Here is a 60,948-nt window from a genome sequence, read left to right as displayed (position 1 = left end):
ACCCATTATTCTCTGTTCTTTATTTTTTTGGTCCATTTTTCTCTATTCTTCATATTTTTTGCCCATTATTCTCTATTCTGTAAACCCCCATCCACAACCTCATAACTCCTTTGAGGAAATGCGCCAACAGTTTTGGTCAAGATAGGCATTAGGTAGATATTGATATTCTGAACATGTCTGTTCCGGTCAGACTTTCTATGTAAAGACAGTACTTGAGTTACATTCCAATGTTGGCAAAGTGTCACATCCTGCCTATTTTCTTCAAATTTCATCCTAGCCCCCACCCCCATTTCAGATCAAGCATAGTAGCCAAATACTATACAGAAATTCGGACCACAGATCTTCTGCATAATAGTGCATTCTAAATGAGAAGTATCTTGTGTATGCCATCAATGCCACCAGATTAGCATCCCTATGTCTTGCTACGCTCACATTGCTGTACCAGGGTCCTTCATTTCTGTATTCTTTTATTCTTTAGTCCATTCTTCTCTATTCTTTATACTTTTTGCCTATTATTCTCTATTCTTTATTTTTTAGTCCATTTGTCTCTTCTTTATATTTTTTGTCCATTATTCTCTATTCTGTAATCCCCATTCACACCCTCTTGTTCAGTGACCTATAATTGCTTACATCCACATCACTTTAAAAATAGCAGATAGTCGTCTCATTAGCAATTATACCAAATCTAATTATTATTTTGAACTAGCTTTCAGTAAAGATGAGTACATGGTAATCTTTAAGAATGGTACTCTTCTTTTTGAGCTTAGCATCGATCCAATGAGTTAAAAAAGCATCGATCCAATGAGTTAAAAAAGCATCGATCCAATGAGTTAAAAAAGCATCGATCCAATGAGTTAAAAAAGCATCGATCCAATGAGTTAAAAATTCGTTAGGGGTTCCGTGGAACCGTGTGTCTCCTACGATTGCTTCTGTCAGTGTAAAAGTGTAATGTTGATTTTAAAAGTCAGTCCATTAATCAGTAAAATACAGAATTTAAAAAAAAAATCAAACTTTTTCTTTAGATACTATTTTTTGGTCTTGAAGGTTAGCTTCTGTCCAACGTTCATAAAATCCATGAAGGTTTACAAACTTTTGTCAAAAAAATTTAATCCCAGACTGTCTGTAATATTAACTGTTAAAACCTAAGTCCATCTATCAGAAAAATACTGAAAATGAAAATATATTTTCAAAACTTTGCATCAGACATTATCTCTTAATCATAAAAAAGCTTCTGCCAAAGTTTCATGAAATTCTATGAAGGTTTGATAAAGTATTTGATGTGTAACAAACTTTAACCCTAGACTGTATCTACTTGTTAACTGTAAAAAAAACTAAGTCCATTTATCATTTAAATATGGAAAAATGAAAATAAATATTTTCAAAATTTTGCTCAAGATACTGTATTTTAGTTATTAACAAGTTTAAATTTGTCCAAATTTCATAAAATTCCATGAAGGTTTGACAAAGTTATTGATGACAGAAAAACTTTGACCTCAGAGTTAAACTGAATGATAACTGTAAAAAAAACTAAGTCCATTTATCAGTAAAATACGGAAAAAGGAAAATAAATATTTTCCAAATCTTGCTCTGGATACTGTATTTTGGTCATAAACAAGCTTCTGTCCAAACATAAAATTCCATGAATGTTTGACAAAATTATTGATGTCTAAAAATAAATGTGGATTGTGTCCACATGTGGACACAGATGATGCCCCAGCTTGCATATCATATAGTTATAAAGGGACATAACTGAAGAACGGTAAAAGTGACGGTACCCAAATTTGAACTTGATCTGCGTTTTGTGGTAATAAGCATTGTGTGTAAGTCTCATAACATTTGGTTGAGGCTAACTTAAGAAGAGAACAGAAACTAAAAATTCAGCAATGTTTCTATTTGTAAACATGCATACAATGTAACTCTAGAACGGTTGTGTATAAGTTTTATAACATTTGGTTGAGACAAACTAAAGTTAGAGAACGAAAACGAAAAATCCAGCAATTTTTATGTTTATAAAGGAACATAACTCAAGAATGGTTAAAGTGACGCCACCAAATTTCGTACTTAATCTGTATTATGTAGTAATAATTTAAGCACTGTGTATAAGTTTCATAACATTTGGTTGAGGCAAACTAAAGTTACAGAACGGAAACAAAAAAATTGTACATTATCTTAGTTTTGAGGTAATGAATATTGTGCATAGGTTTCATAATGTTTGGTTGGGGCAAACTTAAGTTACAGAATGGAAACTTCAAATTTTGCAATCTTTCGATTTATAAAGGGGCATAACTCAATAATGGTTAAAGTGACACTACCCAAATTCAACTTGATCTTTGTTTTATCCGTGGAAGGCAAAATTAAACATTGCATTGTATAAAGCATGGATTGTAGTTGATTCAACAACTATAATCATGGACAAAGGAAGATAACTCCAATTTCAAAAATTACTTGATTAATGACATTGATATTTTTAGAAATTACATTTAGTTAAGACAAACTCAAGTTAGAGAACGGAAACGAAAAATTCAGCAATTTTTTCAATTGTAAAGGGGCATAACCCTAGAATGGTATTAATCAAAGAGCTTGTAAGCACTGGATGGTAAAGATTGCTTTAATTTATCAGTAGGAAGTAAAATTGAATATTGCATTGTATAAAGCATTGGTTGTAGTTGATTCAACTACCATTATGCACAAAGAAAGATAACTTCAATTTTCAAAGAAGACATTAAAATATTTTTAGAAATGAAGGGTAAAAATTGCTTTAATTTATCAGTGGAAGGCAAAATTAAACATTGCATTGTATAAAGCATTGATTGTAGTTGATTCAACTATAATCATGGACAAAGGAAGATAACTCCAATTTTAAAAATGACTTGATATTTAGAAAAAAAAAGCAAAATATTTAACAATTATTCCATTTGTAAAAGGCATAACTCTAGAACAGTAAAAGTGACAGCACCAAAATTCAAAGTTGATCTGTATATTGTGGTAATAAGCATTGTGCATAAGTTTCATAACATTTGTTTGAGGCAAACTTAAGTTAGAGAACGGAATCGAAAAATTTAGCAATTTTTCCATTTGTAAAGGAGCATAACTCTAGAACGGTAAAAGTGACGCCACCAAAATTCAAACTTAATCTGTATTTAGTGGTAATAAGCATTGTGTATAAGTTTCATAACATATGGTTGAGGCAAACTAAAGTTAAAGAACGGAAACCAACTTTGGGATGTACGGACGGACGGACAGACGGAGGTAAAGATGGACAAGGGTAAAACTTAATGCCCCCTCCTCTACGGCGGGGGCATAAAAACTTTAACCACAGACAGAATCTGAATGATAACTTTAAAGAAAACTAATAGATATAAGAAGATGTGGTATGAGTGCCAATGAGACAACTCTTCATCCAAGTCAAAATTTATAAAAGTAAACCAATATAGGTCAAAGTACGGTCTTCAACACGGAGCCTTCGCTCACACCAAACAGCAAGCTATAAAGGGCCCCAAAAATTACTAGTGTAAAACCATTCAAACGGGAAAACCAACGGTCTAATCTATATAAAAAATGAGAAACACTTGTGAACCACTTCAACAAACGACAACTACTGAACATCAGATTCCTGACTTAGGACAGGTGCAAATAATTGCAGCTGGTTCAAACGTTTTAATGGTACCAAACCTTCACCCTTAGCTGAAACAATAGTGTAACATCACAACATAAAAAGACACATTATAAAATATTAATTGAAATGGCTTAACTCATTCAAAAGACATATTAACACCAGTGAACATACACTGAACAAATAAATTTGATCTATGATACAATGTCAATACAAAATAAATAAACTAAGGGAAGAATAATTAAAGTAACATGTTGTACCGCTGTGAAATGTTAAACAATTTAAGAAAAACAATATGCTTGAACAAAAATATCAGCCATTTGCAATTACTTTAAACACAGGTAAATGAAAATAATTTTGTTGTTAGGTATACGTGTACAGTTCAAATGGAGAAAGGAAATATTTTTACAAAATAATTTTGGTTCATAACATTACACAGGCGGAGCAGTTGGATATGACCGCAGAGGTCAAACTCCGAACAGTTGGGGCAAGTATGGACACAATATTCAAGCTTGATACAGCTCTGATTTTGGATAGTGATTAAATATTTGACACATTATAGATTTCTGACACAGAATAAATGTGGTCAGATAACTTAAAAATTTGAAATGGGATATTTAATCTACTTAATGGTCCAATATCCAAAATCTTATTCAATGGTTAGATTCAGCATATAAAAAAAAAACCATGAATTCAAACAAAGTTTAATTTTGGACCCTTTGGACCTTGATATGAATTAATTTAAAAACAAGGCCCAAAATTAAAATCTGAATGGACAGTTAGATTCAGCATATCATATAGAACCACAAGAATTCAGTTTTTGATGAAATCAAACAAAGTCTAATTTTGGACCATTTGGACGTCAATGTAGAGCTATTTAAAAATGTCCAAATATCCAATATAGTAATACATGGTAAAAACCTCAAACAATTCAAGATTTTAAATTAATTTTCATTGAAATTGTTTAAAAGATTTGTATTTATTTTCAATGGAAGATTTCTTGCTGTTGTGCAATACTTTGCTGTTGTGCAATACCTAGTAAATCTGTTTACAAACTAAATATTATAATAATTTACACACTCTGTTTGGTGTGTATCTCCTGCCATATCAGTATTTGTTGTTTCTTTATATAGATCAGAAATAATTTATGTTACAACCAGCTTAGCCAGTATTAGAAAAGTCTTTGTTTTTGGCCCCTATTTGGCCTCTAAGCCACAACCCACAAATTGGACCACAACCTTTCTTTTGTGCTATTGAACCTTTTGTTTAATTTCATAGAGATCCATTCACTTATACTAAAGTTATTGTCCAGAAACCAAATGACTTCAGACGACGACGACATAATAGCAATATACGAATACAAATTTTTTGCGGTCGTATAAAAATATTCATGACAGACAGAAACAACCAACAAGCACTGAACTACAACTTCTACAAGCTCCTCCCTTAGGGCAGGCATATAAAGATTATGGTGGGGTATAACATGTGTGTGAGCACTTAATCTTCCCCTTAATCTGGTACATTGGTGTAACTGAAGAACATTAGAACAAATTTTATAAGTAGTTTGAAAGGGCTTACTCTATCAGATTTTTGAGAACTCACCATAAATATGTTATTAAGGTTTATGACCCCTTTTGTGGCCTGTGAATTATGAACTTTTCAAATTGCAATAGCATCAAAACAGCATATATAATGAATAATAAAGATTGGTCATTTTGTACATATACCGAGGGGAAACTTCGTGCAAAGCATAATTATTTATAGTTTCATTGCTTTTAATAGAAAAGGGGAATTTGGTTAAAATGAAATTAAGAATTTTGTAGAAAATCCACAGACTTTAATACAGAGATTTTTGTTATAAAATTTGAAACATAGTTTACTCACTTGTTTTTCTATGATCAGCTAGGGTTTATTGTTTACAAAAAGTCCTAAACAACCTTTAAATTCCAAAACACCTTGTGCTGAGTCACTAAAGTCGAGCGCACCCTAGAAGGTGTACTTGAATTGGTCCATATTTTTATTTATTTTAACCAATATCTAAATTCATAAACTTGTTTTAAGGAAATCATCGATAGCCCTGCATGCAAAAACATACATATATATATATATCAATTGGTAATAGTTAAAGGTATAACAGACACAATGACCAAAGGCACAAAACTCTGTCATCAAATACTATGAATCAATGGAAAATATCTTTAATATGTAAACATGAGGCTGTCTTAACACTTTAATCCGTGACCTCAGGGCTGCTAACAACACTTCCTGCTGGGCCAAACATTGTTTCAAGAAATCTGCAATGTCATTTTTTAAAAAAATCCACGGAAAATTTCAATGACAGCAAAGCATTAATTTTTTTTTTTAAAGAATCAAAAATACAACAAAATTACAAAAATCACAAATAACTATAGCTTTAGGATGTTCGCTACTCTGTTTCAAAATAACAAGCTTTTTAAAAGACTATTATGAATTGATAGTATATAAACAAAGAAATTAAAAAAGCAAAAAAAAAAAAAAAAAATGAAGGGTCCGTGTGCTTGTTTTCGAGATATAAGCCATTGAAAATATGGCAGGAAATAATTCTCTCTAGATTTTTCATGCATTTAACATTGGCACCTTTTTTCTTTCAAAAACGATGAAAAAATAACAAGGATTTTATAAGATTTTCAAAGATGTCATTTTAAACTAAATGTATTCAAATTATGGAAAGAAAAGTAGGGGTTAATGGGAAAATTTTTTAATGGCACTACATGGATAAAACCAGAGGATTCCGAATATCTGGCAAAAATTCAATCAAAGTGCTGGATAGCACCTCTGGAAAGTTTGCAACTGTAGATGTGTATTATTTCAAATAGGTTATAGAGGTGTATTATTTCAAATATGTTTTTAATCACAGCTTTTGTGTTTTTAACTTAACCTTTGTCTCGTCAGCAATTATCAAAATCACTTTTTTTCATATGTTTGTCATAGAAAATTTTGATATTTTCTATTGCAAACGTTAACTTAAACTGTAGATCTAAATAAATCAAATATACAGAAAGCTCTGTTAATTTCTTTATGTGCCCATGCCATCATCAATCGCCTGTAAATTTAATATTTTTCTATTTGTTTAAGTCCTTCATATTTTTTTTTAGTAAAATGTTTTGTTACTGATTAACCCGTAAGTTTTCTTGTTTGAATTGTTCCACATGTTTCATATCAGGGCCTTTTATAGCTTACTTATATGGTACAAGTTTTTCTCATTGTTGACGACCGTATGGTGGCCTGTAGTTGTTAATATATCTTCCTCCTTTAAACTCTTTTGGATAGCATTGGTTCATTTGCAAAAAATACCACATTTAAAAAAAAAATAAAACAGTTAACTTAAATCAATACAACTGTAATGAAAGTGAATTTATATTGAAGGCTGTGATCAATAAATAGGGCCGAATGTGTCCATGACACAAATGATGCCCCCGCTAGCATTAACGTTATTTAGGGTCACAACTCAAGAACTGTAAATGTGAAGCAACCAAAATTTGTACTTGATCTGAGTTTTGGGGTAATAAGCATTGTGTATACATTCTTCACATTAAGTTGAGGAAAACTTGAGTTCAAGAACGGAATCGAAAAAATCGGTATTTTTTCCATTTGTAACGGGGCACAACTCTAGAGCAGTAACTGGGCGCAGGTCGTTTCGTAACCTGGTCGTTTGGTAACTAGTCGATTCGTAACTTAACTAGGTCGTTTCGTACCTGAGACGTTTTGTAACCTTATATCAATATATAATAACAATAAGAGTAATGGTCGTGTGCCATTAATCTACTTAATCACTTTACATCTACTGTAATTACTTTTTATTACCTGTCATTAGTTGTCATAAAACCATTAAAGCTGTCACCGAGCGTAATTACCAATTAGCAAATTAGCCAATAATAAAAAAGATTTAAGAAAGTAACTAGAGGCTCTAAAGAGCCTGTGTCGCTCTCCTAGGTCTATGTGCATATTAAACAAAGGACACAGATGGATTCATGACAAAATTGTGTTTTGGTGATGGTGATATGTTTGTAGATCTTACTTTACTGAACATTATTGCTGCTTACAATTGTCTCTATCTATAATGAACTTTCAGTTTCAGAGGAAAATATTTTGTAAAAATTTACAAAGATTTACAAAATTTATGAAAATTGTTAAAAATTGACTATAAAGGGCAATAACTTCTAAAGGGGTCAATTGACTTTTTTGGTCATGCAGACCTATTTGTAGATCTTACTTTGCTGTACATTATTGCTGTTTTCAGTTTATCTCTATCTATAATGATAATGATAATAACCAAAAACAGCAAAATTTCCTTAAAATTACCAATTCAGGGGCAGCAACCCAACAACGGGTTGCCTGATTCATCTGAAAATTTCAGTGCAGATAGATCTCAACCTGATTAACCCCATGTCAAATTGCTCTAAATGCTTTGGTTTCAGAGATATAAGCCAAAAACTGCATTTTACCCTTATGTACTATTTTTAGCAATGTCGGCCATCTTGATTTGTTTTTGAAACTATAAACCCTAATGATGATTGTGGCCAAGTTTAGATAAATTTGTCTCAGCAGTTTCAGGGGAGAAGATTTTTGTAAAAGATTACAAAAATTTACGAAAAATTGTTAAAAAATTGACTATAGAGGGCAAGAACTCCTTAAGGGGTCAACTGACAATTTTATTCATGTTGACTTATTAATGAGTGTAGATCTTACTTTTCTGAACATTATTGCTGTTTACAGTTTATCTCTATCTATAATAATATTCAAGATAACCAAAAACTGCAAAATTTCCTTAAAATAACCAATTCAGGGGTAGCAACCCATCAACAGGTTGTCCGGTTCGTCTGAAAATTTCAGGGCAGATAGAAATTGACCTGATACACAATTTAACCTCCTTGTCAGATTTGCTATAAATGCTTTGGTTTCAGAGATATAAGCCAAAAACTGCATTTTACCCCTATGTTCTATTTTTAGCCATGTCGGCCATGTTGGTTGGCGGACCGGGTCATCGGACACATTTTTTAAAATAAATACCCTAGTGATGATTGTGGCCAAATTTGGTTAAATTTGGCTTAGTAGTTTTAGAGGAGAAGATTTTTGTAAAAGTTAAGACGACGGACACCAAGTGATGAGAAAAGCTCACTTGGCCCTTTGGGCCAGGTGATCTAAAAATGACTCCACCTAAATTCAAACTTGATCTTGGTTTTATGGTTAAAAGTATTGTGTATAAGTTTCATAACATTTGGTTGAGTGAACTAAAGTAAGTTACAGAAACGAAAAAATTCAGCAATTTTTACATTTGTAAAGGGGCATAACTCTAGAACGGTATAACTGACGCCACCAAAATTCAAATTTGATCAGTGTTTTGTGGTAATGAGTATTGTGTGTAAGTTTCATAACATTTGGTTTAGACAAACTAAGGTTAGAGAACAGCAACAAAAAATTCCAGCAACTTTTCTATTTGTAAAGGAGCATATAACTCTAGAATGGTAAAAGTGACGCCACCAAAATTCAAACTTGACTTGTGTTTTGTGGTAATAAGCATTGCGTATAAGTTTCGTACAATTTGGTTCAGGCAAACTCAAGTAAGAGAACAGAAACCAATTTTGGGATTTACGGACGTACATACAAGTAAGGGACGTACATACTTACAAAAGAACAAGGATAAAACTCAATACGATGGGGGCATAATAATAGCAGTATGACCACAGGAATAAAAAGTTTATATACACTAGATTCATAGAGGTGCTTATAACCCTGTAACACATTTTAGTTGCTGCTGTGAAATTTAGCATTTAGGCAATAACATTTGAGATTTTTGGCTTTAAGCCATTCATTTGATATACTAGTAATCATTGCCTCTGTGTTTGGATGACACATTGTTAATTATAGGTCAATCTTAAAGAATCATACTGCCCCAGGAATAAAGTGTGAGGATAAAAAGTTCTGGATCCGCCACTGCATTGTTAAGCACTAAGAAAGTCATTTTGCTAGTACATGATTCAGATTCAGATTCTTTATTAAGATAACTAATAATACATTAGTGTTCTCCATTACAAATCATATGATAATATACAAAACAACATTTCAAAGTTTCACATGTAATATATATATATATATATATAAAATAATACAATTGTACCTATATTTTTAAGAATTGTTTCTTATTTCTAATGCATCTCTAATAAATTTTTATAAATAATTACATTCAGTAATATTTTGTGGATTTAAAAGTTTAGAAACTGAAAAAAAATTATTATGTGAATCTTTTAAATCTAAACCATAAGATTGAAAAAAGTTTGCCTTATATCTTTATATTAATCACAAGATATCAAAAATGTTCTTCAGTCTCTACATGGACAAATGTTATTTAATCATGTTAATAATTTCTACAATACTTGTCTTGATACACTGAGCATGAATATTCTGCTGACTCGGTTGCTTTTAATACAAGCCTTATCCTTGTAACAATTTGTGTACGAAGGTAGTTGTTAATCGTAACACTGATGTGGAGGCTATGATAGTTGATACGAATTGTGGTTGAGTCAATGTTTTTCTTGGGTCAGTTTGATCCACTTGAGCATACTGAACGAGTGAAGGTCCTTATATTCACATTGGAATGTGAAACAGCTAGTATTTAAATAACGGAATTAAAAGTTTTCAAATGATTTTTGGCATCAAAACCTTCCTAACGATGTTTTGACAAAAACAATGCCGGTATTTACCTTTACTCATCCTTGGCGTGACACATTAGCCATATAATTATCGAATATTTTTTTGTATTGTTAAATCAAACCATTATCACTTGTCAATTATCCGACGGCTTGGTCAAAATATCAACTTGTTCTCGCATTTCAGTCAATCATACCGGATTCTTTCAATACACTCGGGCATTTACTTATTCAATAATAAACATTTGTAAATATCGTACGTAGTAAAAACAGCGCAGGAAAATTTTCATTCATGAAATATTCATGAATGAAACGCTGTCACGCGTAGATTTCTTCTGATTTTCTCTTCAGCGCATGGCAGATCCGCGAAGTAGTGTATGTGATACTCATTTTCAAAATGAAGTTAAATTCATCTGAATTGTCGGTGAACATTCATTCCTGTTTTATTCAAGCTGTAATCTTTTCAAAAGAGTAGAAACTCAAAATTTCAAAAGCTTCTTCCTAGAATCAGAATTCAAACACTAGTACTACATTATCTTGGAGCAGAACATTTGCGATAGTCTGTCACCGGAAGTTTGAGGCCGACGCCTTAGGAAAGTAGCTATAGCAAGCTATAGCAAAATTTCCAAAAAAAGAGGAGCGAACATCCTTAACACATTTTAAACTATCAAGTGACCATACATAATGTAAACCACATGATTTCACAGGAATCTCATCTAAATAAAAAGTGGCATTTTAAAAATGTTCAAAGTTTTTTTTATATATAGAAATAAGAAGATGTGGTATGAGTGCTAACGCCAATAATCTGCATTAAACATGTTGTTACCTTGTGACATTTGTTTACCTAGTTTGTAAACTAGCAATAGTGAGGAGGAGATAACTCTCCCTGGATTTCAACGGAACATTGTTAACATCTTATTAATTCACTAGTATATTTTCATATATAAACAATAAACTAGTAATATTTTCTGATAGCTCTAACTCAATAATAAATAATTGGAACAAACAACTTTTAGTTGTAGAAAGAGTTTCAAAATCACTGCATAAACTTTGCAAAAATATTTTATGTCTTAAAAATATTTATTGACATAAAATAGAAAGACAGGTAATCACTGGACAAACTAACTTGAAAGAAAAACCTAAAAGTTCTACAACGATTCCACAAATCAGGTAATTCAAATCATCTGTCTTTTGGTCTCCTAACAAAGTCTGGATTATACTGAGAATTGTAGCCTCTCCTTCTTTCATTCAATTCAACATGGTCAGATTTATCAGGAACAGATTCCCCCCTCAATTTGGCCATTAATTCTGAAGTCTTTTTTTTCTCGTCTGACTCCCTTCTCAACCTCTCTGCTCTCAACTGTTCTATTGTTTTACTAGAGGATGTAGTCTGAGGTCGGTCTTTATCTTTACTTTTGTGTTTATGTTTCTTCTTTTCCTTGTGTTTATGCTTATGTTTATGCTAAAAAAAATATTGCACAATTACTCAATACTATAGATGCAACTAGTTTTTAAGGGTTAAAAAATGAAAACAACATGTTAAATAATTTCATGCGTCCAAAACACTTTTCTGGATTTACCTTCATCAGGAACGCTCAAAGCCGAATATCTGAAAGCCGAGGAAGTATAAGAACTGAAACAGTTGAAGAGCTATATGACAAAAAAAATACCTTAAAAATAGCCAAATCATTCTAAGGTCAACTTTGCCTGAGGGAGTTGAAACACCTTAGTTACACCATCAGTTTTTGGAAAGAGAATTTATATATTTGTAACCAGAGAGCATAATTCTTATCAGGAAATCACATTGTCTCCTCTTGGACTTGAACCCGGGACCTCTGTGTAACAAGTCAGCACTCTTACAGAGTGAGCAAAATAAGTACTTTCCTAGCTCAACTGCTAACGGCTGGTTAAGTGTCTACTATTAAAGGGAAGCAATCCTGTCACATATTATTGGTTAATTTTATTACATTTGTGAATTCATCTAAATTTTTAAATCAGTTCAAATATTAAAACCAAAGTTATTCACATCAATATTCAATTTATAATTTACAAAACTAATGCATGTCCCTAATGAATACTAACATTTTAATACTGAGTTAGAAAAGTAAATATTGTAATAAATTCCTTACTTTAATGTGTAACATTTGTCATATTATGATGCTTGAATGAATTGAGGTTAAATGTCCAGTGAGAAGTATTACATTCATTTTGGGAGTAGATGGTAATGTGATATCAATATAAACTCTGCTTTGTTAGAACTTAACTAACATACTGAGCCAAATCTTAAACACATTAGTTCACAAGGTAAAAAAGTCTGCAGGAAGACATATTGAAAGGATATAATTACGATACTGTTGTCAGGTCATTACAGATTGCATATTTTGGTATTAATATTGATTCACTCATAGGGTCTTTGCACCAGAAATAAACACATTTATTCTAAAACCAGTTGTTGTTATGATACGGGTTATGTTCTTCTCATATATTTTATGATGGTATGATACTCAACCCCTAACGGGAGGGATTGTGCTTGATTTTCATATGATGAAGACATAATCTTTCAATCAGTTTAATTGTGGTCTGGAGCTGGCATGTCAGTAACTGCTTGTAGTCTTTTGTTCATTTATGTATCATTGTCATTTTACTTAGTTTATTTTGTTAACTATTCCGACATCGGACTCAGACTTCTTTTAAACTGAGTTTTACTGTGCATATTGCTATGTGTTTCTTTATTCTACATTGGCTAGAGGTATAGGGGGAGGGTTGAGATCTCACAAAACATGTTTTACCCCGCCGCATTTTTGTGCCTGTCCCAAGTCAGGAGCCTCTGGCCTTTGTTAGTCTTGTATGTTTTTTAATTTTAGTTCATTTATATGTTTTGGAGTTTAGTGTGACGTCCATTTTCACTGAACTAGTAGGGGCCAGCTGAGGACCAACTCCTGGTGCTTGATTTTCTCACTGCGTTGAAGACTCATTGGTGGCCTTCGGCTGTTGTCTGCTCTTTGGTTGGGTTGTTGTCTCTTGGACTTTCACCATTAAGGATGTACTTAGGTGAGGTTTAGGAATTCGTGTCAGATGTTCGGACTCCTTGTTTTTTTTTCCTACGGTACAGGGTAAAATATTTTGCCTCATAACACCCATTTTTCTTTTCATATAAGACTTCAATAGCTCATAAAAGGTCATTTACCAAAATTTAAGCAGATTCTAGATTTCTTTTCTTTCAATTTGAGGCCCAAATAATACCAATGCAAATATAAGTTAAAAGTCCAAGTCAGCCTTTTCTCGCCATTTTTAAAAACTCAAATATCTCGAAAAGGAGCACCATAACCTATCAATATTTTTAGTTTATTTTTTTCCTTTAATAATGCTCTTTCAACTTATAGTATCAATTTTAAATTCTTCATTTCTTAAATTTCACATAAGTACATCCTTAAAGCTATAAAATGTAAATAAAAACAAAAAATACCCTCTCTGGACTATGGGCATCTTTCGTTTTTTCCACGTAGTTTTTAAGATCATATATAGGATCCATAAGCTTCTTTCTTTTTTCGTCTCTTTCTCTCCTAAAAAAACAAATACTACTTATCATTACAATCTTTTACTACTTGTGTACAGAAATATTTATCTTGAGAACAATATTGTGCTTTATGTACGTAGAATTCGTATTTTTATTGCACTTATTTTTTGTAGATTGTATGCGATATGATTGAAACTGATGCCATTTGTGGTGACTACAAATGAAGAGATTTGTTTTGCTTTGTTGTATACAAGTGTATAATAAATTTTGAAGATGGACATTGCACCTGACAGTCTCTAAAATATTGTTTGTCTTCATTAAACACAGATAAAATTCCATTGTCATTCACATATTTGACGAATACATATTTGACACTTTTGTCATTCACATATTTTACACATACATATTTGACACTTTTGTCATTCACATATTTGACACTTTTGTCATTCACATATTTTACACATACATATTTGACACTTTTGTCATTCACATATTTTACACATACATATTTGACACATAAATATTTGACACTTAAATATTTGACACATTAATATTTGACACATACATATTTTACTTTTCATGGTTGTTATTAGGTTGGCATGAGAAACTTGTTAGAGTTTGTGAATGATGTATTTTCTGTTGAACAAGGTAAAGTAAGAAAATAATCTAATATTACAATTGTGTAACATTCAGTCGTACAAGAGTTTGGCTATCTAATAAAAAAAAAATAACAAACTAATGAAGTAACACAAAAATAAATCTCCAAACTTGGAACTTCATATGAAATAAAAAGATGATATGATGGCAAATTAGACAACTAACCACCAAAGCCTAAAGGAAGCAACTATAGGTAACTGTAGGTTTATCAAGCATTGTGTCAAAAAATTAATAAGTTTTGGAACTTGAATACCAATTGTATGTGCTGACAAAGTTCCATTACTTCTGACCTACACTAGTGAAAGACACATTAAAAAAGTTCCTTTGCGGTCTCATTAAACCTTGACCTACATGAACTGTTTGCATTGATTTTAAAATATAACATATTATAGATTTGGACAATTTTTCAGCCTTAAAGTAAAGAAATAAATACTAAAACATACACCCTTATCATGTGCTCATAAGAGGAATTGTTTTGACCCTCACCTTGGCGAGATAGCACCATCTTCTTCTTTCTTTCTTTTCTTTGATAAATACCAGGGAGTTGGATCTGAAAACAGATTAAATTAGTTATAAAGTTTTTTCGAGCTAAATGTATGTTTTTTATAGTGTTGTCAACAAATGAACATTCTTTTCAATCCTGTTACTCTAATAAACTTTCAACCAACTAAACAGAAGTTTACTTAATGTTCTTTTTGAATGCAACTGTAATATGATATGATGCATTAAAGAAGATTGTTTCCTTGAATGATTGAATAAAGATCTGATGAACCAGTTAAATTATTTGATATTCAACATTCAGTCTTACCGACGGATAATCTATTAACAGATGCTAACACTAGTTTTTTAAACAGTCAATGAGACAACTATATCTACCATAGACAAAAGGAATACTTTTATTAAAGTATAAAGAAAAACTTTTGAAATGGTAATGCCACCAAGTCACAAGTTTTTGGTGCCTACATGTATTGCAATAGTGCAAGACTGTGAAATATTTAATTTCAATTTACATGGAATAAATGTTGCTAAAATATACATGTCAAGTTTTTTTTTATCCTACATATTCATTGAAATTTCTGAGAGAAAAAATATTCTGATATTTAAGGTATATTTTCGAGTAAAAAAATTAAGGTTTAGGTTGGACCTTCCTAAATAGTGAAAAACAAATTTCTTTTTAGTCACACTCTATATGTAATTGAGTGTTATTGCTTTTGATATATTTTTGAAGTTTGGGTCACTTTTTTTGTTTAAGCCAAATAAACATTATTTTTTTCAATATTAAGACATTTCCTCACAATCTGAAGTACCACCCAATCACAAATACTTTGCCTTACTAGTAAATATATCTATTCACAGTCACTCAGGGGTTATAATTAAACAATTCATTTGTATTTACTTAAAGATGTAAGTAATTTTTAGTAAGATTTTAATTTTCTTTTGAGGTTTGAATTATCTCCCCTGAATATTCTCCAAAAATTTACTTATACAAGAATTTTTTTTCACATCTGAATTTTAATTTATTTTAAAGAACTATTTTGATTATTTAGGCACCTTTTATCTTTTTAATTTTCAAGTATGTTCCAGGATTTCAAGTCCAGGAATAAACACTGAATACTACAGGCGTATTTAAGGGTATACTACCATCAGTTTGACTTTGTCCTAGGTATGTTAAAATTCCCACGTTCTTCTCCCATTTTTCTTTTTCATCTTTCTTTTCTTTTTCATGTTCAACATTTTTCTTCTTCTCTACTATCTGACAGGTAAGTAAATAAAATCACATTATGCTTAATAAATCAGTAAGATTTTATTCAATCAGATATTTTAAAAGTTATAATTGAATCTTAAAATATTAAAAGTATAAATAAGTATACATTTGCATGGAATAATAATTTGTCCAGCAAATCTAATTATGTGTTTGAAAATGATAGGTATGACAACATTAATAAAATTTCTGTCTGAGAAAGAAAAAAGTTAGAGAACGGAAACGAAAAATTCAGCAATTTTTCCATTTGTAAAGGGCATAACTCTAGAACGGCTAAAGTGACACCCCCAAAACTCAAACTTGATCTGTGTTTTGTGGTAATAAGCATTTTGTATAAGTTTCATTAACATTTGGTTGAGGCAAACTAAAGTTAGAGAATGGAAACCAACTTTGGGACATACGTAAGAACAGACAAGGGTAAAACTTAATGCCCCCTCCGCTTCGGCGGGGGCATAAAAAAAATGAATGAAAACAAAATGTATCAATAAAGCTGCATATAACTGTCACAATTAATGATTAAGGATCTGTTCACCCCTAGTTTTGTATTGAAGAGGCTCCTGTTGCTTTTGCTTTAGTCTTTAGCATAGTACACATGCTTTTTAAATTTTCAATGTTTGTGTTGTTTCTGTGATAACGATCTTGTCTATCTTGTAAACATAAATGAGAAGATGTAATATGAGTGTCTATTCAGTGCTTTGAATAAGTGCCCCTCCCCCCTCCCCCACGTTTTTATTTTGGAAACAGCCCTCAGAAAAAACCTATTGTGGCAGTTACAATTTCCTTGTCCTGCTGTTGTAATACTTATACATTTTAAACACCAATTAAAAGATACCTCTCTTACAAGATCCTGATGGTGACCTCTATATACAGTATGATTGTGAATTTAATTTTACCCCATCTTCAGCATCTTTGAAGAAGTTGATGTGTCCGCCTGAACCACTGTATATATTTATGCTTTTTTTGTCATCTGAAGTAGACGTTTCTGTTGCTGCATCATTTCCCTCATTTTCTGAAATGGCCTCACTTTCTACAGTTTCTGCAACTCTTTTCCTGTTTTTACTTCTGAGAAGATCTGTTCTAGCTTCTTGTTCCTAAAATTTATAGGCCAAAAATAAAATTCAAATTGTATGATGTTGACTACTTACCCACTTAAAAAGCAGCTTAACCAAAATATTCTATGACAAATCAGGTTGTTTTTTTCATGCTCTAATGTTGTTTTCTTGTCTAAAACATGTAACTTATGTTGTTTGCCAATGAAAAAAATCCCTACCTACCTACCCAACCCTACAAAGCATGGGTAGGCAACATCAAACACAGATTTTTTTAAGGGTGGCCTTAAAAGTTGACATATAGTATATAAAGAGCTTATCTATTGGTGATAACTGTACGATAACCTATTGGATTTTTAAAAACTAGAGGCTCTCAAGAGCCTGTGTCGCTCACCTGTATTTACTGATGCTTTGGAAATCATGTAAAATAAGGTTAAAATCATAATTAATAGTATTAGATATTAGATATTATAATGATATCTAAGATAATAACAAAAAACTGCAAAATTTTTGTAAAATTACTAACTCAGGGGCAGCAACCCAACAACGGGTCGTCGGATTTGTCTGAAAATTTCAGGGCAGATAAATCTAAATCTGATGAACATTTTTGCCACCTGTCAGATTTGCTCTAAATGCTTTAGTTTCAGAGATATAAACCAAAAACTGCATTTTACCCCTATGTTCTATTTTTAGCCATGGCGGCCATCTTGGTTGGTTGGCGGGGTCATCGGACAAAATTTTTAAACAAGATACCCTAATAATGATTATGGCCAAGTATGGTTAAATTTGTATCAGTAGGTTCAGAGAAGAAGATTTTTGTAAAAGATTACAAAAATTTACGAAAAATTGTTAAAAATTGATTATTAAGGGCAATAACTCCTAAAGGGGTCGACTGACAATTTTGGTCATGACAACTTATTTGTAGATCTTACTTTGCTGAACATTATTGCTGTTTACAGATTATCTCTATCTATAATAATATTCAAGATAATAACCAAAAACTGCAAAATTTCCTTAAAATTACCAATTCAGGGGCAGCAACCCAACAACAGGTTGTCAGATTTGTCTGAAAATTTCAGGGCAGATAGATATTGACCTGATAATCAATTTTACCCTGTCAGATTTCCTCTAAATGCTTTGGTTTCAGAGATATAAGCCAAAATCTACATTTTACCCCTATGTTCTATTTTTAGCCATGGCGGCCATCTTGGTTGGTTGGCGGGGTCATCGGACACATTTTTTAAACTAGATACCCTAATGATGATTGTGGCCAAGTTTGGTTAAATTTGGCCCAGTGGTTTCAGAGGAGAAGATTTTTGTAAAAAGCTAACGACGACGACGCCGGACGCCAAGTGATGAGAAAAGCTCATTTGACCCTTCGGGTCAGGTGAGCTAATAATTTGGCCTCGAGCATCACTGAAGAGACATTTATTGTCCAAATGAGCATCTGATAAAGTAAAATTGGTACCGTTCGTATTGTTATGCGTTTACTTTTCTACATTGGCTAGAGGTATAGGGGGAGGGTTGAGATCTCATAAACATGTTTAACCCCGCCGCATTTTTGCGCCTGTCCCAAGTCAGGAGCCTCTAGCCTTTGTTAGTCTTGTATTATTTTTAATTTTAGTTTCTTGTGTACAATTTGGAGTTTAGTATGGCGTTCATTATCACTGAACTAGTATATATATTTGTTTAGGGGCCAGCTGAAGGACGCCTCCAGGTGCAGGAATTTCTCGCTGCATTGAAGACCTGTTGGTGACCTTCTGCTGTTGTCTGTTCTATGGTCGGGTTGTTGTCTCTTTGACACATTCCCCATTTCCATTCTCAATTTTACCGTTAATGTTATTGTTGACTTGAATTGTTTTAGATCATTTGGTAGCTTTTACATTATAGTATACTAGCATCTCTTTTTTTTTCAACACATAATACTTTGTATGTAGAAATATATGCTGATTACTACACACTCCTCATTTCAATGTTAACCCTGTCAGTGTAAATTTAAAATATGAAACCTTTACAAAATGTATAAATCTACATATTGTTAACTAGTTTAACCCCCTTCCAAATTTATGCAACTGTCCCAAGTCAGGAATCTCTTTATTGATTGCCCTTTTTCATATATGTATAAAATGTGTTTTTGTCAAGACTGTGAGTTCATGTTATCAATTTTGGTGGATTAAGGAAAACTGAATTTACGTGGATATTTGATTTTTTGGTTTTGCCAAAGTTTGCATACAAGCCTATAGAAAAATGTGTATTTTGTTGAACATTTAATTTCATAGTTCACCTTTCGGGAGCTGCCATTTGATTTTTATGGGGGGCTAGGATGAAAAATTTTGTCCTGCATTTTTTTTTAGTTGTAATCTCTGTCCTGCTTTTTTATTTTTCACTCTATTCGGTCCTGCCTTTTTATTTTAGTTTATCCTGACTTTTTTTTACATAATTTGTCATCCTGCCTTTTTTTTTGCAAAGTGTCTCATCCTGCCTTTTTTTTTTACTCAAAACTCCTGTCCTGCCTATTTTTTTCAAATTTCATCCTAGCCCCCCCCCCCCCATAAAAATCAAATGGTAGCTCCCTTACCCACGAAAAAAATTGGTATCCTACAATGATTATGAACTATTTTTTGAATTTTTAAGTAATTAAGTATGGATTTTTAACTTACTTTTATTAGTAATTTTTGAATTTTTTATTTACTTTTATTGGTACGGTTTTAATATCTCTGTAATTTTACCATGTCCATTTTATATAAATTTTATTGTTTATCAGTAAATTTAGAAGTATAGTTTAATTTCATATGCAATATTTTTAGAATCTGTTTGTTTTAGGATTTTATAACATGGGCTTTCATATTTTATTGTTAATACTTATATATGTGAATAGATATATGTTGTAAAGCGCTTAGGGTAATTTCAATATTATATAATGCGCTGTTATAAAACTGTATAATAATAATAACTAGAGGCTCTCAAGAGCCTGTGTCGCTCACCTGTGTTTACTGATGCTTTGGAAATCATGTAAAATAAGGTTAAAATCATAATTAATAGTATTAGATATTAGATATTATAATGGTACCTAAGATAATAACAAAAAACTGCAAAATTTCTGTAAAATTACTAACTCAGGGGCAGCAACCCAACAACGGGTTGTCGGATGAGTCTGAAAATTTCAGGGCAGATAAATCTAAATCTGATGAACATTTTTGCCACTGTCAGATTTGCTCTAAATGCTTTTGTTTCAGAGATATAAACCAAAAACTGCATTTTACCCCTATGTTCTATTTTTAACCAAGTCGGCCATGATGGTTGGAAGGCGGGGTCATCGGACAAATTTTTTAAACTAGATACCCTAATAATGATTATGGCCAAGTATGGTTAACTTTGTCTCAGTAGTTTCAGAGAAGAAGATTTTTGTAAAAGATTACAAAAATTTACGAAAAATTGACTATAAAGGGCAATAACTCCTAAAGGGGTCACTGACAATTTTGGTCATGACGACTTATTTTTAGATCTTACTTTGCTGAACATTAATGCTGTTTACAGTTTATCTCTATCTATAATAATATTCAAGATAATAACCAAAAACTGCAAAATTTCCTTAAAATTACCAATTCAGGGGCAGCAACCCAACAACAGGTTTTCAGATTTGTCTGAAAATTTCAGGGCAGATAGATCTTGACCTGATAATCAGTTTTACCCTATGTCAGATTTATTGTAAATGCTTTGGTTTCAGAGATATAAGCCAAAATCTACATTTTACCCTTATCTTCTATTTTTAGCCATGGCGGCCATCTTGGTTGGTTGGCGGAGTCATCGGACACATTTTTTAAACTAGATATCCTAATGATGATTGTGGCCAAGTTTGGTTAAATTTGGCCCAGTGGTTTCAGAGAAGAAGATTTTTGTAAAAAGCTAACGACGACGGACGACAGACGCCAAGTGATGAGAAAAGCTCACTTGGCCCTTTGGGCCAGGTGAGCTAATAATAATAATAATAACCCACGGTATGAGAATTGTGTGTTGATATCAGATCTGTGATAGTCTCTGTTAAATTCATTCATGACTTCATTCCCGGACTTCATTACACTTGCAGTCAGGGGTACTACATCATGTACATTTTGTACTTGTACAAGTAATCTTTATTTACTTGAAGAAGTAAATAAAATAAACTTATATAAGTTAATTATAATGTTTGAATAATCTCCCCTTATTTTTCTCAAAAATTTACTTGTATAAGTAAATTTTTTGTACAATCCCACAAAAATTCTCAAGTTTTGAGATGTAAAAACATGCCTTTAACAATTTTTCTCAGGTTAGCTCATAATTTTTGATTTAGAGTTCTATGTTTCATCTCATTAATTCAACAAAGAAACTGATTGGGCAAAGATCTTAAGTATTGGCGCAAGGCCTTCAAAAATTGCCCCTTGGGGGCTTGTAAATGAGCAGTGTTCTGAAGATAACAGACAAATGAGATTTTCATTGTCCATGAAATAACACTTAAATAATTAGTAAAGACTTCTGCAAAGGACAGACAATCAAAAATTCAAAGAAGTCCTAAGAATTCAAGAAAAGAAGATAGGAAGACTTTTTTACTTGTATAAGTAAAAAAATTCGTAAGGGTTCTGCAGAACCCAGTGTCTCGCCTACTTTTGCTGTTAATCGCAGGCTCAACAAAAATGAGGAAAAAAATCAATAAAAATATTCCTTTAGATACTATCTTTTGATTTGAAGAAGCTTCTGTCAAAGTTTGGTATAAATCCAGGATAGTTTATGAATCTAATAAATGTTTTAAAAACTTTAACTGCAGACTGTATTTAATGTTAGAAAAACTAAGTCCATTTATAAGTAAAATACGGATAAATAGGTACAAAATTTTAACAAAATTTCCTTCTAGATACTAGCTTTTGATCATAAACAAGCTTCTGTCCAAGTTTGGTACAAATCCAGGATAGTTTAAGAAAGTTATTAAAATTTTAAAAACTTTAACCACAGAGTGAATGTATTGTTTCCTGGCAGAAAAACTAAAGTCCATTTATAAGTAAAATATGGAAAAAATGAAAAAAAAATTTTAACAAATTTACTTCTGGATACTATCTTATGATCATAAACAAGCTTCTGTCCAAGTTTGGTAGAAATCCAGGATAGTTTAAGAAAGTTATTAAAATTTCAAAAACTTTAACCACAGAGTGAATATTTGTGGACGCCGCCGACGACGCCGACAGAATGTAGGATCGCTATGTCTCGCTTTTTTGACTAAAGTCGAAGGCTCGACAAAAATCTGAATGTCTAAGGGACATAACTAAGCCTAATTTTTTTTTACCTATACAAGTAAATAAAATACACTTGTATAAGTATCCTACAAATTTACTTATATAAGTATATTAATATTTACTTCCTCAGGTAAATAAAAATTACTTGTACAAGTAGTACCCCTGACTGACTTGGGACAATCAAAGCTTGACATATTGTATTGACGATTAAGCTTGTCTTTTTTTAAGATGTGAACCTCCAGATGTCTTTTGTGTAATGTGTCTCATTGATGTTTAAAGCATCAATGAGACGGCAACATAGCAACACACAAAGGACATCTTTAGGTACTTTATTCATCTTAACAAAATATCTACATTTGACTTTCAATGACTTATATGTTAATTCGCCTTTAATTTTGATAAGACTTTAAATCCAGTACAATGTAGTATATGGATTTATAATATTTCACTAAATACCACAACTAACATGACTAAAGTCAGTCAGGAGTAATACAAGTTATGTTTATTTACTTAAAAATGCAAGTTTCATTTTCTTTTTAAGGTCTGAATAACGTCCCCTAAATTTTTTCCAAAAATAATTAAAAAAAAAATGACTTTTACTCTTAAATCATTTGTAAATGTTATTCTATTCCTTAAAAATTTAATCCCATGTGTCCTTAAAGTTAAAGTTAAAAAAAAATTCAGGGATCTATCAAAATATCTTTTTTTAAAAGCACAAATGCAACTGAAGTGCATTATGGCCGCCATGTAGTTTAATATTTTGACTAATTATAACATGTACAAATTTCTTTAAAGAATGCTCACAGCAAGTGCTATCTTTCTCTGTCTTTCTTTCTCTTCATCAGCAGCTTTAGCTTCATCTCTTCTTACTCTTTCTATGTTATCCTTTCTTCTTACATGCCAACTACAGAAATCAGACACATTTATATCAATGTACAATGGTTATGCAATCGTAATCTTGAATAATTTAATCAGAACAACATGTAAAATAACTTTTTTTTTATTTTATGCTATTATTCAAAAAGTATGTGAAAACAGACAAGCACTTTAATATAAAAAAAGGAGATGTGGTATGATTGTCAATGAGACAACTACCCACCAAAGTCAAAATGAAGTGGATGTAAGCAATTATAGGCAACCATTCGGCCTTCAACAATGAGATAAACCGATATAGTATGGTTAGCTATTAATATTTTTTGTTGCAAGATATGAACATCTGTTACAATGCCTTGTTCAGATTATTTAACATTCTCTTATTCAGTCAGGGGTACAACTTGATTAGGGATTGTAAAAAAATTACTTATACAAGTATTTTTTTTTTGAGAAAAATTAAGGGAAGATTATTCAAACCTTATAAGAAAATATGAATATAACAAATTTACTGATATAAGTATATTATTATTTACTTCTTTAAGTACATAAAAATAAACTTGTACAAGTAGTACCCTTGACTGCTATTCATTGCTATTTTAACTGCGATCAGACACAAATATTTTCTCCTACTATAATTTGAGCAAGCAATCATATTCCAACTACTGCCTACTCCTCAGACAATGTAAATTAAAGAAAATTGCCCCATAGTTAATAGTAACTAACATAGCATGTGAAGATGATTAACAAAAAAAATATGTCAAAAACACTATCATGACAATTAAAACAATCTTCACAGTATTTTTTTGCAGCCACAAGCAAGGACACTCATTTTGGAAAATTTGAATAAATTCTATTGGCCTGTAGAAAAACTGTTACAGGTCCTCAGTCCTTTAGAATTTTACAAGCCTAAACTGGTTGGCTTGTAGTCAAATATGAAGACTGTTCAAACAAAAACCATGACTTTTATAACATTAGATATAAAAAGATGTGGTATGAGTGCCAATAAGACAACTCTCCATCCAAGTCAAAATTTATAAAAGTAACATGCTTTTATATGTTTTAAATCCAGGTTCAATTTAAGTTAGTGGTCCTCCTACTGATAGCTTGATTACGGAGGATTATATCGTGTGTTTTACTTTAACAATATATGTCATTGTCTACATACATGACATAGATAAAGTGGAAGGTTGTGCACACATACAACTTGTTTAAAACCCAACAACATTTTTAACATGCACCAAATCAGCTAGGCTGTCTGGACCATGTGCTGTTCAGTGTTGTTTTTCTTTGTTTGTACGTCTACTATAATTTTTGAGAGGAGTCATGTCATTTGTAGGAAGGGGTTATCCTGTTATATCCATGTCTGTCCCTCTGTCTTATTTTCCACCACATGAAACTTTCGTCAGTAATATAAAAGAAGTTCTTGTGAAAAACAAGATATCTCTGAAGAAGTATATAGCAGAATATCTTGGGTATCAATTTGCACTGAGAAGACTACTATAAAACTGTGTTACAGTGATAAAACATCAAATTTTGGATTTCATCATGATAGCTGTCATGGCGCAAATATTCATATGAAAGGCCACATTTTCCCCTTCAAGACAATAGTTCAAATGAGAACTGAATACAAAGATAATGGCCTCCAAAAATCCTTCTTTTTTGAAGGCAGTTTAATAATTACTTTTATCATCATGATATTTCAGTGATGTTGTCTTTAGGCAAAATGTTGCCCTTTACCCGAATGTTTACGCCATGACAGAAAATATCTGTAAATGCAAAGTTCATATTCGTATTGCTGAAAATTGATACCCATTTTGACTATTGTACAACATCAGGTCCTTTCGCTACCAATAAACGTTTGCACCCCACATGATCACCCCTTTGGTCTGTTCTTATTAGAGTAGATATTTTTTAGATGTATCAATCAAAATTTTATATTTTCATTAATAAAAATTCATGAATTTCAAAATGATTTTTTTTTTTGTGTATGCTCAAAGTGCTTGAAGTAGAAAACCTGTTTAAGTTTTTAGAATGTCATTTTAATTTGAAACAATAAAAAAAAACTTATTTATAGCAATACACTAAAGCACGATTGAATTTATTCAACACAAAACCAATAAAAAGGGTGTGACCCAGAGTGCAAAAAAGTGGGTTGTGAACCTGAAAGGGGGCGAAGGTGAATGGTAGCGAACATGATTTTAGGCGAACGGATCCGGATTCTTATAATACCCATGAATGAGGATAGTACCCATTTATGAGGATCCTCCCCAACATGTTTACTTATTGCAAATATGTGTGTTGTTGATTTTGGTTTTTTTTGGGTGTGTATTAGCTACAATCTGTCAATCATGACAATAATCATCAAATATTTAAAAGTTAAAAAGATATTGTAAATTTCTTATTATTCATTATTATGTCCAAAATATCAACCTTTTGTGACTCAGCAGAGTCAGAGCTGTTTAATGACAGAGCCTACAGCAAACCCAGGACCTTGGGCTCCCAAAGTAAACAAAATTATGCCCCAGTACTAGTCAACAAACGAAACGACATATGGCCGAACGGTTTCATGGCCGAAACGTCTCGAGAGCAACGAAACTATGATCTGATTTTGAGTGTTAAATCAAGACAATCGTTCTCTTGGGCGGTTCCCGAAAATTTTACCTTTTGTGAGGTAAGATATTCATGTTTAGAAGTCAGAGATGCTCAAGAGAAGGCGAAGATCATCATCAGGCAAAAAATTCCCCTAGTCTAAAAATAGACGTAGACTAAAAATTATCATGATATTTGATTGGATAAAAATAATTTATGACGTTATTTCTGGAAAGTTTTGAAAGTCTTTGTCGGTAAAACGTTTAATCGAACATTGAATTTTCTACATAAGATAAGAAATCATTTGACCGAATATACGGAATCCCAGTGCCCGTCGGGTTCACAAACTGAAAATGACAAGTTTGAATGCAGGAACAAGAAATGAAGGTAAATTAAACAAAAGAAAGCATGTCATCTATTGCTTTAAGGGTTGCTGGAACCAGGGCAGAGTTTAATTAAAACAACCGAAGTCAAAGACAGAAAAAAAACAACAACAAAAAAACAAAAAAAACAAAACCTGATGAAATACATATCTCATTATCTGGTAAAGTAAGTTTTTTTTTATATATATATATTTGTTTACAAAATTTGCCAGCACCTGCACACCCCCCCCCCCCCCCCCCCCCTTTTTTTACACTTTCCCCCTTCTCAGAATCAAATCAAATTGTTGTCCTTTCACAAAAATAAACTGCAGCAGGCTGAGCTGCTGCTTGGATCAGTCCTAGGACCCAGTCTCTCTCTTTTTTACATAAATGACCTACTAGAAGGCCTACACGCAACAGTGAGACTGTATGCGGATGATACTGTTGTCTATTTGAACATTTCCTCAGACAACAACTGCCACAAACTCCAAGAAGACCTGGACAAACTGGCAAAATGGGAAAAACTTTGGAAAATGGAGTTCCACCCTGAAAAATGCAGCGTCCTCACAGTAACAAAAAAGAAAAATCTAATTTCAAGTGGGACTACAAACTCCACGGCCATACTCTGGAGTATGAAACATCGACTAAATACCTAGGCTGCACCATTGCAAATGATCTAGATTGGGGTGAACACAATAAACAACATCACAGGAAAAGCCAGCTGAAGCCTTGGTTTCTTACATCGAAACCTCCACATCAGCTCAAAATCCATCAAAGAGCATGCCTATAAAATATTAGTAAGACTGCAAATGGAATATGCCACGACAGTATTGGACCCGTACCAGCAAAACCGCATAGAAAAGATTGAAAAAGTACAAAGACTAGCTGCACGATATGTAACCAGCAGACATAGAAATAGATCAAGTGTCAGCAATATGATAACTGAATTAGGATGGAAAAGCCAAAAAAAACAAGACGTAAAGAAGCTCAACTCATCTGCATGTGCTACAAAATAACAAACGACCTTGTAGCCATAGATAAGAGTAAATACCTACAAAAACCAACAAGAAGCTCTAGCCGGACAGGACATCATACTTACCTTTTACAGCCAGCCACCAAAGATTGTAGGAAATGGTCCTTCTTCGTAAACACCGTCATGACCGTCAAGGATTGGAACAAACTGCCTCCAGATATCACTACATCTAAGTCTCTTGAGATATTCAAGTCTCAAGAGACCAAAACTTCTAACTTAATTGATCAACAATTTGTTTTTAACCAGTTTTAATCATGCGCAACTTGCCAGAATATTCATCATGTTGTATGTGGGCAGTATTTGGAAGAAGAAGAGGTACTAGTCTAGTCGGATAGCTGCTGAACTGTAGCTCTTATAATCCTTATGATATATTTTTGACAATTTTCAGACACTTCTGCAGCTAAGTTACAAGGAGACAGGACAATTTTGTTTTCACCCTCCCCCATTTTTCCAAAAGCTGTTATTTTTGGGTTTAAATTTCTTCTAATTTCAATAATTTTCACATTTTCCTGTGTTAACAGTCAGGGGTGCTTCTTAAACAAGTGATTTCATCATCACTTATTTCAGTGATTTGATAAATTCAGTTATCACCTATTTAAGTGATTTTAGTGTTTTCTTTGATCTTCATATGCTAATTTCATTGATTTTCCATATTTTCACAATCTTTTCTATAATTTTCATACATAAATCAATTATCCCTTTTTCTTTGTATATTAATTTCACCAGTGCGCTTGGGCAGTAAGTTAGTGCGCTAAAGCTTTTAAAAGTACCCTTGGGAATTTTTCTGTAATCAAAAATTCATTAACTACTCTTACTATCAGACAAAGATCAACAATATTAGGTAACCTGATTGGTTTTCTTTAGAGTTAGAATGATCTACTTCAAGGTTATGACCTGATCTACAAACTATTCCAGTTTTTGCATATTTTAAAAAAACTGTAAAAGTGTCAGGCTTATCAAGCAAAAGACAATTTCTGCATATACATAGTTGTTTTTTCAATGGAATTGTTGTCTTTTTACCAATAAAAAAATCAAGCTTGTGGGAAAAATATCAAGAAAATGTTATAAACACTTATTAAAGTGATTACATTTTAACTTCTAAAATTACTTGTTTCAGTGATTTTAAAAAGTCTGTGTGAAAATTTTTAATATTTCACAGCCAAAATCACTCGAGGGAGTGATTCTGAAATCACTTGTTTAAGTAGTACCCCTGACTGGTTAAGTTAACATAGGTATACCAGAAATAACTTTTATTTGCTTTTAACTATCAATTCCTAGTTTACTATCCACAGTGGTCACTGATACATGCATATGTATAGGGTGAAGGTTGGCGCCTGTTAAAATATTTGAATCCGCTGCATTTGTTTGCATCTGTCCTTAGTCAGGAACCTGTTGTTCAGTGGTTGTCGTTTGTTGATGTAGTTCATGAGCGTTTTTTATACAGATTAGACCGTTTGTTTTCCTGTTTGAATGGTTTTACACTAGTAATTTTTGGGGCCCTTTATACATGTTATAGCTTGCTGTTGGGTGTGAGCCAAGGCTCTGTGTTGAAGGCCGTACTTTGACTTATAATGGTTTACTTTTTACAAATTCTGACTTGGATGGAGAGTTGTCTCATTGGCACTCATACCACATCTTCTTATATCTATATTCAATAAAAAAAGAGGGAGTGCTATAAATGTATCCTGTCCTGAAGTCCATATATGACAAATACATGTAAGTGGTTGGAACGTTACATAGCAAAAACTTTAAATAGCCTTTCAAGACCTGATAACTGATTATTCAATAATGAAATGTGCAATTAAACAATATCAATCTATTCACTTAATGAACATGTGATGAATAAGTGTACAACATACAATATTGGTGAATGAAATAATTTTGGATTATTTAGAGTAGTGTTTTTGTTCTGATAGACCATAGTTGAATTTTAGTCCATGGAGATCCCTGACTATGTTAAGTTGTAAGTTGCACAGAGTCTAAAAAAAGTTGTACATTGAATGTTGTATGCACATTTAACAAATTGTCAAAAATCTGACATTAACCATGTTAACACCATTTTCTTACAAAAAGAGACAGGAGATATCCAACACATGTCCAATGGACAATCAACATTATTAAAACACATACATACTTGTACATTGTAAGTTGAAGAAAAACAGTGAAAACACAAACAGCAGTTTACATTTATAACACTACATAAAAAACTAGACTGAGCAATAGTATCCATTAGTTAAAACCATAGATCTCAGGTGCTCAGAAAAGGGTAAGCAGAATCCTGCTCAACATTTAGCATCTGTTGTGATACTCATGGTATGTTCTAAAAAAAAGTGATGTCTCTGACTTGTGATAGGTACCAGGGGTTAAAAAATTTTGTTTCAGGTAACTAGCCCAGGACTTATTTGTAGCAGGATTTTACTAGCCCTGTTGGAAGAACTGCTAGCCCATCAAAACTGACCTGCTAGCCCGAGAATGCCTTACAAATCAGAATTTGCTGCATAATTACAAAGTGGGTGTCCCTTGTTTTGAAGGCGGCATTATACACTGTATTGAATAATTTTTATTCTGCTGGTAAACAAACAGTGGTGCCTATCCTAACTTAGTTGTTCCCACATACAAAGCAGACTTTTTATTGGCGTGCTCGGGAAAATAACGGCAATATTCTCTGTTTTTTATCAGCAACACGGCTGACCTTGCCCAGGGGAATCTTTCTTTTCGGGACACTATAAATTTTCCTTTCCGCTTTCCCGGTCATATTTGGCATTTTTGGGGGATGAATAGTCAGTCTCATTATCCCCTTCATCTACAGTTTTTCGTTTTAAAACTGACGAAGTTCCTGGGGTGCCTGTACTAAAATATTTAGAAATATTTGGTTGCATGGATTGGTTTCGTGCTCAACAGCTGTCCAACAAGACAGGTCAATACCTATCAATACATCATACCCCCAGTACCGTTAATTGAAAATCTCGGCATAAGAAATGATACCTGGCCACCAAGAGTTATTTGCTCTATTTTTAAAATATGTACAACAGATCCTCACAAACCTGTTCAAATTCTTGGAATCCCAGATGACGTAATTGAATCTGATTGGATAGAATAGAATAGTGATGAAGGGATTTTCCACTTTCTATTTTGGAAACGCCAAGAATTTTTTGTTACTAGTCCATCGGGCATATTGGGTTAAAAATTTTGATTGGCCAATGCGTAAATGCTCTAGTCCCGGGCGTTGGGCTAGTGGATTTTTTAACCCCTGAGGTACATATCTTGTAGCTTTGTTAATTTCAACCCTTCCTTTTTTTACCATTTGTATATAGTTTTTCCAAGGAAAATGAGGAACCCTAATAATCATGATAATCTCAATAGTACATTAAAAAATTGTGTCAAATATTCCAGCCCTTGCTCATGCATATATGCACATGTTTTATCAATGATAAAAACAAAAATTGAATACAGAAAATACCAGAAGTAAAATATAAAGAAACAGGAATCCTTTCATACAATTTTTATGCCCCCGCCGTACCGGAGGGGGCATTAAGTTTTACCCTTGTCCGTCTGTACGTACGTACGTACGTCCGTCCGTACGTCCCGAAATTGGTTTCCGTTCTCTAACTTGAGTTTGCCTCAACCAAATGTTATGAAACTTATACACAATGCTTATTACCACAAAACACAGATCAAGTTTGAATTTTGGTGGCGTCACTTTAACCGATCTAGAGTTATGCCCCTTTATAAAAGGAAATATTGCAAAATTTTTAGTTTCCGTTCTCTAACTTAAGTTTGCCTCAACCAAATGTTATGAAACTTATACACAATGCTTATTACCACAAAACACAGATCAAGTTTGAATTTTGGTGGTGTCACTTTAACCGATCTAGAGTTATGCCCCTTTATAAAAGGAAAAATTGCAAAATTTTTATTTTCTTCTAAATATCAAGTTTATATAATATATTTTTAAAATTGGAGTTATCTTCCTTTGACCATGATTATAGTTGAATCAACTACAATCAATGCTTTATACAATGCAATGTTTAATTTTGACTACCACTGATAAAACACAGATCAAGTTGAATTTGGGTAGTGTCACTTTAACCATTATTGAGTTATGCCCCTTTATAAATAGAAAGATTGCAAAATTTTTTAGTTTCCATTCTGTAACTGAAGTTTTCCCCAGCCAAACATTGTGAAACCTATACACAATATTCATTCCAACAAAACTCAGTAAAGATCAAGTACATTTTTTTTGTTTCAGTTCTCTAACTTGAGTTTGCCTCAACCAAATGTTTTGAAACTTATACACAATGCTAATTACTACATAATACAGATTAAGTACGAAATTAGGTGGCAACACTTTTACCATTCTAGAGTTATGTCCCATTATAAACATAAAAATTGCTGAATTTTTTAGTTTGTCTCAACCAAATGTTGTAAAACTTATACACAACCGTTCTAGAGTTATGCGTCATTACAAATAGAAAAATTGCTGAATTTTTAGTTTCTGTTCTCTACTTAAGTTAGCCTCAACCAAATGTTATGAGACTTACACACAATGCTTATTACCACAAAACTCAGATCAAGTTCAAATTTGGGTAGTCATGGTAGTGTCACTTTTACCGTTCTTCAGTTATGTCCCTTTATAACTATATGATATGCAAGCGGGGGCATCATCTGTGTCCACATGTGGACACTATCCACATTTATTTAATTATTAATCATGCTTATCATACTTATTATTCTGTAATTCAATTCATATTTTCACAACTGTAGATTACTATTGTGGACTAATATACAGTGAATTGATAGAAGGACCACTACAAGAAACTTCCCTTCTTACTAGATTAGTACAACAGGATGTTTTGGCAGTAGAAGTTAGACAATGTCTGGTGTTGATGGAGAAAAATGGGTCTATATGTAAGACTGGTGCTGGAGAAAATGTATGGCAGTTAGATTCAGAGATACATAGTGGAGACTTTTCAGAGGATACAGTTCCTTCAGGATCATTCTTAAATGGTAATTTGATAATAAAGATTATAATAAAGAATATAGACATGACATAAGGAATGATGTTGTATATGATTTGCAAACAAAACATCATCATTTGTTAAGGATGTTCGCTCCTCTTGTGTTTGAATTTTGCCAGATTTTTGGAATCCTCTGGTTTTATCCATGTTTTGCCATTACAAAATTTTGTCCACTAACCCCTACTTTTCTTTTCATTATTTTATTACATATAGTTTTAAAAGCAATATTTGAAATTATTATATAATCCTTGTTATTTTTTCATAGTTTTTTAAAGAGAAAAGCGGACAATGTTAAAAGTATGAAAAATCTAGAGAGAATTATTTCCCACTAAATTTTCAATGGCTAATATCTCGAAAACAAGCACACAAACTCTTCATTTTTTTCTGCTTTTTTAGTTCCTTTATTTATAATCCTAACATGACGTTCTTCATACGTTTTGGGTACACACCCGTGTTAAAATATGAATATATTGTTTGGGCTCTTCCGATCGTACTCCCACGTCACATGCTTTTTTATGAATGAGCTACCCGACATCATACAACGATGACGTAAAAATATGAGGATTTTACGGGAGAATACACGCTTGTGAAACCGAAAATTATAACAACAAGGAAACGTAAACAAACGATGCTAAAATGTGTTATAATCCAATTTTTTTTATACATATTAGATATATAAATAAAATTCTTATCTAAATTCATCCAAACCTATTTAAATACATTATTGTAAATAGTTTAAGCATGTCACTAATTCAGTTTGCTCTGTTCTTTTATGTCAATTGAATAGTGCGTTTGTTTATGGGAACGGCAAATATTTGCCTTCACCTAGAGCACTTCGATCCAAAAGAATTGCCGTATTTGTCCTATTAGAATCGAAATAATTCATGGGGGCTTGAATATATCGTGATTTTACCACGGGTTGTCCCTTTATGCTGATATTTTACCCCTCGCTATCGCTCAGGGTAAAATATTTAGCATTAAGTGCCAACCCGTGGTAAATTCACGATACACAACATGTATATTCAAGCCCCCATGAATTATTTCTAAAATATACTATCAATTTATAACAGTTTTTTAAAAAGCTTGTTATTTTGAAACAGAGTAGCGAACATCCTTAAAGAGGCCTTGGCAGTTGGTTGGTCTAAGTAGTTTATCTACTGTATAACCAGCCTGTCAACACTGAGGTTATGAGTTTAAAACTTGCATGTGGCAGGTGTGTTGGACTCCAATCTTAACTATGATTGTCAGTTTTCTTTGCTGAAGGTTGGATGTTCTCTCCAGGCACTCTGGCTTCCTCCAGCAATAAAAACTGGTATCTTTATACCTTCTTAGCATAGAGTACCAGTCAATATGCTGCATGCCATGCACGACTAGTAAATATCAATTTGAGAGTCATGATTTTTTTTAAATTGCTACAGATAATCAGATTATTTGAAGTTATATTATGACGTTATATGTCAAGATTTTTTTATTGTAGATTTATGTGCAGGAATTGAAAGCACAAGTTTAGAAAGTAGTACCAATGATTATACAGTTCCAAAGTCATCTTTAGGCATAGAAAGTAAATATTACATAGTTATTAGTGATGTAATTATTTACTGTACATGTATGGTAAGTTGTGCCACATACACAATGTATTTGATTTTGTGCAGTTAAAATGGAAAGGACTATGTACAATTTCTTTGTTTGAACTCCAAAATGAAAATAATATCACGTCATTGGTTGAATATCCTTTGTTTTACACTTTTATAAGTCAAGGGTATAACTAAAACAGTTAAGTTATTGCAGAAAATAACAGCTATACTGTTATTGTGGAAATTCTGACAGAGTTGTCTCCTCCTGTCATGAATTGTGTTTGAGTCATACACTTATCTGTTTGTGTAGTTGAATAATTCAATCACAACAGATTGTTTCTGAAAATGTTAAGTTTTTTTATTCCAGAGTAAAGGGACTTTTACCTTCAGATTTAAGGTGATTTTACACATGTGTCTCTCTAGCTCTAGTATGCTGGGGACAAGTTATAGATCAAGTTAGCATTTTGTTCCAGTACAATGAATTTTTATACGACAGCAAAAATTTTTGCGGTCATATATTGGTATGACGTTGGTGTCGTCGTCGTCGTCCAAAGACACATTGGTTTTCGCACAAAAAGGGGGGTTTCCAGTTTTCAGACAATAACTCAAAAATGCTTTCAGCATTTTTTATGAAACTTTGGTGAATTGTTTACATGTATATCTATTCAGTATTGATGTAAGCTCCCTTTAGAATTTTATAAATTTTAGATTTTACATTTCCGAGTTATGGGGTTTTATTCATTAAAATAGGGGGGATTTTCCAGTTTTTGGACAATAACTCAAAAACATTTTCACCAATTTGCAAGAAACTTTGGTGAATTGTTTATTTCTATCGGCATGAGCTCCCTTTTGATTTTTTTAAAATTTTAGACTATACGTTTCTGATTTATGGGGTTTTATTCATTACAAAAAGGGGGATTTTCCAGTTTTCGGACAATAACTCAAAAATGCTTTCAGCATTTTTTATGAAACTTTGGTAAATTGTTTATATCTATTGTTGTAAGCTCCCTTTTGATTTTTATCAATTTTAGATTTTACGTTTCCGAGTTATAAGATTTTATTCATAAAAAAGGGTTGATTTTCAAGTTTTTGGACAATATCCTTAAAGTGCTTAGAGTGGTTTTCATTAAACTTTGATGACTGATTTATATCTATTAAGATAACCTCCATTTAGTTTTTTTATAAATTTCTGATATAACATTGAGAAGTTATTGTTTTCTATAGTCTGACAACAGATTTACTAAGTATTGCGCAACTGCACAGTGTATTGCACAACAGCAAGAAATCTTTAATTGAATATGAATTCAATTCATATAACCAATTTCAAGTTCTTTGACTACATTTATTCAGAAACCTATAATATGTCAAATATTTAATTACAATCCAAATTCAGACCTGTATCAAGCTTGAATATTGTGTCCATTTTTGCCCCAACTGTTCAGGGTTGGACCTCTGCGGGCGTATCCAGCTGCGCTCAGCGAAGCAGTTTATTTTTATAGACTTAAGATTGTTATGGGCCTCTAGTTACCAGCAGTCACATGGAAATAGTAGGCATAAAATCTGAAGCCAATGGTTACATAGATAATGACAGAAATTACATCCATAAATAATTTTGTTTTCCAAATTATTACCAAAGCTAACCAAAATGAATAATCATTAGGGAGGATAGACTTTAGTTTGCATTCTACCTAAATGGTAGACTGCCAAATTGATTGATTTAATTTTTAAGAAAAAGATTGAGAGAAGCAACACATAAAATGAGATCTTGTTTAACATTATATCTATAATGGAAAAGTGGCAAATACAATGTACCTCTTATAAATCCATTCATTTACTTTTACATTAGTATGTCAACCAAATACAGGGATGTATGACACATTTGCCTGAAATAATATAACATTATATATACCAGTACTATAAGTGCTTTTTTTTTTTTGCCTGTTTCAACTTATGCAGTTATACAGAAATATCAGACTTGATTTAAAAAGTAAAATAACAAAAATACTGAACTCTGAGGAAAATTCAAAACGGAAAGTTTCTAATCAAAACAGCAAACTCAAATTCTCAAACACATTAAACGAATGGATAACAACTGTCATATTCCTGACTTGGTACAGACATTTTCTAATGTAGAAAATGGTGGATTAAACCTGGTTTTAAATGTCAGAAACTGGGAATATTTTTATAAATGAGATTCATTTAATAGGGAAAAGCACTGTCACATTTACTTATATTTATTTAATAAAAACATAGCAAAAACTACTGTAATCTTAAGAAGAAACAGGATAAAAAATTTAAAATTTTTACTATGCCTAGCTGACTGTACTTGATTTTCAGGTCTACCTCCACCTGCCAAAAGGACCATTTCAAAAAGACCCACTAAAGACACCAACATAAAGGCAGCATCCTTAGCCAATGGACAGCATTCTCTTGAACCAATAAGATCCAATTCTGAACAGACCAGCCCTAAGACAACACCGCCAGCAAGTGGAGAACACTCTCTAGAATCAAGTTTGGCACCAAGTTTAACGTCTTCTACACCAAACAGATCTATGAATAATTCAGATTTGATATCTTCACCTGATTCATCCTTGGACAGTTTTTCAGACATCCCAGGGTCTGGTGCAACAGGTGGTTCAAGTCGTGGTTGTATGATGACACAAACAGTAATGGAGGGAGACGATCGGTCATCCAGGGTTCAGCAGAGATATGTTTCACAAGTCCAGACTGGTCCAAATACACAAACCATTTGTAAGTCTTTGATAGCCAGTAGGGGGAAATACTTATATGTTATACAGTACTTGGTTATATTCACGTACTGGTATAGGTAATAATCTGGAGATATAGTTTTCTTCCTCAGTATTTAGATTTTTGCTACTTAGATCTATAGGTAAAAAAGTTACATTTTCTTCTTTTCTCGAATTTCTCTGGACTACATTGATTTATTAACATGTTAAGTTGCCTGTCTTAATTAGAAGTCTTAAACATTCATGAAGTATAATTGAATGAACAATGAAAAAATCTCATTTGATTTGTCTGTTATTATCAAAATACTGCCTTTTTTCAAGTCTCATGGTGTAGGGAGGGCGTATTTGCACTGTTGCTCAAATCAGAAGTACATGTTTTTGTACTACCAAACTTCCTGAAACCAGTGCGCTCTAATTTGCAAACATATTAAAAATAAAAAAACCTTTAGTTGTAACTTCTACATCATTGGCAATTATACCAAATCTTTTTATTTTGAATTAAAGGTACTATGTTGAATTTTTCAGCACAAGTCAGGATAAGGTATAGTTTTGACATGAAATGACTGTCACTTTTATTTTAAATTATGACAAAATAGCTATGAATGCTTTAAATTTCAGAACTTTTAAAGTGCCAGTCTTTGTAAGAATCAGGCAATTTTGAAAAAAATCAAAACATGGCCGAAAAAAACCCACCGACCTAACCATCATATTTTGAAGTTACCATCACCCTGAGTTAGAAATTGTAGGTCTTCCGTTTCTGCGTGTCTGGTAATTCAAGAAATCTCTAGATAAATTTTGGTTAGAATGATAGCAAATTACGGAGTTAGCTCCCCTTAATTTTTAATTTCTAGTGCATTTCAACCAAATTATATCTTGAATTACCAGAACTGGACAAGGAAACGAATGTTATATTCATGCACCATTATACATTTTGAACAAAAATTAATGTCAACTTGAGTGGGTTTTTGTTTGTCATGTTTTCACCACTGCCTGATTCTTAGGCAGATTGGCACTTTAAAACATAAAAGCAATGAGGCTATAGGCATTACTGTTTGTATACCTCAAAGGAACAATTTTAGAAGGCTTGCACAGTTACCATGGTTACATAACATGATGGTCATCTATACTCTGTAGATTTTGATGTTTATAAGTTAGTGAGATGAAAGGTTGAACTTTGATTAAAGAATTTTAAGTAAACTAGAAAATAATCGAGGCTTGTTTAACTTTGAGTAAGTTTTTGGCAAAGTATCAGGGGAGATAAACTTTGAAAAGAAAACTTAATTCTGACTTATTTATTTATACAATTAAATATTTCATAAACTACAGTCAACTTTCTTTGTTTTGAACTACAAATGTATGTGCTATTTTAAAATTTCTGCATTAGTCAACTTATTTTTTCATCCCAAAATTGAAACACATAAATGTAGATTTATTTACTCCAATTGATTTGAAAGTAAGTCATTCGAAATTTCACCTGACTCAAAATTTTATCTGCAGCCCTAGAATAACAAGCATTGTAAATTTTGTTCTTTATGTCGAAACCTGTCACCTGTCAAAATCGCAACTTGGCTTTAGCTGTAAAGTGACTTCACCGTGCTAATTGACAATTGTAACTAACTTTCATTTAGTCTCTCTGTCCTTATATCTAACAAATAGTTTTGTCATGCTTCTCTCAGACTCAATGTTTTGTCAGCAGCTTGACCAGTTTGTTGATAATGATGAGTTGTGACAACCTGTTTGCGCTTTTCTGATCTGTTAGCCTCCTACTTCCTATTTACCTATACTTTGAATTATGTGCAGGGGGTATGCTTTGCAAGACCAAAATTTCATACTGTAAATTCATAAAATATTGCGAGGTTTTTATGAATTATGTGACTGGGTTAGTATCTCAATAATAAGAACTGGCATTCTGATATCTAATACATATATCTGTATGCAGGTTTTCCTGAAATTGCAATAATTAATCTCACATTTTTGTCCGTTCTTCAAAAATCGCAATAATAAATGTACGCAATAATTTCTAAATTTACAGTATTTGTTGATTTTTTTTCAGCTGCTGGTCACATTAATCTAGAAACGACAGCACCTGTCAATTGTCATCAACACACAGAAATTGATCAAAGATTAAAACCTACACTAGGTAGGTCTTAGTAAAGAAAAAGAAGTAGCATTAAAGTTGAGATGAGGTAGTCCTTTTGCTGTTATTAAGGTCAACAGTAGTAATATCTGAGCAAAGTTTGTACAGATTATCAGACTTACTGTATTTTAATACTATATAAATAACACATAACCAAGAGGGTGATAGAGCAGATTGTTACCCTGAGAAAAAATTGTCAACTGAGGTGAACCATCAAAGTCAATTATAGTAATACTGTCAAATATAACCTGTCACAGTATGAAGCTTTTTTTTGACTGAACACAGTGAAGTTCAAATGAGCTATATATTGTGTGTCAAGTAGTTGATGTTTTACCATTTTTACAACCATGTACAATAGCAAAATAATGAAAATCCAACAATTAATTTATCTAATTGTTGGTATTTCTTGATGGAAACCGTAGTTTTCCCTTTTTCCTAAATAAACTATAGTTTGATTGTGTATCATTCATGATCATGATGATATGCTATACGAAAATTGCAATGTTTCAATAATCTATATTGATTTAAAATTTGATTCTAAAAATTCTAAAAATTTGAAATAATTTTGATTTCTTTTAATAGGACCAATATGACATGGAGGAAGGGAAAAACATAAAGTAGCATTCTTAGATATTCAGGCCGGCTATCAATCTGATTAAAATACAGGTCATGTGTCCACACTTTGCTTACAAAGATTTGGTGATGCTCCATTTTCTTTTCTGTTTACATGGTTTAAGAGACCTCTGGTTTTGTTATAATGAAACACACTTTCAAAATTTAAAAGTTGAAATTTCAATTGATTTAATAATAACTAGAACAAAAAGAATACCAGAATTTTGTAAGATCCTTGTAATAAGTGCAGCGTGGACACAGGATAAGTATATCAATCAGATTGGCTAGCAATCATGGCTTATGTTCCTTTAAACTAACATGATTAATGAGAAAAAGCAGTTTATTTTTCATTATAGAAAACCTAAAGAAAATAATTTCTGTATTTGTTGAACCAAATATGAATCTTAAGCCTAAAGATGTAGCACAAAAATGTAGCATTGGACAATCCAGAAAAGCTGTCAACAAACTGTTATATCACCTGGCAAAGAAAAAGGTACTTACAGTTGCAACTTCTGATGGCAAAGACCCTAAATGGAACAAAGATCCATTAGCTCAGTACAGTGGTAAGTGAATTTTCTTCAAATATTTCAGATACAATCTCGATGGTCATGTGGTTGTGTGTTTGCCTCAAATACCTTTTATTTTCAAATGTGGGAGGTTGTGGGTTTGAACCCGTCCAGGTCAAACCAAAGACTTTGAAATTGATATTTGCTGTTTCTCCACTAAGCACACAGCATTAAAGAGTAAGAGCAAAGACTGGTTGGACCAGAGTCAGAATAATTAGTCCAGGTAGGGTGACATGTCTTCCTGCTGTGAAAATATGTATGTATGTAAAGTATGTCATCACAGAATTGATCTACTAGCATATTGAAAAGAAATCAGAATATCTCCCATGTATCATCGTCATTTGAACTTTGGTGGATATTTCTCTCATTGGCAAGTATACCGCATCTACTTATTTTTATATCGTAATTTTTCATGTTACTTCAATACATATGATCATTAATTTTCCTAAAATTGTAAATAACTAAGATACCAAAATATATGAAACAGTATGGATATATTTTTTTTAATTTTAGAACGAGATTTGCAAGAATGGGCCGCAGAAATAGAATATGGGAGCACAAGTTCCCCTTCCCCAACTCCAGGTGAGTTTAGTGCTATAATTCATGTGTTTTATTTCTTCAGATGAAAACGTGTGAAATTATTGAGCAAATACCAACCAAAGAGCTTTCAATTGATGCTTAACATCTGTTATAACTTTGTATAATGTTACTTTGATGTCAAAAAAACATTTATTAGTGAATCAGAGTATGAAAATTGCTCTCACAATTTTATTTTTATGATCTCAAAATGTGTATTAGGTTTTTGATTTTCAAATATTTTGGTCTCAATCATCACTGAAGAGACATTAATTGTTTAAATGCATATTTGGGGCAGTAAAATTACTACTGTTAATGTTATTACATATAAAAATTAGGATGAAACAAAAGTCTCTCCATGAAAATGTAATTTCTTTTATAGTTGTAAACCACCACCATCATAACCATCAACATGAACATAACACTTACCTCCAGGTTGGAGACCAAAATGTTATGGGTAACTATCACTTTAATATTTAAGAAATAAATTATGCAAGTAATAATTTTTGGGAAATTTTCACATGGCCTGACCTGTTACATTCAATTTTTATCCAGAGCGTCGATTTTAATAGGACAAATACGGCAATTTAGAAAAAACTAAAGCAAAGATAAGCATGATAAGTGTTCCATGTGCCTGGCTGTTCTATTTTACCTCTTGCAAAATAAAGCTATAAATTTCCAATAAATCTATCGCTTGCATAAAGAATTTCTTAAATAACATCTAGTAAAAATAATGTCAATCAAAACATATTTTTTAGCTCACCTGGCCTGAAGGGCCAAGTGAGCTTTTCTCATCACTTGGCGTCCGTCGTCATCCGTCATCATTAACTTTTACAAAAATCTTTTCCACTGAAACTACTGGGCCAAATTTAACCAAACTTGGCCAAAATCATCATTAGGGTAACTAATTTAAAAAATGTGTCTGTTGACCCCAAATGCCAACCAACATGGCCGACATGGCTAAAAAATAAAACATAGGGGTAAAATGCAGTTTTTGGCTTTTATCTCTGACATGTCTGAAACTAAAGCATTTAGATCAAATTTGACAAGGGTAAAAATGTTCATCAGTTTTAGATCTATCTGCCCTGAAATTTTCAGATGAATCAGACAACCCATTGTTGGGTTGCTGCCCCTGAATTATTAATTTTAAGGAAATTTTGCAGTTTTTGGTTATCATGGTTATTAGTCCCCTACCGACGAAGTCGAAGGGGACTTTAGGTTTGCACTCCGTCAGTCTGTCCGTCTGTCCATCTGTCCATCCGTCAGTCTGGCAAATTAGCTTTCCACACTTTTTTTCTTCTTTCTTGAAGATATTGATTTGATATTTGGTATATAGTTTTATCATGACAAGTTATATAGATCAAGTTCGAATTTTGTTCCGGTCTGATGATTTAGTCCAGAGTTATGGACCATAACTCAGGACCATATCTAATGTTAGAGTACTATGTTAAACCATATTTTTGTACAAAGGGAGATAACTCATTTATTAAAAGACATTCTTTGTTAAATTATTTGAAGAATTTTTTGACAGGTTTGTTTGTTATTTAGTATAAACTAATTTTCTGAATGCTACATATATCAAAACAAAATTATGAAGAGAAATCCTTTAATTAAATAATAATCTATTTTATTAATGTATATGTTTCAATATATTACATTGTGTAGATAAAAGTTGTTGACATTTTATAGATAAGTTACAAATCTATATTAGTTTGTGACAAATGAAAGAAAAAAATATTTGGAACTATTAATTATATCTGATTATAATTTGAAAATAGATGTACACTGTATTACATCATATCTAATTTTAGAGAACTATTAATCATATCTAATGTTTTTTTCATCATGCTTATAAGATATTGATTGATAATTGGTATATAGTTTTATCATGACAAGTTACAGATCAAGTTCCAATTTTTGTTTCCGTCTAATAATTTTGTGCAGAGTTATGGTCCTTGGACTTGAAAAATTCACTTATATAATCAGTTTTCCACACTGTTTTTCGTCAAGCTTGAAGATATTTACTTTTTGTTTACACCATGACAAGTTATAGAACAAGTTAGCATTTTGTTCCAGTATAATGAATTTTTACCCGGTAGGGGACTATGTATTGCCATGCAATACTCTCAGAATGCTTGTTATCTTAAATATTATTATAGATAGAGATAAACTGTAAACAGCAATAATGTTTAGCATAGTACGATCTACAAATAAGTCACTATGACCAAAATTTTCAATTGACCCCTTAAGGAGTTATTGCCCTTTAGGCCAATTAAAATTAATTGATAGATTTTCATCCCTGCCCGCCCCTCTGAAATCGTCCCGCCCCAATTTTTTTTATTTTGAAAAACTTACGATTTCCGGATTTTGTTCATTTCCGTTACCGGTAACCCTCGATAATTTCGTTTCATTCAAAACTTCCTGTTTCAAATTTCGGTTTTTGTATTACTTACTTACTTACGAGAAGGGCATGAAATATTCGGGTTACGAGTACGTAATACACTGTGTCCAAGAACGCAAATCGGTATGTCACAAATGTTCTGAGATTAAAAAACCGTGGATATTTTTATTTATACAATGACTTAGTGTAAGGAAATTTGGACTGTGAACGATATCCAAAGTGCAAGAATCGTGGAACACATTGTTACAATAAAACATAATTGGATTAAAGAAATTGACACAAGCACGAACTTGTTAGATTTATGACCGTATATTGAGTTCAAAAAGTCTACAAACATACGTATTTTATTACAGCAATCCCTTACATTTACCAATGGTTTTCGTTTTTTGTTGAAAAACAGCACATTAACACCCTCTGTCCCAATACCCTTAATAGAGTCATTCAACAACTTTTTCAAGTTTTCCATTGTAATTATATTTGCATCTTGCATTGGCACCAACCCTATTATTTTCAACACTATTTGAGTTTTCATTTTATTCTGTACTCATGATATTTGTTTTGCATGACAAACTGACATTTGCTTCATTTTATGGGGACTACAAACCATCGCTTGGAATGCAAAATAAATTCAGTGTAGGTAGTCCAACTGAAAAGAGCATTTTTCCACATTTATAAATGGGTTTCTAAGGCGGCAATTACAGGTAGATCAGTGGTTGCCAACCAGAGATATTTATTTAAGAATTTGAAAAATTATGTATGATTCCTTATACATGTATCAATATACATGATATAAGCTTAATACACTTGCATATATGATGAACACGGCACAAGAGGGTTTCACATGAAATAAAATTTAAAAAATAAAATCCTCCCACCCGCCCCATTTTTTTCAAAAATCTGGATGAAAATCTACTAATTAATTTTAGTTGGCCTTATAGTCAAATTTTGAACATTTTTTTTGGTAAATTTTTGTAATCTTTAACAAAAATCTTCTTGGCTTAATCTACTGGGCCAAATAGAACCTTAGCCTCAATATTCAATAGGGTATCTTGATTGAAAAATGACCCTGCCATCCAAACAACATGGCCGCCATGGCTAAAAATAGAACATAGGGATTTACTTTAGAAGTCTAAGGGAAAATTGTAAAAAAAACAATTTCAAATGTTCACAACTTGAAAAAAAAATTTAAATAATGATAAGAGGTCTTCAGTAACTATTGTAAGTCTAGTTACTAGTGAGATGACCTGCTTTTAATTTAACTACTGGGCCAAATTAAACCAAACTTGGCCTCATGCACAATCATTATTAGAGTATCTAATACTATTTATCATGATTTAAACCTTATTTTACATGATTTCCAAAACAACAGTAGATACAGGTGAGTGACACAGGCTCTTGAGAGCCTTTAGTTTTCATTTGCTACTATTTACCGTCAAATGATTTCTCCACAGTTGTAAATTTTGACTGAGCTGCCATGTTGACTTGCTAAAATCAATAAATGTGTGAATAATGTAATAGACTAGAAAATATAACAAGATCTACCTTTAAACTCCATATTGCAATATTATCTGAATTTGGAGCTTACATTTAAAGGAATAACCTTCAGTTTGAGACTTTTCTTTGGTATGACATCATGTTTTGAAATGACGTTAATCATGTTAATGCACCTAGAGCATCCATGGATTTTAGCAGAATATAATTTTATTTTAATTTTGTACATTTTTAATGCGATAAGTATACATATATAGAGAATTTTATCAAGTTGTTGTTTACAAAGCAAGAGAAGCATGTCATTTTAGAATTGATGAGACATGTAGTTACATGGATGGATATTTAATTTCTTATTATTTTTTATGACCATGGCAACAAAGTTGTTTGGGCCATATAGTTTTACCCTTGTCCGTCATTCAGTCATTCCGCAGCAAACAAAGTTATACAGATTTTTTTTCTAAACGCCTTAAATATTGGGCTGATTTTTGGTATGTGAGTTAACCATGATGAGTTACAGATCAGGTTTAAGTTTCGTTCCGCTCTGCTAATTTTTTCGAAATTATGGGCTTTGGACTTTGATAAATTGTTGAAAATTACAGTTATACAGACTTTTTTTCTAAACGCCTTCAGATATTGGGCTGATTTTTGGTATGTGAGTTAACCATGATGAGTTACAGATCAATTTAAAGTTCCGTTCGGCTCTACTAATTTTTGCTGAAATTATGGGCTTTGGACTTTGATAAATTTTGAAAATCACAGTTAAATGGTCTTTTTTTCTAAATGCCTTCAGATATTGATTTGAATTTTGGTATGTGAGTTAACCATGATGAGTTACAGACCAAGTTTAAGTTTCGTTCTGCTCTGCTAATTTTTGCTGAAATTACGGGCTTTGGACTTTGATAAATTGTTGAAAATCACAGTTATACAGACTTTTTTTCTAAACGTCTTTAGATATTGGGCTGATTTTTGGTATGTGAGTTAACCATGATGAGTTACAGATCAATTTAAAGTTTCATTCCACTCTACTAATTTTTGCCGAAATTAGGGACTTGAGACTTTGATAAATTGTGGAAAATCACAGTTATCAGGATTTTTTTTCTAAACCCCTTCAGATATTGGGCTGATTTTTGAAATGTGATAAAATTGAGAATGGAAATGGGGAATGTGTCAAAGAGACAACAACCCGACCAAAGAGCAGAAAACTGCCAAAGGCCACTAATGGGTCCTCCAAACAGCGAGAAAATCCCGCACCCGGAGGCGGGCTTCAGCTGGCCCCTAAACAAAAATGTGAAAATGGACGTCATACTAAACTCCAAGACATATAAATGAACTAAAATTAAAAAAACATACAAGACTTACAAAGGCCAGAGGCTCCTGACTTGGGACAGGCGCAAAAATGCGGCGGGGTTAAACATGTTTTGTGAGATCTCAACCCTATACCTTTAGCCAATGTAGAATAAACAAACACACAGCAATACGCACAGTAAAAATGAGTTTAAAAAGTCAGAGTCCTCGAGTCCGATGTCAGAATAAGTAACAAAAGAAACTAAGCAAAATGACAATGAGTCTACCATGATGAGTAAGAGATCAAGTTTATGCTGCGTTCCGTTTCATGTCGTTTCAACACATCAAGAGTACATCCACTTCCTATTTGCTAACAGCTTGAAATTTAACTACTCATTGATCAAGGAAATTTTTCATCAAACTAGTATTGGTCTTGAGAGCTGGATCCTATCCATGCATGTTTGTGTCCACATGTGTTGTTGAAACTGCAGATTTTTCAACTTTTTGAGACGGGGGTCATTCGTGTTGTTCCGACACATCTAGTTATAGGAAGTGTTGAAATTATATTAATTATGATTATCTCACATTGTATTCTTTGCACTGTAAATATGGTAACTTATATGCCTTTGTTTATTATGCATTTCATGTTTTAAAAAAATTCAAATATAATTAATTCTATTACTTGATATACAAAATAGTAAAGAATTTTCTTTTTCTTTCAGCTCTTGATCCAAATAATCAGGAAGAAAGAAGAGAAAGAGAAGTGATGCCAGCATCAGAAGACATTGTATCCAACTTACAACAGAATTCCCAATAATATGTTTTTCCAAATTAAGTTATTTTCATGTGATATGTACAGACAAGTTATTTTTATACTAAGAATATTTTTTTTTTGTAAAACAAAGCTATGATAATGCTACCTATTTTGGCCCCTTCAACACAGAAAAGTATTAGAAATATACAGAATAATGTCTGACACTAAAACATTTTAGATGTTCATAATAGTTTATCATATATAAGTATTCATATTTTTTGTTTTTTCCCTAAAAATATTTTTCTTAAGTCTTTACACTCCAAAACAATTTTAGAAAAAACCCATTTTCAGATCTTGTCATAAATATTTAGATATTAACCAAGGCCTTACCATAAAGATATTTTGCTACAAGATGTAATTTACATTGTGTGTAAAATATCTTATTGGGGAAGGCCTTGCATAGTATATTTTTTTTATTAAATAAAGGTGCATAAATTGAGTTTTTTTTGGCAAATATATTCAATTTTGTTTATGACATCATAAGTGATCTTTCTGCACTGATATGTCACATGTATGTGATGATTGTATTAACTGTTCATTAAAAAATAAACCATAAAAAAGCTATATCTATTTCAATTTTTTTTTCAATTATTTTACTACAGCAAAAGTGTCATTTTACATTGCACCATAAGTAGGCATTAATGAGTTTTGATAGGTTGAAAAATAAAAAAATCTCCTTAGTTGTAATTTATGCATTATATTTGTGATAAGTAAACTTGATTGTATTGTTACGTATTGTATAGATAGGCTTTAAGCCAATTTAGATATCAGTTTTGAAAAAAATAGATATGAAAAGGTAAAAAAACAACATGAAAAATCTTTTAAAGATGTTTGAATAATTTACCAGTTATTTACATTTTTTTAAGAGAAGTTGATATCTGTATTGCAGATGATGCTACCAATGAAATGTTTAATTTATAATTACAAAATTTTTTTTTTAAACCCTATCAAGTATATTTAATATTAAAATATTATTTAATACTTTGGTTTTATTATTATTATTTATTGGATACCAATTTGCATGCATTTCTTGGATACAGATGAACCACAAATTTTAATGTTCAGCAAAGTATAAATTTTTCCTCAATCCAAGATAATTAGAATCCATGAAAATAAATTAATCCACAGTATATTGATTTGAAATATTTGCTCATTATTTTATTTTATTTATATAAAGAATGCAGATTAAATTTCTTTTCTATAGTTTATTTCAATTATTTATTATAAAAGATTTGAATGTCATTGGCTTAACATCAAGTTTTAAATTAAATATTTATAAAATTAATTGAATGTACAAGTATGATATTTTTAAATATTTTTATCAGTATTATTGTATCTGACAGAAAGAAAGTAAGATATTTTTTCTGATTTTCTGTATTGTTAAAGTGCTAATACTTGCAATTGGCCAATGTTTTTCTGGTACCTATTTAGAGTGAAAAGTAGTACCCTAGAAAAACAACACATATGATTGTGTCACCTGACAGAATCTGTATTGACACAAAAAAATCACTTCTGTTGTCTTGTGTCATCTTATGGATTTAAGGTGACACAAAGAATTCACCTCTGTTGCCTTGTCATTTGTCATCTTTTATGCATTAAAGATGACACAAGTAATCACTCCATTTGTTTTGTGTCATCTTAAATGCATTTAAGATTACACAAAATTTTCACCTCTGTTGTCATGTGTGTCAACTTTTAAGCATTAAAGATGACACACAAAAATCATCTCTGCTAACTTGTGTCATCTTTTTTGCATCAAACTTTGGTATTACTAAATTCCACCGAAGTGGCACAAAAATTTAACTTCATGTAGTTTTGCCCGTGCTATTTTAATTTTTGATCTTCATGCTATTAAAAAAAGTGCCTACCATACCCCATGCATTTAATTCTTGAATAGCCCGTAATGATTTTTGGGGTCTTTCAAAAAATTATTTTGAGACTGCAGGCAATAGAGATCATTTTTTGGAAGACTCCCACACATTTTATTGTTAAAGCATGAACCTATGTGTAAAAAACTTTTGACTTAACCTGTAGCAAATAAATATGTCAAAATTGGACACTATGAAAAAAAGTTGTTTGTTAATATATGAAATTTAAATTATATATTTGAAATGTATATGTTCATTGTGTTCAGTGTTTGTAGCTAGTGATCTAACTAGTAGTTATTGATAAATATTGCTTTATTTGTTGATTAGATGTTTGATTTTTATTTATGATTTCAATCCATTTTTATTTCATCATAAATTGTTTATATTTATTTAAACGATAGATCATTTAAAACATGTATGTCAATCGACAATAAACATTTCATCATTTCAACTGCAACACAGTATAAAATGTATAAACTTTCATAAGAATCAGTCACTTTTAAATTTGAATCAAAGATTTAATGGCCATTGAATGCATGAAATAGATTATATTAGGGTAACTTCATCAAAATTCAGTCACCTTTAATTTTGAATCAAAACTAGATTGTCATCAAATGTGTTAATGATGTTCCCTCTCCTTGTCTTTAACTTTTTGTGATCAGATACTGTGTATTCATTATAATCGTGGGATACCAATTTTTGTGTATTTCGTGGGTAAGGTTGAACCATGTATTCAAATGTTCAATGAATTACAAATTTACCATCTAGGCTTGGATGCAGATTTTGGCAAAACCATGAAATCAAATTTCCACGAACATATAATATTTCCTTATTCCACGAAAAATATTAAAATGAATCCACAGTATTCAGAATCCTCTGGTTTTATCCATGTAGTTCCATTAAATGTTTTGCCTGCTAACCCCCACTTTTCTGTTCACAAATTACATATAAGTTAAAAAGCCATATTTGAAAATCTTTTAAAATCCTTGTTTTGTTTTATAGCTTTTGAAAGAAAAAAGGTGCCAACATTAAATGTATCAAAAAATCTAGAGAAAATCATTTCCTGCCTTATATCTTGAAAACAAGGACATGAACCCTGAAATTTTTTGCTTTTTATACGACCGCAAAAAAATTTTGCGATCGTATATTGGTATGACGTTGGCATCGTCGTTGTCCGAAGACACATTGGTTTTCGCACTCTAACTTTAGTTTAAGTGAATGGATCTCTATGAAATTTTACCATAAGGTTCAATACCACTAAAGGAAGGTTGGGATTGATTTTGGGGGTTATGGTACCAACAGTTAAGGAATTAGGGGCCAAAAAGGGGCCAAAAATAAGCATTTTTGTAACTTCCAGACATAACTTGTGTGTTAGTGTATGGATCTCTCTGACATTGTACCACAAGGTTCCATATCACAAAGGGAATGCTGGGATTGATTTTGGGGGTAATTTCCTCAAAATTTTAGGAATTAGGGGCCAAAAAAGGGGCAAAAAACAAGCATTTTTATATGGACAAATACTTTAGTACAAAACATAATTTAAAGCAGTGTAAGGGAGATAAATCAAATACATCATTTGAATTACCTCCCTTACACTGCTTTTAAATTATGTATAAAGTAATGGTTAATGAACAATTAAGACAATTTTAAAAGTGTAAGGGAGGTAATCCACATACAACATTTTGATTACTTCACTTACACTGCTTATAAATTATGTTTAAAGAAATGCATATTTATAAAGGAAGACCAGTAAAAATATCTGCAAATGTTGCATCTTTTTTTTTTTACAAAAAAATCCATATGAAAGATTTGACACCATATTTTAAATTCTATTATAAAATAAATTAAGTTAGCACTATGGTAAATTTAAATGGGTAATTATGGTTGCAAATTCCATTGGAAATTTGAATTGAGATTATGAACATATCTTGAGGGAAAGAATTTTTTTGGGGAAAAAGGGGAGGGGGGGGGGGGGGGGGGGGTAAAAAGAAATTGTGGGGGGTCAATTTTTTCTCATTTCAGATTTCAGAAATTAAAAAGAATTATTCTTCAAATATTATTTTTTTTTTCAAATTTCAAATATTGTAAAATTTCAAGAAGTAATCTTTAATTGCACAGTATGGCGCATTAGATTTGTAAAATCTTTGACCACATTTATTTATTTGTTATGCTGAATCTAACTGTGTATTTAGATTTTTAATTTTGGGTCCAGTTTTCAAATTGGTCTACATTAAGGTCCAAAGGGTCTTAAATTAAACTTAGAATGATTTTAACAAAAATTGAATATATGGGGTTCTTTGATATGCTGAATCTAAACATGTATTTAGATTTTTTATTTCGGGCCCAGTTTTCAAGTTGGTCCAAATTGGGGTCCTAAATTAAACTTTGTTTGATTTCAACAAAAATTGAATATATGGGGTTATTTGATATGCTGAATCTAACCATGTATTTAGATTTTTTATTTGTGGGTCCCGCTTTCAAATTGGTTCATATTGAGGTAAAAAGGGTCCAAAATTAAACTTTGTTTTATTTCATCAAAAATTGAATTATTGGGGTTCTTTGATATGCCAAATCTAACCGTGTATTTAGATTTTTAATTTTGGGTCCTGTTTTTAAATTGGTCTACATTAAGGTCCCAAGGGTCCAAAATTAAACTTAGTTTGATTTTATCAAAAATTGAATTCTTGGGGTTCTTTGATATGCTGAATCTAAACATGTGTTTAGATTTTTGATTATGGCCCCAGTTTTCAAGTTGGTCCAAGTTGGGGTCCAAAATTAAACATTGTTTGATTTCAACAAAAATTGAATATATTGGGTTCTTTGATATGCTGAATCTAACCATGTATTTTGATTGTTGGGCCCTGTTATCAAATTGGTCCACATTGAGGTCAAAAGGGTCCAAAATTAAACTTTGTTTGATTTCATCAAAAATTGAATTCTTTGGATTCTTTGATATGCTGAATCTAACCATGTATTTAGATTTTTGATATTGGACCATAATAGGTAAATTAAAAAAATTTAAGTTCTTAGACCACATTCATTCTGTGTCAGAAACCTATGCTGTGTCAAATATTTAATCACAATCCAAATTCAGAGCTGTATCAAACTTGAATGTTGTGTCCATACTTGCCCCAACTGTTCAGGGTTCGACCTCTGCGGTTGTATCAAGCTGCGCCCAGCGGAGCATTTTATTTATTTTTGTTATTTTGTTATTTTGAATCAGAGTAGCAAACTCCTTAAATAGACAACTGAGTAATTGTATATTACATTTTTTTTTATGATGGTTGATGCAATAATTGTTATTTCATGATGATTTTCATACTGTGAATGGTTGTTGTTTTGCACCAGAACAATCAAAGGTGTTGCATTATTTATTTTCAAATTACATACAAATGTTCATAATATATTAATCAATGATTACATGATTAAAAGATAGTGCCATATAACTTTTAATTGTTTGTGTTTTATATTGAAAAAAATAACACTTATTTATTATTTATATAAAAATTTAAAGGTTCCAAAGCAGTTTTATAGATTTGCCTTCATAAAAATACCAACAACAACAACAACAACCCATTATACATGTATAAATACTTGTTGAGTTATATGACCTAAATGGATATTAAAAGAGTAGCCAAAATCATTTAAGATCAAATTTACCTGAGGGAAATGGAACTTTTTAAGTATAAGGATATTTTGTCTAAGACAAGAAGTCACCAGACACCAAATGTTATCCAGTAAGTTATAACTACTGATCATCTTACTGCCTTCAACAATAAGCAAAACCCACAAGATATAGTAAGCTGTAAAAGACCTAATCAAAACAAAATGTAAAACACTTCAAACAAGAAAACAGCCAGATTTATAATAACAAATAAAACAAAAAATAAATCTGACTGAAAGCAATCAACAATAACCACTGATTAACAGGCCCCTGGTATACTGATCTAAGAGTACTGATAGTTATCATGAGCTAGCTAGTTCAAAGCCAATTTTCGAATAGTAAACTTTTTCATCATAATTTTCAAATTTGTAAAAAGTTCCTTATTTTAAAGCCACTATATAATGCAGTAACTTACTTGTTCCATATTATTGAACCAAGATGTGCATACGTGATAATAAAACTTTCTGAAGATGAATGGCAATGAAGCCAGAAAAAAATCTCGGAAGGTTACAAATGGCAACTATACAGACTGGTACTAATGTATCTATTTCCCATTCCTTAAAATATTTATTTTTTGTGGTATAAATGCTCACCAGTTAATATGTGATACATATTTGACCAGACAATAAATCTAACTAGCTTTTCAGTATAGTTAGTATGATGTAAGCTCTGCGGTATGAAGACTATCTGTTCTAATATACCACTGTCTGATTAGTCATTTTACATGTGAATTTTATAAGTATATTTGTGACTTAAAAAAACATATTATTCCTATGGCATTGGGTTGTTTTCTGCTATTTGGTATGGTTGTTGTCTCTGACACATTCCCCGATTCCATTCTCAATTATATTCAAACGAAAGAAATACAGAGAACGTTTGTTTTCGTGTATTCCCAAGTAATGCTAAATATCCAGATTTTATATATCGCCATCTAGATGTCTGCCACTTGTAAGATCTTGTAACAATTATGTGCAAAGGAAGCAACATGATGGAAATGCTTAGTATTTCGAGACATTATAAACTACAGAAATGGAAACATCTCTGTTCGTACAAACTTCAGAAGATGTGATTTAATTGCCAGAAAGGACAATATCCACCAGTCTGAGAGTCCATTGACGTTAATGTAAGCCCTATCTCATAGTTCAACAAAATCCATACCGTCAAATCAGATAAAAGGTCTTGACATACCCCACTCGTTATTCAATGTATTATAGAATAAGAGGCAGGTGGCAGGTAGATCCGAAAAGCGCTAACACATTACCATGTTTATGACCGATCACCTTCAACGTACTGCATGACTATTTATTAATCTTTTTTTTCAAACGTACAAGTAAGCCGAGTCTGAAGAGGTTTGTGTCGGACGAACGGACAACCAACGTTTATACAATAAATCATAGTTCAACAAAATCCATACCGTCAAATCAGATAAAAGGTCTTGACATAAAAAAAAATGTGAAACGAGTAAACCACGGTCAAACAAAAATAATAACACTTATGACAGACAGCAACAAACGACAACCACTGAATACAGGTTCCACATGTTCTCTATACAAATCCACCTACAATTACGATCATCGTCGAAATTCAGTTATGAAATATATCATAAATTTCAGTTACGTGCATAAAAGCGTATTCCCAAATAGTTTTTTATGCATTCGCTATGTCGACGATTATACCTTGTATATACTGAAACCTTGACCGATCAGCGACAATCAATAATCAATAAAAACGTATACTCATCATGACTGCGTTTTCCATCTTAAAATGCTCATATCGCAGAGTTATGAGTAGCCGTTTTTTTCACGCGATTCAGTGAAATATAACACCATTACTGATTTTTATTTTGGCTATAGCACTGTTTAACACTGTCCATTACTAACTTCCTCGTAGTCACAGGCGTGGTTTGAGTAATACTTACTTTTGTATTACATATTTACGGATTTGTGTATATGGTTATCTTTAAAAACAACAAATTAGTAAACCATCGTGATAAAATCCTTTTAATTTCGTTATATATAAATTTAGTGTTTAATCTTAACTAAGTTAGAATCTGATTCAGTATTTTTACATACAATAATGATCAGAACCATGTACATCATCCCGACGAAGCATTATAAAAACCATCAACAACCCGGATCGTGTACATGAGACCCGACGAAGCATTGTTACATTTACACTTATACTCGGATCGTGTACATGAGACCCGATGAAGCATTGTTTCATTTCTCCGTATATCCGGATCGTGTACATGAGACCCGACGAAGCATTGTTACATTTACCCGTATACCCGGATCGTGTACGGGAGACCTGACGAAGCATTGTTACATTTACCCATAAACCGGATCGTATACAGGAGACCCGACGAATCATTGTTACATTAACCCGTATACCCGGATCGTGTACGGGAGACCCGACAAAGCATTGTTACATTTACCCGTATACCCGGATCGTGTACGGGAGACCCGATGAAGCATTGTTACATTTACCCGTATATCCGGATCGTGTACATGAGATCTGACGAAGCATTGTTACATTTACCCGTATACCCGGATCGTGTACGGGAGACCAGGCGAAGCATTGTTACATTTACCCGTATATCCGGATCGTGTACGGGAGACCTGACGAAGCATTGTTACATTTACCCATGAACCGGATCGTATACAGGAGACCCTACGAAGCATTGTTACATTAACCCGTATACCCGGATCGTGTACGGGAGACCTGACGAAGTATTGTTACATTTACCCATAAACCGATCGTGTACAGGAGACCAGACGAAGCATTGCTATATTTACCCGTATACCCGATTCGTGTACGGGAGACCTGACGAAGTATTGCTACATTTACCCATACACCAGATCGTGTACAGGAGACCCGACGAAGCATTGTCACATTTATCCGTATACCCGGATCATGTACGGGAGACCTGACGAAGTATTGCTACAATTACCCATAAACCGGATCGTGTACAGGAGACCCGACGAAACATTGTTAAATTTACCCGTATACCCGGATCGTGCACGGGAAACCTGACGAAGTATTGCTTCATTTACGCATAAACCGGATCGTATACAAAGTGTTATTTAGTTTTTCACTAAATGTTATGTTTATTGTTGTTTTTAGAACGTCTTTAATTAAGGATTTGTATAGTCTTACTCTACAAATCCTTGCATTTAATGCAACAGTTTCCTTCTTAATCTTTAAAATATGTATTGCAACAAACTATTTCACTTTTAATTCTGTGGTAAGTGTTGTTTTGTTAATTACATATCGCGTTTTCGGTGACATCAATATTATATATACTGTTGATACCTAATTAATATAATTATATGTTTGTATATAATATTATAACATTATAATGCTTCTGCATGTTGAAATTATATAGAAATAAAGCGTATGGTTACATTCCTTAGATGTTATTACATTTCTACTAAATCACTGCTAAACAAGAAGTTACATGCATTGCTGTGTATACATACCCCACTCGTTATTCAATGTATTATAGAATAAGAGGCGGGTGGCAGGTAGATCCGAAAAGCGCTAACACATTACCATGTTTATGACCGATCACCTTCAACGTACTGCATGACTATTTATTAATCTTTTTTTTCAAACGTACAAGTAAGCCGAGTCTGAAGAGGTTTTTGTCGGACGAACGGACAACCAACGTTTATACAATAAAGCTTTAACTACTAAAGTTGGGGTATGACATGTATGGTACATATTTTTAGCTGTTTTGTGTCACATTATATATCCCATAAAACGAAGTACACAACTTTATACATAGTTGTATTATTATTTTTATAATCTAAATAATTTGATTTGTTGCCTCGATACAATCTTAACATAAGTTAACAACTAATTAAATGAATTTCTATTTTATTTTCTGCTCTTTGGTCGGGTTGTTGTCTCTTTGACACATTCCCCATTTCCTTCCTCCATTTTATATTTAAAAATACTGACAATACGGTACGAGAATATATATCGACCTCATACCTCGTTTTCTTTTCTTATTTTGACACAGACCATCGGGTAACAGTTTATTGAAGAAAGGCATTTTCTGAATTGTAATATACAGATTTATATTCTTACAAAAATTTGTCCATTTTGATAAAACTTTAATAAAAGCAGGCCAGTCTGTAAGTATTCATTGATCTGTAAGAAAAAATATTATTATTATCAGTTGTTGATTTTTGTTGATCGAATACAGTTTTTCTTCATTTTGTTTTAACATTTTCATTTTTAAATTCAACTATTCGAGCAATATCTAATTTGTGTCTAAGCATAAAAACGCTAAGATTCGAGGGGGAAAAGGGGTGGGGGTGAGAAGTGTGTTTAAGATGAATTTACCAGCTTTTGATTCACACTATTGAATACAATCTTTATCACAATAACAATATAATATGCTTCATTTAAAAACACTCTGTCACAGATATATGTGAAACAAGAAGTAAACATATACAAAATACAATCACATACAATCATAAAAAGAAATTTCATTTATTTTATCCAAATATATCTTTCCTTAAATTTGCTTTTATAAAACATTGAACATATTATATACTTTTTATCTTTAAATTCTTAATTGGTATAATGTTGATTGTTTGTATTATATTGTACATCCATGTATTATTATTCTTTAAAAAATCACATTTATTGCACTTTAATACATACTGGTATTTTACTCTTGTTTCTTGTATTCCCACATTCACGATCTGACCCCCATGTGTTGTATTCTGTGACTCCGGACTCCAATAAATGTTGTATCTCATACTTGTGTGTACATATACACGGAATGGAACTGTGGATTGATTCGTGGTGATATAGTAGTGCCGCTGATTGTAGTTCTTGTACGGTAATCCACTGGGTACTAGTTCGCTGCTTGATAAATGATTTCTCTCTTGAGTCCCTGTCAATGAAGGGTAAACATTTGAATTTCATATTACATAGGATTGATATGATCTAACTTGAAATTAATAATTTGTTATTCTATATACTATATACTATACATGGTTTTAAATGGAATAACATGTGCCTTGTTTTCATTCGCCTAGCGCACCGTTTAGGAAAAAAAAACAGAGTTGTTAATGTTCGAAAATCTTAAGTTAGGGTAGAAACTTTAATTGACGAAATGAGATTAAGAGGGTAGAGCACTTTAAGTAAATTTTCGACCAATTTATAGAGATTGTCACGGGCTACGACTATAAAGGTGTTGTAGAAGAGACATTGGTGCATCATTTAGGATAATCTCCAGAGTGGTTCATGTTTGAAAATCTGAAGTTAGGATAAAAAAACTGAAATTGACAAAAATAAAATTAGGGGGTAGGGCACTTTAAGTTAATTTTGGACCAATTTATAGAGATTGTAACGGACAACGACTATATGGGTATTGTAGAAGAGACACTGGATCATCGTTTATAAAAAAAGCCAGAGTGGTTTATGTTGTAAATCTGAATTTAGGGTAGAAACTGAAATTAACAAAACAAGATTAGGGAGGTTGGACACTTTAAGTTTATTTTGGACCAAATTATAAAGATTGATACGAGCAACGACTTTATAGGTGTTGTAAAGGAGACATTGGTGCATCGAGAGCAGTGAATGTTCGAAGATCTGAAATTAGTGTAAAAAACTGAAATTGACAAAATGAACCTATTGGTTATGGCACTTTAAGTTAATTTTGGACCAATTTATAGAGATTTTGACGGGCAACACTACATATGTGTTGTAGAGGAGACATTGGCGCATCATTTAAGAAAATCTATAGAGTGGTTTATGTTAGAAAATATGACGTTAAGGTAAACAAACTGAAATTGACAAAATGAAATGAAGTCGGTAGAGCGTTTTAAGATAATATTGGACCAATTTATAGAGATTGTGACGGGCAACGAATATATATGTCATGTAGAGGAGACATTGGCGCACCATATAAGAAAATCTCCAGAGTGGTTTATGATAAGAAATATGAAGTTAGGGACAAACAATTGAAATAAACGAAAACGAAATTAGGGTTAGGGCATTTTAAGTTAATTTTGGACCAATTGATAGATATTGTGACGGCAACAACTATATAGGTGTTGTAGAGAAGACATTGGCGCAACGAATAGGAAAAACTCCAGAATTGTTATGTTCGAAAATTCTGAGGTAAGGTTAAAAATCTGAAATTAACAAAATGAAATTAGGTTGGTAGGACTCTCTTAGTTAATTTTGGACCTGTGACGGGCAACGACTAAATATGTGTTGTGAAGGAGACATTGACGCATCTTTAAAGAAAAACTCAAGAGTAGTTCATGTTCAAAAATCTGACGTTAGGGTAAAAAACTGAAATTGACAAAATGAGATTAGGGGAGTAGGGCACTTTAAATTTATTTTTGACCAATTTATAGAGATTGTAACGGGCAACGACTGTATGAGTGTTGTAGAAGACACATTGGTGCATCGCTAAGGAAAAAAGTCCAGAGTGGTTTATGTTAGAAAATCTGAAGTAAGGGCAAAACACTGAAATTGACAAAATTAAATTCGGGGGGGGGGGGGGGTTTAGGGCACTTTACTTTAATTTTAGACCATTTCATAGAGATTGTGACGGGCAACAACTATATAGGTTTTGTAGAAGAGACATTAGCGCATCGTTTAGAAAATAAAAAACGATCAGAGTGGTTTATTTTCGAAAGACAGAAGCTAGAGTTAAAAATCTGAAATTGACAAAATGAGATTAAGAGTAAGGGCACTTTCAGTAAACTATGGTCCAATTTATAGAGATTGTGACGAGCAACGACTATATAGGTTGTTAAGGAGAGACAATGAAGAATCATTTAGGAAAAGCTAAAGAGTGGTTTATGTTCGAAAATCTGACGTTAGGGTAAAAAACTGAAATTGACAAATGAGATTAGCGGGGTAGGACACTTAAAGTTAATTTTGGACCAATTTATAGAGATTGTGACGGGCAACGACTATACAAAGGTAATAGAGGAGACGAGACATTGGTGCAACGTTTAAGTTATAGCTTATATTAAAGGCATGCATGCAACGGATACACTTGAAATACTTGAAAAGTCTTCATTCATTGTGCAGTAGGCCATTTTTCGTTCTCATTTCAGTGTCTTATATTTATTATTCATTATCAATTTAGTTCAAATGCGGAATGTACATTTAACTTTATTTCACATAATCGAAAACATATCTTAAAGTTGTCTAAAAAAACAATTGCTTACCTGACATTATTGTAAGAAATAATAATTCAATGCTTTATCAAATGTAACACTATGATAAGCAACGTCTCTTTAACCCTTGAACTGTATTTAAAAACTGCAGGCATACTGTTAAACGGCTATTGTTTTTCTTGCGAGATAAAGACACACTTTCAGTATACATGATTTGTTAAATTTAAATCCTAAACATGACCTAGTGTACAAAAATTCAAACAAAAAACAGGGCTTACATTTTTGTTTCTCTCCTTTACTGTTGGTGATAGTTGATGGACCAGGCAAAGGATACAAACTACACAAACACTGACATAGTAAAATATCACTTAAAATACAAAAAAAAACTATACAAAAAGCAAAACGAATCTTACTAAGGATGTGTAGTTTCTATTCCACTTGTTGTACAAGTCATGTTGTTGGAGACAAGAAAAAACGCAGTGACAAGTTGATTTGCGTGAGTTGAAAAACATTTTCAATTGGCAATATATCGTTGTCATCGGTTACACAATTTGTTCGTAGGGGATACCCATTGAGTAACACCATTTTCAAAATTTGACAACTCTTTTTCTGTTTCTAAATGACATTTCGATAAGATATAACAAACGATTGTCCGAAACAGTTAAGATAAGAGATTGCATGCAGCAGTGTACAAATCAGGCAGCATTGTTGTTGTTTATGTTAGCCCATACGTAATTTAAACACATAGCAGATAACAAGAATTTCTAGTCCTCTATGTTTAGTCGAACGTCTTGACGATCCGGCTATATATCGTTTATTATTAGAATGTTTAGTATGTTTATGTATCCTGCATAAAGATGGAAAATTTTCATTGTTTTTTTGATGTTAATACTAATGGGAAAATAGACGAATTTGTGATTTTCTTATATCTTTTGAAAAAAACCTGACTTGGGCTAATGTGAAAAATCATGCCTTCCGAAAGTTCCTTAATCTACAAAATACACTTAAATTTCAATCATTCCTTGTATTTGATGTATCTAAGAATTAAGAGAATCATGTGCAACATATTGAGCAGCATAAAATGACCGCAATTTTTAGTGAGGTTCGTCTTGCTCAGTCTATAACATGTATAAATTGTAGGCTTGTGTTTTGTAAACTGTTAATTGTCTTATGATCGTTTTTTGTTTTCGCTCAAGTTGTCAGTTGGTCTTCGACTTAAGAGTTCGAATATACATTCGGTTTCGTTCGCTTTGTTATTAGTTAGATTACTGCAATATATTCAACGGTAATCTTAGTTTCAGTTATACTTTTAATTAATTCTGGTTGACATGGTGTGACATTAGACCATGAACGTGTTAACCATACACTATATCACTGTAATACCTCATCAAATTTTTTGTCAAGTACTCACAAACTTTGTTTACATATCAAAAGATGACTCAGTCTGGAGTAAGGCACTTTTAATAATTTACCATGTCTACCTCCAACTAGGCAAAACATTCTAGTCCGCCACTGATAGTGTTGTTTTGTTGCAATTCAAACAACCTGAAACCACTGATGTGGTCATGAAATCTTTATGACGATTGTCAGTTTTCCCTTTTGAGTAACTTAACGATACATGCAGTTGGGTTTTA

The 60,948-nt window shown here is 32.2% G+C and overlaps 2 protein-coding genes across 2 annotated transcripts; one reads left to right on the top strand and one right to left on the bottom strand.

Moving 5' to 3' along the window:
- Positions 1–11,345: 11,345 nt before the first annotated feature.
- Positions 11,346–26,180, bottom strand: LOC127710742 (leukocyte receptor cluster member 1 homolog). The gene is made up of 7 exons (XM_052216694.1): positions 26,083–26,180; positions 23,353–23,452; positions 17,129–17,326; positions 16,115–16,226; positions 14,960–15,023; positions 13,766–13,862; positions 11,346–11,761 (listed from the first exon to the last, which is right to left on the bottom strand). The coding sequence occupies exons 1-7, from the start codon at positions 26,103–26,105 to the stop codon at positions 11,480–11,482; spliced, it is 876 nt and encodes a 291-aa protein (XP_052072654.1). The 5' UTR covers positions 26,106–26,180; the 3' UTR covers positions 11,346–11,479.
- A 134-nt stretch (positions 26,181–26,314) lies between these two features.
- On the top strand, positions 26,315–48,632 carry LOC127711719 (uncharacterized). Its single transcript, XM_052217831.1, has 9 exons — positions 26,315–26,397; positions 32,170–32,412; positions 33,901–33,984; positions 36,335–36,748; positions 38,798–38,884; positions 39,850–40,056; positions 40,573–40,641; positions 41,018–41,092; positions 46,534–48,632. The coding sequence occupies exons 1-9, from the start codon at positions 26,364–26,366 to the stop codon at positions 46,626–46,628; spliced, it is 1,308 nt and encodes a 435-aa protein (XP_052073791.1). The 5' UTR covers positions 26,315–26,363; the 3' UTR covers positions 46,629–48,632.
- Positions 48,633–60,948: the final 12,316 nt, after the last annotated feature.

The sequence above is a fragment of the Mytilus californianus genome, unplaced genomic scaffold, assembly GCF_021869535.1.
Source record: "Mytilus californianus isolate M0D057914Y unplaced genomic scaffold, xbMytCali1.0.p SCAF_8, whole genome shotgun sequence".
NCBI lineage: Eukaryota > Metazoa > Mollusca > Bivalvia > Mytilida > Mytilidae > Mytilus > Mytilus californianus.
The sequence above is the reverse complement of the archived record's forward strand: the minus strand, read 5'-3'. Positions and strand labels throughout refer to the sequence as shown.

What these genes read in the sequence shown, in the direction of transcription:
- LOC127710742 (XM_052216694.1), bottom strand. Translation starts at nt 26,105, where the DNA reads ATGAATATCTTACCTCACAAAAG. An exon ending in AATATCTTACCTCACAAAAG is followed by an intron (nt 23,453 to 26,082) that starts GTAAAATTTTCG and finishes TGATTTCTGTAG; the next exon opens with TTGGCATGTAAGAAGAAAGG. An exon ending in AGGACAAAGTCAAACTGATG is followed by an intron (nt 15,024 to 16,114) that starts GTAGTATACCCT and finishes ATCTGTTTTCAG; the next exon opens with ATCCAACTCCCTGGTATTTA.
- LOC127711719 (XM_052217831.1), top strand. Translation starts at nt 26,364, where the DNA reads ATGACAAGTTTGAATGCAGGAACAAGAAATGAAG. An exon ending in GTCATCTTTAGGCATAGAAA is followed by an intron (nt 33,985 to 36,334) that starts GTAAATATTACA and finishes CTTGATTTTCAG; the next exon opens with GTCTACCTCCACCTGCCAAA. An exon ending in AAGATTAAAACCTACACTAG is followed by an intron (nt 38,885 to 39,849) that starts GTAGGTCTTAGT and finishes TTTTCATTATAG; the next exon opens with AAAACCTAAAGAAAATAATT.